Source organism: Microtus pennsylvanicus, chromosome 11 (genome assembly GCF_037038515.1).
Source record: "Microtus pennsylvanicus isolate mMicPen1 chromosome 11, mMicPen1.hap1, whole genome shotgun sequence".
NCBI lineage: Eukaryota > Metazoa > Chordata > Mammalia > Rodentia > Cricetidae > Microtus > Microtus pennsylvanicus.
Window position 1 is genome coordinate 64,976,378 of NC_134589.1, and position 72,089 is coordinate 65,048,466.

Consider the following 72,089-nt stretch of genomic DNA (forward strand, 5'->3'; position numbering starts at 1 on the left):
CCACGTCAGCAAGAGTTTTGCTAGCTGTTTCTCTCACCTCGCCCCGGTCAGACCTTCTGGAGGTGGCAATTGTTTCTGACTTGTGAAAGGCTCCACTTATAACCCACTTTTAAAATCAATTCAAATCACAACAGCTTTCTCTCTCCCTAGTTCACATAATTTAGACAACTGATATATAACAGTCTAGAAGCTGCAGTTATTGAAGTAAAGTATATGTGCAATTTTAAATACTAACTGAAAGTTATTGCAAGTTTTGCTTTATAGGGACCCTGTATTTGAATCTATGTCTTTTGTGTTAAATAAATCAACTGATTGTTCTAAGTAGGTAATTTTATAATGCTATAAAATTTATAGCATTCATTAGTTACCAACTAGCTAGCCTATCTGACACAGCTAACTTTTTCTAATTAAAAAGATCGTATTTTTATGTATTCATTGAAAATTTCATGCATGTTTATAGTATCTTTTAATCGTTTTCACCCTGGTTCCCTCTCTCCCTACAACTCCTCATGGGACCCACTGTTCCATATGCCCCCTGACTCCATGTTCTTTGCAAAAATCATCATCATCGTCATCATCATCACCATCATCATCATCATCATCAGCAGCAGCAGCAGCAGCAGCAGCAGCAGCAGCAGCAGCAGCAGCAGCAGCAGTAGCAGCAGTAGCAGCCCATTGTGTCTAAGCAGAACTGACCAGGTGCAAATGGGATAGGGCCATCCACATAGACAGCCTACCAGTGGGCCACATCCCAAAGGAAAGTGACTCTCCATTGACAGCCATTAGGTGCCAGCTGTTCCTCAGCTAGAGAAGGAGCCACCCGAGCCCGTCCCAATCTGTGCTGGAGAATTTATTGACTGACTTGGTCATGAGCAAACCCCCACAGTCTCTGTAAGCTCATGGGTGTGTTAGCCTAGAAGGACAGCATGCATGTCTCCATGCAAGGGTGTTGAAATGTCCTGGGAACGGACATGTTGGGATGCTCCCTTCAGTTCTCCTCCTAGATGCTCTTGTGTGTTGGTGAAGGTCTTTTCTTCTTGCCTTAAATTATGAGTTAGGGATGTGTGGCTGCATGTATTTATGAGCTATGATGCTGTGATTCATGAGCACAATGTACAATAATTAAATCAAGGTAATTATCACACCCATCACCTCCAAGCTCCATTTTTATCTTGAGAACATTTGAAATTTACTGCTCGCAATATTGAAATGTATGGTACATGGTGAATTACAATATTTACCCTGCCTGGCAGTACATCCTTAAAATGGAAAACATTGTTTCTTACTAATGAGGCTGTATATCTTTTTGACAATAATCTTCCTGTTATCCCAACCATGAAACTCTGAACCCACCAGCATGGTTAATACTAATATCCACTTGGCAGGACCTAGAATAACCCTGGAAACAAGCCGCTGACTGTATCTGTAGAGGGTTATTCAGATGAGGTTAATTGTGATGGGAAGATCACCTGAATGTGAGTGGAATTGTTCTAAGGGTTGGGCCTCCAACTGTGAAAAGGAGGAAGTGCACTGAGCGGTGCCATGTATCTCTCACTCCTGTCTGAGGATGCCATGTGATTAGCTGCGTCACGCTCCCTCCTGTGTGACTTCTCTGCTATGATAGACTGTACCCTCAAATTGTGAGCCAAAACAAACCCTTCATCTTTACATTGTCTTTTGCAAGTGTTGTTATAGCAACAAGAACAGTAATGAATACACCACCTATCTACTATTTCTGGGTTTGGTTCCTAGAGTTCCCATGAGTCAGACATGTGCTGCTTATCCTTCTGTGCCAGGATAATTCTCCTATTATAAAGCCATTCAATTCAATCCACGTTGTCACAAAAGACAGAAACTATTAAAAGGCTGCATGGTATCCCACTGAATAGATGTTCCACATTGCCTTCACTTTCCTGATGGTGGACCCTGGCATTGATTACAGACCGTAGCTATAGTAAACTGGGTTAACAGTCAAGTCCTTGGAGAGCTAGCTTTATTATTCTTTGTTCAGTCTCCATGTGATGAGAAAGTGCAGGGTTTACCTAAGTCCTGGCTGGAGGAGTATAGGAGCTTGGACCACCTCAGCTAGCAGTTTTGAAGTTGTACTAGATGTAGAATTTTGAGGAAACTGCAACAGAGGAGTTCCAAGAGACTAAATCAGCTGGGCTACTTGTCTCTGTTGGAATTTAGTCCTTATTTTCTGAAAGCACACAAACTTTTAAAGGTAACATATATATCTGTATTAATACAAATATGTAATGTATGGTGTGTACAAGTTAGCTAAAGATGATTTTTTTTATGTTTGAGCAGGTAAAAGGGGTCTGTCCACTTTATAAGTCTATTCGGACTGCATAGCCAAACTGCAGTACAAACCTCTGTCCATCCATACAAAAGGATGACATGGAATAAGTCCTGATGACTCTGTAGACAACACGATTCATCATGTCTTGTCTAGTCTCAGAGCGGTTCCCATGGTAGAGGGATCCGCATGGACATCATCTGTGCTGTACTGTCTTGTTTTTCTTTTCATGTCAATAGCCAAGATTTCCAGGAGGTCTTCCCCAATCAAATCTGATCTTTATTTATTTTGAAGAGAAACATATCTTTTTGTTTCCTGTGGAAAAAGAGGTATAACCTCCCCCCCAACACAACACATTTCTTCATTCTGAAGTCAACACATCTCTAAAGTATATAGGCTGGTTTAATCCAACAGTCCGTTCCATAATTCAATGTCTTTGAGCAGCTGCCATTTGCTCTTTAGCATTCAAAAATTCAAAATCAAGAAAGCACCATCCAGGATCCGAATGCCCTGTGTATTTCCCATGTTTACATGGCTTTTTAAAAATATCACTTTAACTCTTTCTTTAAAAACTTTTACTATTATGTTTTCCTCTGAATCTTTTTTTTTCTTTTTTTAATTGATTTTTCTTGAGGTTTACATTTTTCTCTGCTCCCCTCCCTGCCTTCTCCCTTCCCTTCAACCCTCTCCCAAGGTCCCCATGCTCCCAATTTACTCAAGAGATTTTGTCTTTTTCTGATTCCCATGCAGATTAGATTTATGTATGTCTCTCTTAGTGTCCTCATTGACTAGAGTAATTTATCTATACCCATTTTCTTTTCTTTCTTCAGAATCTAAGCATATTTTTAAGCATATTATATCTTTTCAAAGGTTTTCTCACTTTGGATCTGACTTTTTGTGTGTCTGCAGCCTTTTCTGACCATGTCAGCCAAATCTTAAACTGCTAGGCTACCACCATGCAGCAACAGTTAGCACATGGCATTCTGGTGGTTGGCTCCGATCTCCTCCACTCTGCGAGAGCCTAGCCTCATGCTGGTGGGTTCAGGCCCTGTAGCCAAATTTACCTACCTCAGCTCTGGGAATGTTATGTCTGCTGCAGCAGGCATTTGTACCCAGTGCTGGCTGCTGAAGTGCTCAGATGCACAACAGGGCCTATTAAAAGAGTCACTCTCCACTCTGAGCCTACTGAAGAGCCCACAGTCACCAGTAAGTCACGCCAAGAAGCCGCTTGTTCAGAAATTTTTATTTTAAGCTTTCTCAGATTTATGTGGATATACATGGCCAGACATTGGATGCCATATGTAATTGGACTTTCTTTTGGGTCAGAAGGCCTAGGTATAGCTTGGAGAGAGGAGGCCTTGTGGGCACACGACAGCTGTTCTAACCCTTTGCCAGTCCTGAGTTGAGCAGCATCAGATACTTTTCCTGGTAGAGTACACTATATTGAGTTCCCGAAGATGTGAACAGAGCAAGTGTTGACTCCTTCCCTGATCTGTTTGTTGTGGGTTAAGAGTTGTCAAATTGTATATTGAGTCGAAACAGTCATTTCCTGTCTTTGTTACTACAGTTTTATTGATACACGTGTTCTTCATTTCTACATTGCTCATGGTTGCTATTATAATTGCTCAGCAATATTGAAGAATTGAAACAGAGGGAGGACACCATGAATCTTAAAATAGTATAATCCTTAAAGGGAGAGTCACCATTGATGGTTCTTGGGCCAGATCGTTGTCTCAAAGATATGAATTCTTAGGGCTTCCCTTAGGTCCAGGTGGAGGCATGGTCACTCTGATGCTAAGGGACTCATTGGCCTCATAATATTCGACTTACAATGAGACATTTGAGAGGGCTGTTTCCCAATGCACCAAACCTGTGCTCTAGGTAATACAAGAACATTCTTCTGTCTGGAGACCAGTAAGTTTTTTCCTGTGTCATTTGTTTTGCAGCATATTAGTAATATCATAGCCCCTACTTCCAGCTGTGAAGCATCTGGCTGGAAATCTTCCTCTCCTTTTAGCTGAAATGTTCCAATGTCCCTGCTGTGTGTTCTGAACTGAATTGGTCCCTTCATACCCTCTGTAGCATCCCTGCCGCTGGCTTTTCAAAGCCTTCATCAGGCCAATCCATCATCCTGCCTACTCAGTAGAGTTACCCACAGAGAACCAACCTTACTGTCCTTGGGGAAATTCAGACTCTAGGTCTGACTGGGGAGACTCACAGGGATTTACACTGGTTGAATTTTATTAATTAATGTTCTAACTTGTTCAAAACATCAAGATAAGTGTGCAGAAGGCCCATGATGCTACACAATTGCCAGCTGGTAACTTGTTATTGTTCCATTTTATTGGAATAAGAAAGCACGAGACTTGGGACTGGGGAGATGGCTCAGTTGGAAAGAGTGTTGCTCTGCAAGTGTGAATATGCAAGTTGGAATCCTCAGAACCCACATAAAGGATCAGCCATGGCTTCATGTGCTACAACTACAGTAATACGGACAGAGACAGAAGGATCCTGAAAGCTCACTGGCCAGTTGCCCCAGATTGAGCAGTGAGCTTCCAGTTCAGTAAGAGATACCATCCTTATGTAAAAAGACAGAGAGTGATGGAGCAAGCCATCAGTTTCTTGCTCTGGCCTCTATCACTCACACCAATGAATGTACCTGCACACTCACATGTACATGTGTGAATGTATAGTGAATATATACTACAATACAGGGAGAGTTATGTACATGGAGTGTATAGGTAGTTTTGATTACATGTGTGTCTGTGTATGTGTATGATATGTACACATACACCATACACCACCACACCATACAAACACACCAGATATACACAAACACATTCATATAACTACCACATTGTACACACACATATGCAAATATCAAAATATACCACACACATAGGCATACACACACAAGCATACATATATACACAGGCATACATACATACACACACACACACACACACACACACACACACACACCAAGTGCCATTGAGGTTGAGTATGGTTGAGTTGATTGGAGTGACTGTAGACATTTGAATCTCCAAATCAATGGGCTACATCACTTCTGAAAGATGGACCAATTTAGGAAACTGTGGAAACAGACCATCCAATCGTCAGTTTCAGAAGGGAGTGTCTGGCTTCCTGAATAACTTGGAAGGGAACAGAAGTTCTTCAAACACAGGCATGGAGGATCCTAGAGTTGGAAGGAGCACTCAGGAGAAGAGCAGAAGAGGAAGTGAAAGGAACCATAGATTCCCTAAAAGCTAAAGAAAGTAATGACAGAGTTTGGACTGGAATGTAGGCTGTGTGTGACCCTGAAAGCCACATTCTTTGCACTTCAGTCACTCCCAGAGTATGCTCTGGAGACAGTGCATAGATGGAGTGAATCTTAGACAAGAAAAAAATGGAAGGAAGGGGTGATGCCAATTAATTGAAGAACTATGGTTTAAAAGAGAAGTATTTAAAACCTTGATATCTTGTTATATGAATTCTTATAACAACCTATTGAGAAAACCTACCCTGAACTGGAGAGATGGCTCAGTAGTCAGAACACTGACTGCTTGTTTTTCAGGGGACCTGAGTTCAGTTCCCAGCACTCTCATTGGGCAGCTCACAACCACCTGTGACTCCAGCTCCAGGAGATCCATGGAACTCTGCCGGCCAGTGCAGGAAATGTGCTCCTCGAACACATAGACAGACCAACACACAGAAATATTTTTGAAAAATAAATAGATATTTTGAAGCCTGAACTGGTAACATGGGGAAAATGTGAGTAAATGAATCTCAATGTTCATTCTCAAGTGACAGCCCATTTCTTCCTTGGAGGGTAGGAATGACTGACTATACAGGACTATACATATGTTTTCTAAAAGGCCATCCAATTTCCTAGGACACATGCCAGTGAGCCCTGGGGGTGAAGCAGCTGAGAGATGATCTTGGAGTAAATTTACCTGCTCACTAAAACTGATGAGGTAAAACACTGTCAATCCTCAGTTCTTGGCTTATTGAAGGGAAGCATTCAGTCAGTTTCCACATCAGGTTAAGCAGAAGTTTGTATAACAAAGCAAGAGATTGGGGTGAGTTTCACCAAAGGGCCAGGTAGAGCAATGAGTTCTGTGTTACGGGTTTATTCTGTCTTCTATTACATCTTATTTATTTATTTATTTATTTATTTATTTATTTATTTATTTATTTATTCATTGTTCCTTTATTCGTGTGTGTGTGTGTGTGTGTGTGTGTGTGTGTGTGTGTGTGTGTGTGTGTGTGTGTAAAGGCTCATATATATTCCATAGTACATGTATGGAGGTCAGGGGATAGTTTATATGAGTGAGTTCTTTCCATCCACCATGTGGGCTCCAGGATTTGAATTCATGTCCTCAGCCTTGGCATAAGCTCCCTTAACCAGTGAGCCATCTCTCTGGTGCTGGGTTACATATTTAGAAGCTTTTGTGAACATTTATGAAGTCAGGTATATTTGTGAACTAAGGAGATATGACTCTTGTTTCCTCCCACACTGGATCTGGATCTCTCTGAATTTCTTCCCATGATCCTCTACAACACACCCAATGCAGGGGGAGGAGGGTTGCGTGTTTCAAAACCACAGGGTAGGTGATAGCACAGTGGAGGCAGGTGTTCTGAAGATGAAGACCATTTCTTACCTTATGTATGGGAAAGAGACTTGGTATTTTAATTTCATATATGGCAAGAGTCTAGCTTCAACTAACTCAAAGGATGTTACACCACAGGGGTACTTGCTGACAATAAAAGAAACAGCTACTAAGATTCAGCTGTTGTTTCCTTGGTAACCTCCCATCTAATTCCTTTTTGAGATTACTCCATTTCTGATGACTGTCTTATGACTTTCTATGGGTTAATGTTGGTGGAGCCACTTGTTTGTTTCTCAATCACCCAGACTCCCATAATAATCTCACAGAAACTATATTATTTACATCACTGCTTGGCCTATTAGCTCTAGCTTCTTATTTGCTAACTCTTAGTTTAACCTGTTTCCATTAATCTATGTATTGCCACATGGCTGTGGCTTACTGGCAAGGTTTCAGCACATCTGTAGCTTCTCTCTGACTCTGCCCTTCTTTCTCCCAGCATTCAGTTTAGTTTTCCCCTTCTAGCTCTGTTCTACCTTATCAGGCCAAATCAGTTTATTTATTAACTAGTGGTATTCACAACATACATAGGGGAATCCGACATCAGGTTAAGAGCTTTGTTACCCCAGACTCACAACACTTTATACCTCTTAAAATTGAAGCTTTATTCAAAAGCTGAGGCAAAGGCTGAACAATAGCTTTTCAAGTTATACAAACAGGAAAGCTCCACTACCTAGCATTTTAAGCTAGCTAGGTGGAGAACATCCCAGGGATAGTGATGGCCTGTGGTTAAGAACACACTGTTTATTGGGTTAGAATGCTCTGGTACCAGGGTCAGTAAAGGCATGAGGCTAGAGATGCCTCAGGTTCATTACTTCTGGATACAACAGAGACTTATAAATATAATTATTATTTAATTATATTCTATTTATTAAGTGTGTGTGTGTGTGTGTGTGTGTGTGTGTGTGTGTGTGTGTGTGTGCGCGCGCGCGCCTACATGCTTGTGGCTGGAGCTCAGAACAATTTGTAGGAATCAGTTCTCTCCATGTATCTGGTGAGTCCCAAGAATTGAAGTCTGGTCATCAACCCTGGTGGAAAGTCTCCGCATCCATTGAGCCAGCTCATTGGGTCTACAGCATTCTTTACACTGTGGGGTTTATTGAAAAGTGTTTTATCATGAAAACTAAGAAGTAGGATTCTGTGAGTTGAGATGGTGGTTGAGAAAAAAAAGCTAAGCAATTAAGTCAAAAGATTTGGACATTGATTCTAAAAGCAGTTGTTTGGTCAGTGATTTTCTCTGCCACCTTGGCCGAGTCCCATGCACTGTGTGAACTTTAATTTTATTCTGAAATACTGTTCTTGATAGTCTGTTGCCCTTGCTGTAATGAGCTCCGATTTCACAGCCCAGTAATTTCTTCTTACTATTTTTTAACTATGTGTATTTGGTCCTAAAGCAGCTGCTGTCTGGCAGGGATGCTGGCTGAGATGCATGGCTCCTGAGTCAAGGTAATCCAGTGTCAGCATGGGGGCTGAACAATGCTGTCTGCCCATAAGAAGCCATGCTTGCACAGGACTGGTCTTGAAATGTGGTGGTTTGAATGAGAGTTTCCCCATTTGCTCATGTGTTTGAAAGCTTGGTCCCCCATTGGTGAGACTGTTTAGAAAGGAGTAGGGGGTGTGATCTTACTGGAGGAGGTATGTTACTGGGAGTGGACCTTGAAGTTTGAAAAGCCCACACCATTTCCAGTTAGTTCTCTTTCTTTCTCTACCTCCAACATGAAGATTGAGATCCACATTCTTAGCTACTGCTCCAGGGACATGTCTGCATGCCTGCTGCCATACTCCCTGACATGATGAGCCTGAACTCTAGCCCTCTGAAACCATGGGCCACAAAATTAAATGCTTCCTTATATAAGTTGCCTTGTTCATGGTGTCTATTCTCAGGAATAGAGAGGTAACTGTGATACTGAGCTCCCCCTGCTCAGAGTTACTGTTATTGGAAGTGGTGGATAGCAAGGTCTGGCGTTCTGTGATACACTGCCATGTCCCTGGACTCATTTCAGATTTTTGATAACAAGCACACTTTCCACCCAAGGAAACAACAACTTTTGGGGACCAGATTCCCAACAATGCGCAATGGCATTTCCCTGAACTCCCATTTCCCATATCAACTGAAGACTGAATTATCACATGATTCACATGGGTGAAAGACAAGACAGCCCTTCTAGGACCTCTGAGAACTGTGAGGCAATGGTTTAATGGACAATGAGAGAAGTTCAAAGTGTAGTGCCCTCTATAGAGAATATCTAAGTTTCTCTGTTGACATTAGTGCCTGGGCTAAGGGTGAGATTTGGTGCCCATGTTTTAATTTGGACTGGATTGAGCTTTTATAGGCCTTGTGCATTCTTTTACACCCCCATGAGTTCATATGTTGTCTCTGGAAAGCGTTGTTTCTTTGTAGACATCCACTGCCTCTCTGACAGTCTTTCCAGGCCCTCTTCTGCAGTGTGTAAGAGCTGTGGATTGGACAGGAAAGAGTGCTCTCCATCTCTTCATTATATGGCTGAGCTTGACAAGACCTATTCTGGTATTTACATTCTGGGACTCCAAGTGAGTTACTTAAGCTCAGTTAGCCCCAGTTTTCTCATATTCCAATGCAGACTTTAATAAGGTCATAACACAAACTAAATGAGGCAATGCATGAAAATATTTAGCAGTGTTCAGAATTAATAATGACTGAGATGGTGAGAAAATGCTGAGCTTAAGGTTATTAGACGTCAGTGTTTCAGACTCATTGGCCAGCATTCTACTCATTTTGTAGTTGTTATTTTGAAAGGTCACCCTTCCCCTGATGGTGCTGTAGAAGTTCCCCTCGTTTTCATGGGTGAAGAGGCAGCTCGTTTCTCAGTGGCATGCCTTGGGTTTTGGGTAGAGATGATGACAAATTCAATGCACAGCCGGTTTGATTTTTGCATGGATAGTCCAGGGCAAATGTTCGTGCCCAGGATGTGAAAGCTAAGTCACTGGAAGTTCCGAACCATATTTATACTGTATGGTGCAGATGGTGTGGATTTTTATTTGTTCTGGAAGGGAGGAAGTGATTGAAAGTTGCTCTCTGACCTGCACATGTGCCCGGTGCCACTATCCCCACACATGATTTTTCCTTTTCTTATAAAGGGATTATGATGTATGACAAAAATGAACCAATAGTTGTCATACAGCACAAGTGTTCTGGCAGATGACTAAGCTACAATGCTGTAATGGTATCCATTTGTTCATTCATTCATCCATCCACCCATTTCACAAGCATTTGAGTGTTTTTGTGTACCTAATTTGTCTGTATCTATCAAAATCAAGATTTAAGCCTAGTGTGGCTTACTCTGAATAGGAGAAAGAAGACTAAAAATAAACACATAGAAAGTAACCAAGACTTCATGGATCAATATGTAGAGGTGAACAAAGAATCATGACAAGGATTTATTTTATAGAAGAGGTGGTCAGAAAAATCATTTAAAGAGATGGATAATCTTGATGTAGAGGGGAAATATAGTGCAGGTCTATGGAATGACAGATTCAAGTCAAGAGTTGTCTTGTCTTGCTTGAGGATTGGTTGGAAGACTTGTCTGGGTGGTACACACTCTGGACCACTTGAGGGGTGATGCTTCCATCTACTATGTGGGGTAGACTGTAGGAAAAGCATTTTGTCAAAGAAGAGCAACCAGGAGTTTGGCTTCAGAGACATGAAATTTAAGATGCTTGTTAGACATCTGAGACATAACTAAGCACAATCAGAGGTTTGATTTTTGGAATGTGAATATTAGGTCTAGTTAATATTCAAACAGTGACTGGGAGATATCTTCTACTAGATATCTAGGAGATGAGAAAGAACCAGCCAAAAACAACTGTGAAAACACACAAACAAGAGATTCAGAAGCTCAGAGAAGGAAAAAAAACGGTTTCATGAACAAGAAGTGGTCAACGGAGATGATCATCCAACAGCTCATAGACCATCTCTATGTAAGACCATCTCCCACTCTGGGAGTGTGTGTGTGGGGGGGAAGCCAGAGAGTATTTGAGGCCAGATTCAATGTGCTCAATCTGGGAAGGCACCAGTGGGATGCTCTTGTGTTCACAAAGAGGTGGTGGGGAGGTGGTCCAAGAGAGGGGAGGACCATGGGGACAGGGAGATGCTGAATGTGCATCTGATGAGCCAGAACCAGCTGTCACCATTAATAGTGCAATAGTGCAGAAATGGCTTCAGGAAGAGTGCTGGGGTGGGGAGGATGTAATCACTGCTCTGCTTTTCTCTCTGTTTTGTAACAGACACCCTGACCAAAAGAGACTTAGGGAAGGGAATAGTTTATTTGGGTGATCCTTCCAGGTTTCAGTCCACCATTGAGTCAAGGCATGAATTCCAGCAGTTAGTCACAGCTTACCTACTGCCAACATCAGAGGGAAATGGATATACTCATGCTTCTTGCTTGCATTCTGGTCATTTCTTTTATTTTGATACAGACTGGGACTCGCTGACTAGGGAATGGTGCCACCCACAGTGGGTCTGTATCAAACCCACTCACATCGATGCCCAGAAGCCAGTCTGGTTTAGCTAATTCCTCAATAGACACTCTATTTCAGAGTAATTCTTGACTGTGGCAAGGTGACAGTTAAAAAACAAGCACCTAGCACATGATCAGGGATTCAGCACTGTGTTAGCCACAAGATCCATGAGCTGCTCAGGAGTGCAAGGGAACTGCAGGAGGAACACACTTACAGATGAGAAGACTTTCGGGTGGTGAAATCCCAGCAAACAGGCTCAAGCTAAGTAGCCAACAAAGGTGAGGGTCCACAGATGTGTCTGAGGTGTTTCATCTACACTTGGCATTTCTGGAGTTTGAACAGGTGCAGGGAAATTACTATCCATGAGGGAGAAACTGGAAGCGGGCCTAGTGTCCTGGAGACACTATCACACAAGGAAAGTATTGGGAAGTTGGACTTCAGAACACTGAGTCCTAAGCTGGATATACCCTAGACATGTGGTGTAAGTTCTGCCAGACTGGTCCGGGAGGTTTTGTCACAATGAAATATGGAGAAGGAAGTCCCCAGGTCTCTTCAGTGTCCTGGTACATGGAGAATGTTCGGAAGTATTCTGCCTTGATGTTATTGCAACCTCTGTGCCATGCTGCTGACCCTACCCCAGTGCAACGGTTCCTTGCTCATTAATTTCCTTTCCAACACATTTCCAAGTGTTCGTCAGAAAATGAGAGGAGGCCCATCTTCTAAGATTATATTTGTATGAGGTATCCCTTCCACTTCTTGGTGAAATATACCTACATCCCCTCTCCTTCCTCCTCCTGTCATTCATTCTCTCATTTAAATTTGGGAGCGATCAACTATAATTTCAAGAACAGCCACAGGCAAAAATAACAAGTTCATGTTTGTTACTCAATTGCACCAGATTTTTGTTGTTGTTTTTGAGAAAACAGACAGTTTTTCAGATTGTTTTAATAAGCATCTATCAGTGGCCTCTCTTGCTATCTATAGTTGCACCTCTCCTTCTGACAAATCCTGGGTCATTATTTCCTTAGCTTGTCTCAAGCCTTTGCCTCCTGCCAGCGGACCATGTAGTTTTAGCAAGGGGAAGAGAGGTCATTGTGATGCCATGGTGACCTTGAGTCACTGAGCTCACCAACCTGTCTGACCTCACCACCATGGTGTAGTCTTATTTTACTTATCTCTGCCTGGTCCATCTTATAAGCTCTCTCCATAGTTGAGCACTGAATGGGAACCTGGAACAGTGAAGGCATGTATAGCCCTTTTATTGGCCAATGATTGTCTTACTCTTTCAATGGATGAGTATAACCAAACACAGATCAACTGATAAAAATGACAATGGCAATCACTAGCATTTAGTACCTGGTGCTGTCTCAAGTACTTTCAATGCATATTGTCAGTTTAATCTCCAATGAAAAATATATAGTTAGAACTGCGATTGTTACTGTTGACTGATAAAAAGACTGAGACTTGAGAAAACCAGATGATTATCTCCTGTCCTGGTAGCTGCACCAAATCACAGTCCATGTCTGTCTGTCTTTTTCCTTACTGTTCATCTGCTTGCTTTCCTGCCTTCCTTCATTTGTATATTAATTTTTATCTTCATATAAAAGTGAATACAGAGCTAATATAATTTCTAAAAGTCGATGTGTGAAATTCACATATGGACATACATGCATGAACACTGGGCCTTTCTAATTCTATGGTCTTGGAGTTTCCAGTTCTGTGGTAGGGGCACCGATGGCACAGCTGTGGTTCTGCCCACATCCTCCAGAGACCTGAGTGCAGATCTTAAGGAATCATCACCCTCACCTGTCCCTCACCCTCTGCATTCTTTCTGCTCTGTTCAGTGCCCAGGAGGGTGAGCTGCAGATTGTCAGTCAGCACATGCTTTCCTGCCAGTCCCAGCCCCGAAACCCATGCCAATGAACCCAGCTTCTGTGGCTAGTAAGAGAAAATCTGAACACACACAAAATGGCAGGGTCACTGCCAACCCCAAATTCTTTGCCCATTTTTTCTATCATATTGTTTTCACTTTGTCCTGACTTTTATTCAATTATTAGGGAGAAAATGCTTTTTACCATTGAATTGGCAATACTTCTTCCTTTGAACTTTTGTTCCATCCATTATTTTAAAGCTGTAGGGAGGTGGCGTGGATGTGGGAGGAATTGCAGGAAAGGGGAAGGAAAATTATCAAAATACATCGTATGAAATTCCCAAAGAATTAATACAAATAATGTGTTAAAACCGTGGCATTGTAAAGTTAGAAATTCTAGAAAGTGCTTAAATTATTTACTTATTTTAATTTTTGGAGGATTTATTTTGTATTACGCATGTGAATGTTTTGTCTATGGTACCATGCATGCCTGGTGACCATCAAGGCCAGAAGAGGGCATCAGATTTCCTGGAGCTAGAGTCACAGACAACTGTGAGCTGCCATGTGTGTGCTGGGAACTGAACCCAGGCTCTCTGCAAGAGCAATAGTGTTTTTCACCACTGAGTCATCTCTCCAGCTCCCCCAGATTTAGAATCACGTAGGTACAAATGCTATACTTTGATTTTTATTTCAAAAGCTTCCCTTAGTCTCTGGTTTCAAAGCATAATCCATGTTTTTTTTTCTATTATCTTTTATGGACTTCCTCCCACGCACTATGATCTCCATTTGGCTACTGTGTTCCTTCATGTGTGCAGTCCTGTAGATCTTTCTGGGCTGTTTTCTCGGTACAGGAAAGGCACTAATCACTAAACTGGGCACGCAGCCATTGTGCCTTTTACAAACTGTGGGATAGAAGGGGAACAAGGGCATTGTAAACCGCAGGCCGCTAACAGTGCCTTTGCAGATGCACAGGTGATTTGGAAGTGCTGTTAGGTTTAAGGATTATCAGTAAAGCAAACAACGACAACCTTATCCACCTGTCCGGGGAACAGTTGGGCTCATCCCCTTTGTTCTTGTCAGGTCATAAACCAATATCATCAGAACTTGGTAGGGCCGCACAGACCACCTCTCAGCCTGCTGACTCACTGGGTCTGAATTCAGCTGAGAACTCACTTCATCTTCAGTTCTTCCGTTCAGTCTTCATTACATAAGTTAGAGTCCGTGGGCAGACAGGCCCTAACTCATGATTGAAAGGTGTGAAATTAATTTAATCCACATGAAAACACTTGTGAAGTAGTCATTAAATCAAGGTTGTTTCTACCCAATGTTTTAAACATTGCTCATGAATATTTTCATCTTTCTATTTTTTCATACACACTCATTTATTGATTCAACAAATTTTCTGGGGATTGTTTTCTAGTGTATGTCATGCAAGTGCAAACACTAAGTCTGTATTGAGATGATATTTTTAATTTAACTGAATACATAAGCTATGTGAGAATGAGATACTAATAGGATATGCACAAGTTGAACATAGTACAGGAAAGACAATCTAGGGACTGTCATGAGACACCTTGCTGTTAAGAGAGCAAAATGCAGAAAGGTCAGCATGACATATGAACCACTGAAGCATGGGCGTCGGGGAGGTGGCTGCTCATGGTTTGGGCTCAGGGTGCGGTAAAGGGCATCTGATACCAAGATGTCACAGACACACATAATGGCAGAGATATTTCTGTGTCTGTGTTTCCTTTATCCGTCCTTTAACACAGCTTGTCCTTCTCTTTCATTGAGGATATATGCTGAGGACTTTTATCATCTCAAACAATGGGAATTACTTAATGTAATTTATTGATAAACATCAAATGAACAGGGACAGACCATGAACTGTCATTGAGAGGCGTAGTGGGAATTTTCCAAATGGCGTAAATGTAGCCTCTAAACGCACAACTTAAAGTGGCTTATTGATTGGGTATTCTTCTCATGGCTGGGACAAAGTAAATGACAAAAGCATCTGTAGGAGGGGTTTGTTTGGGCTCACGTGGGGTGAAGAGAACACACTTACAGGGCCTGGAGTTTGGATCCCAGGATAGATGTTGGACATCTTACTCCAGTTCCAGGGGATGGGAAGCCTTCTTCTGACCTTCTCAGACACCTGCTCTTGCACACACAAACTACCCGCAGACATACAGGTATACACATGATTACATTTCAAACTTTGTATATGGGCTTGCAGTCTAAGAGTGCTATGCTCACTGTGGGAAAATCATGGTGGATGGAGCAGGAGGCAGCCGGTCACACAGTCATAGATGCTGGTGTTCAGTTAGATTTCTCTTTTTCGTTCGGTCTGGGACCCCAGCCCCTGGGATGGTGCTGTCCATATTTAGATGTCTCCTCACCTCAGCTAATTTAATCTAGAGACTCCTTCACAGACCTGCAAAAAGGCTTATTGCCTAGGTGAGTCTAGATCCTACCATGTTGATTGGCTGTCATATCCATTTTGATAGAACATAGAAGATACCCCAAATAGCTTCTAGGGGACCTGCTGCAGCCTTTAAGGTTCTGCCTTGACCAAGGTCATCATGGAAAGTCAAGTGTTGTCGCTTTGCACATGTGAGGAGTTTGGTTTGTCTTCAGCTGACTATCCCCAGTGCCATTACAGATTCATTTTCCTCCTCTCTAGTTCCCATGTCCTTCCTGGTTGTCTCTAATGGTGAATGCCTTTAAGCATCTAGTGCTAACAATATACTTGTGCCCTGAACTCTTGCTTCTGAGTCTTCTTTTTAAAGCACATCCAAAGGTTTTGCTATCCTTGCAGTGTAGGGACTGGACCAGGAGTTGAGAGATCTGGGGTTTATGAGTGTCTTATGAATGGCAGTGAACTGGGTATGTGAGCTGGGGGAAATGTTGCCTCTCTCTCATTCCTGAGGTCTGCAGTTGGAAAGGAGAGAAGATGGGTTATGTTGGGGTGAAGAGTCAAAGTCATCAGGACCACAGTGACTGGAACCCATAGAGCTGTCATCCTTTCCTACTGCATTCGAACCTGTCTGCACCACTTAATCATTTGTACAGCCAACACTTCCAAAGAAAGCACACTGTAGCTTTCTTTTAAAATTGCATCTCTAAAGGAATATGATCATGTTTGTGGTTTGGTGTGTACTGACTATTCTCACGTTCTTGGAGCTACTAGAGGATTACTTTCCCCTCCAATCTAAATAAATCTTAAAATATGGTTGTTGTTGTTGTTATTATTATTCCACTTTACATTTGAGAAAACTGTCCTACTGTCTTTTTACAGACAGTCTTACTATCATCCAGTTGGCTTTAATCTTGACTTATAACTAGGAATGAACACTAATTGTATATGCTAGTAGGTTCTGTTGTTACATTTCTATACATGCGTCTGTCTTGCTTTGATTATATTCACCCATCTTGAACCATGCTCAAGAGCTGGCAGTCCCGACCTGTGTGTTCTGATGTCCCTTTAGTCACTGTGCAATCAGTATCAAGTGCACAGATCTGTGAAGATTGGGTTGAAACTCACTGTCACTGGCAGCCTTACTGAAAACTCACCGGGAGAAATGTTTTTCTTTCAATCTACATTTCTGCTCTCCTGGGAACACGTTTCCCCTTTTCTCAACTGTCCATGGCCAACTCCTAAGCATGGTTCTACTCACCAAACATCTAAACCTGACATTGCATGTCTATTAAATATTTCTAAAGGTATCAATGATGTCACTGGGAAACAAGGACAGTAGCCGGTAAAACTTTCTGTTGCTATGGTGACACACTCTGATCCATCGCAATTTAGGGGAGGAAAGGGTATGTTTAACTCACAGCTCCAGCCCATCATTGATGAAAGTCAAGGCAGAAACTTGAAAGTAGGTTTGCTTGCTATTCTATATAGCGTTACTCCCAACCAAGGCACTCACCTTATGGCCAGTGATACAGCAGGAACCTCAGAAGATACAGCCTGCTCTCCGGCTCATAACCTGGCTTATATTCAGCTGGCTTTCTTATATAACCAAGGGAATGGTTCCACCCACAGTGGGTTGGGCCCTCCTGCTTCAATGAACAAATTAAAAATAAATCAAGACAGTTCCCCACAGGCTTATCGGATCTGGGCAATTTCTCTACTGAGGCTCTCCCCTCAAATGACTCTAGGCTTTGTCAACTTGGTTGTTAATCCAACTAAGACAACCTCTACCATGTGAAATAACTATTACTTGTGGAAGGAGTACGTCATCCTTTTACCTTGCAAACTACACCTGTGCAGTTGGTAAATTTCTACCCTACCGTGAAATGCGATGTCTTTTCTGTTTTGCAACCTTCCTTTGCCAATATCACAGGAGAAATCTGCCTTCTTTGACATGCAGAAAGGAATTAATTATGAACAGAAACAGTGAGAATGGTGAACACGAAAGTGTGTGCACCGCACACATAAGCCTTTGTCTCCAGACGGCGGTAATTACTAGTTCCTGCCCCTCTTATTCTTCCTACCCTGGGCTGTCAAACTTCTCACCTGCCTTTAGAAAGATTAACAATAGCTAATGTTCTTGCCTTTTAAATGAAAATCCTCCAATTTAAGAGAACAACCCAGAACCACTCAGACCTGGCTTCCAGCCTGCTGCTCTGCTTTTGTCCCCTCTCCTGTGTTCAGCAGGAGTGCAGGAATTGACCTTCAAGCCCCACTGAGGACATTGTAGTGTTCTGCCCTGGCTTGACATATTCTCCTTCCTTTTCATAACCAAGGTTACACTGTTTCCTGACCCTTCAGTGACGTATGCCATCCCCGTAGACTCTTTCCTCTTCCGCTGCCTTCCAGGCAGGGTCTTGGCTCGTGGAATATGTTCTATCATCTCTGAGGCTTCTGTCTTCCACCAAGCACCGTTGTGCTCAGAAATGCACGGTGATCAAGAGCAAAGAAGAGGGGCCACACCCTATAAAAAGTCACACACACACACACACACACACACACACACACACACCTCCTCAGTATAAACCATAGCTGTGATTCGAAGGAGAAGCAACCAGCCCTAGGCATTCAAGATGCTCTGAGATGGCCGGGTATCCATCACACCCCACCTGTTTCTAGATATTTTTGTCATGTCAGAAAAGGCCAGCCGGGCGATGGTGGCACACGCCTTTAATCCCAGCACTCGGGAGGCAGAGGTAGGCGGATCTCTGTGAGTTCGAGACCAGCCTGGTCTACAGAGCTAGTTCCAGGACAGGCTCCAAAGCCACAGAGAAACCCTGTCTCGAAAAACCAAAAAAAAAAAAAAAAAAGAAAAAAGAAAAGGTCCCTGTAGTCATCACTGATGACTTTCCATTTGTCTCTCTTCCTCCCCAGTTCCCCAGATCTTTGCGTTTATCTTTTCTGAACAATTTCATAAATGGCAGTTGGCATCTGGAGCTTTTCACTTAACATTTTTAAACTTCATGCATTTCATGGCAGGAATTTAAACTCGTTCCTTCATGCAGTACAGTAATATTTGACAGCCTGAGTACCACATTTGTTTATTTGCTAATAATGGGCCTCTGAAAGATTTCTACTCATTAACATTTCTTAAAATTTGTAGATGGGGGGAGGGCATGTGTCTTAGTATTGCTGTGACAAAAGACCATGTTAGGAAGAAAAGGGCTCACTTGACTTTCACTTCCTCATTGATGTTCATCATCAAAGGATGTCAAGACAGGAACTGAAGCAAGTCAGGAAGCTGGAGGTAGGAGGTGATGCAGAGGCCATGGAGGGGTGCTGCTTACTGGCTAGCTTCACATGGCTTGTTCAGTCTGCTTTCTTAAAGAACCCAGGACCACCATCCCAGGGATGGCCCCACCCACAATGGGCTGAGCCCGCCCCCTTGGTCACTAATTAAAAAAATGCTTTGCAGCTGGATCTGATGGAGGCATTTCTTCCTTCTCTACTGACTCTAGCTTGTGTCAAACTGACATAAAACCAGCCCGTTCAGGGGAAATGAGCACATGAGTGTGGAGGACTGTTGAGTCCAGAGGCATAAATTCCTCCTGAAGCTGGAAGAGCAGAGTTTAGCCATTGAAGATGTACAGTTGTCAATCTGGTCTGCGCAGGACTGTGACTCTGATTCCCTGTTGGTGCTGACTGTGTGCCAGACACTACCATGGTGTCATGTTCTTGGCATCCATTCCCACAGCTTCTCAGCATCTCCCCTGCTCTGCATGCTTAAACAAGACACATTTAGAAAGTATCCTAGCTTGCGGCACTCTGAAGCTGAAAACCCAGCTGTAAACCAGCTCATCTGAATTGAATAACATCATTCTTTTGGCGGAGGATGGGGGTTGGTTTTCTCGAGACAGGGTTTTACTGTAGCTTTGGAGCCTGTCCTGAAACTAGCTCTTGTAGACAAGGCTGGCCTCAAACTCACAGAAATCTGCCTGCTTCTGCCTCGTGAGTGCTGGAAGTATGCCACCATCACCTGGCTTAATATCGTTCATTTTTAATTGAAATTTGAATATATAATATATACACTACATATACATACTCTTAATTTTGTTTTTATTGTTGTGATAAAATACCCCAACAATGGAAACCTAGGAGAAAAAGAGTTTGTTTGCCCACAGTGCTAGGTTACAGTCCATCCCTGTGTGACAGTTTGGATGGCAGGAACGTGGAGCAACTGGCCATGCACATCCACAGTTAAGAGGAGAGAAACGAATGAGTGTGTGCATGCTCATGTTCAACTCATTCGCCACTTTTCATTCACCCTGGGGCCCAGTGCCTTAAACAGCCCTGCCTGAACACAGCATGGGTCTTTCTACCCTAGGGAACCCAGTTAAGAACATGCCTCGCAGGTATATGACAGGCTGACTTAGCCAATCAAGACAGTTCCTCACGCGGGTTATTATCGTACGTGATTCCACGTTTTGTCAAGTTACCAATCAAAGTAATCATCACAATGATCCCCTTGTCATCTTGACACAAATACACCACTTTAAGTCATAGCATTATATAATGCAAATTTAAGAGTCCCCAAAGATTTTAAAAATCTAAACATGTAAAAATCGCAGTTTCTTAACTAAGAACATACTACTACTACTACTACTACTACTAATAATAATAATAATAATAATAATAATAATTAATTACACATACTCTCAATATACCATGGTGCACAGTGAATATGTCCATGCCCAAATGGAAGAACAGAAGCATAACAAATGAGCAATCACACATGAGACAAACTGAAATTCAGCGTGGAAACAGCAAATTCTATAGGGTTATGTCTGTCAACTGGAGCTCATGAGCATGTTGGCAGAGGCCCCAGAAGGGCTTATGTAACACCCCTCCAACTCCACAACCCCATGCACACAGATTCCCTCCTCAGAGGGTTCACTTCCTGTCCACAGCTCTCCTCAACACATGTCCCACAGCCTGGGGTCCCCAGCATTCTGGGGTCACTACTACAACTGAGGATTCAGCTTCACAGCTTCACGTAGTTGTCTTTCAGCGCCTCTGCACAGGATTCGAACCCTGCCACACAGTGACTGATTTCAGTGCTCTCTGAGATCTTTCTACCATGCATCTTTAACTACAAAGCCGGTACTTTGGGGATAATGTTGCTGCTGCATTTTGCTGCAAGCTCTGGATACAGCCTCCACTGAGTGGAGTTTTGCCCTGAGGATACTTTCCCCATTCTCCCAGTTCACCCAGGATGGTGCTGATCTGTTGACTGATTATAGCTGATTTGTCAGCAGCAGCCTGAATAGCATCCTGTTTTGAAATTTCCTCTGTGGAGCAAATTAGTCCATTATTTTTGAATTAAACTTCACCCAAGTTTTCAGGGCATAGGTAGAATGAAGCACATTCTTGGCCAAAATATCACATAAATGACCTCTAGATCAGTTGTTGATAAGGTCTTTGTACCCCTCTGAATCACTGTGAGGCCGGTTTTCAGTCTTTCTAGAGCATTACTGCCTTCCCAACTCCCATTAGAACATCCCAGGAAGCTCTGCTTCCACCAACTAATGGTTCTTCTAGCCCCAAATTTTAAGCTCTTCCACAGTCCGTCCAGAAAACAATCCCAAAGGTTTAAAAAGCCCTGTAACAGTCCAATTTCTTGAAAGCGAATTCTGCCTTAGTTTTGTTTCTGTTTTCTCTCATAACAAACCCTGACAAAAGTAACTTAGGAGAGAAACAGTTTTGTTGTTTCCCAATTTAGGTTTCAGCTGCTGTTATGGGAAGTTGAGTGGTGGGAACCAGAGGCAGCTATTCACATCACATCTATACTCGAGAGCAGAGAACAACGCATGGATGTGAGCCTTCCAGTGCTCAGGTGGCTTTCTCCTTTCCCTTCAGGCCAGGGCTCGGCTCAACTTGGCTCAACAGGGCTTGACTGTGGGGCTCCTCTTCTCAATTAGCCTAGTTAAGAAAATCCCTCACAGGCATCCTCACAGGTCAACTTAATCTATTCAGTTTTTATTGAGAGTCCACACCTTGGTGATATCTGCATTGTCTCACATCATCGGTCAAAATTAACCTACACACACATACACACACACACACACACACACACTGGATGATCTTAATGTGCTTGTATGATCAAAAGAACATAGTCATAATCCAGTACTAATATGGATATGAAAACCAAGAATAAGCAAGGGAGAAGAAAGACACCTTAAGCCTTTGTTGGAACATACACCTAAATTTGCCGGTCTCTAAATTGAGGATTCTACAAGATGAGATTGGGAGAGGTAATCTTCCCCCAGAGAGGCCACTCCAATTGGTTGTCCAATGCCAAACAATCAGCCCTGAAAATGTACATATGAGTAGCATTCATTAGGCATAAGATGCTATTTGTAGGAATATATATGAATATACAAATAATTAGTGATAGAGAAGCCATGGATTTGAATGGGAAAGGGAGGAGAATATGAGAGAGAGAGAGAGAGAGAGAGAGAGAGAGAGAGAGAGAGAGAGAGAGAGAGAGAGAGAGAGGAAGGAAAAGGAGAAACTTTGCAATTGAATTATAATCTCTAAACAAAACAAAATACTAACAAACAAAAAACCAAAGCCCTATTTCACACCATGCTATTTCCCCAAAGGGGCCTTGACCTTTCCCTTACCTTACACACACACTCGTATGGACAGGTGTAACATGACTGATGCCCCAGACCTTGGCATATCCTGAAGGTAGAGGAAGGATGAGAGAGGGACATGGGAAACCCTGCAGTGTTTTTAATGCTCTCTAGAACTCTTGAGCAGCCCCTCCTCCAGGCTGAGTCTCAGCACCCAGCCCCAGCCTCATCCCTGCAGCATTGGCCAAATCCTTCTAATTTCCCTAGCCATTGGTTTGAGATGCACAGTTTTTTTTTTTTTTTTTTTTTTTTTTTTTTTTTTTAGAGCCTACTGGTTCTCCCAGCTCTGGTCACAGGTTTAGCAAATCATCTACTGGTGTCTGGGAAATGGGTGATCATGGTGGTTTGAATATGGAGGTTCCCCCTAGGCTTACATGCTTGTTCACTTGGCTTCCGGATGGCAACACTGTTTGGTAAAGTCATGGAGCATTGCTAGAGTGTGTCACTTGGGGCTGGCCTTGAGGGTTTTCAGACTGGCTCTATTTCCTACCTGCTGTCTGTTTCCTGTGGTTATAATGTGACACTTCAGGAATCTCTGGCATCTCCTCCCCACCAATGATGAATTTTCTATCCACTTGCACTAGAATTATAAAGCCTTCTTCCCTTAAGTTGCTTTTGTCCCAGAATTTGTAATAGCACCAGGACATATACTAATACAATGATTTAAAATGATTTTTTTGTCTTTTTAAATTGTGTATCTATATGTGTCTGTCTGTCCATGTGGGTACGTACAGATGAATGCCAAAGCCTGCAAGTGTGTAAGAGCTGGAGTTGCATAGGCTGTGAGGCCCCGGACCTGGGGACTGAAGACTGAACTCAGGTCCTCTCTAAAAATGCTACCTTCTCTTAACCATTGAGCCATTTCTCCAGGCCCCAGCGATTCTCTTTCAATCTCCATTTCAAACCACATTCTTTTGAAACGTTTGGGCTGTCAGAACTTTTGGGCATGTGCCGGTTTCCTGCTCGTGGAGTGAAAGGGAAACAGTATAGACACAGACAAGCCTTACTGGCTCCATTCATCACCAAAACTTGTCTTAAAACTTTTCTTTCTAAATGGTTTTTCTCTACCATGAAGATGCGATTCCAGAAAGAGACATGGGAAGGGCAGTCCAGCAACAAATGGAGAAGGAACTTATAACACCCAGAAGTTCATTAAGCATCTAATGATTCTTCTTCTGTTTTCTATGCAATACAGAATGGCTAACAGGAATGTGGATCTCAAAGCCATTGAGATGGAGAGGTAGCTCCAGGAAAGAGGCAGCTGGTGCATCAACTGGGATGGGGTAGGATAAGAGAAGATTCTGGTAGCCAGGAGAGCTGTGTTTTCTCACCCTGTGGGTCTGCAGCCAAGATAGAAGCTCTCTGAAGTTTTGACCATAATTTTTAAGGAGCCTAGTGCAACACTGCTCAGTGAACTTTTCCTGGGGAGTTTAGCAAATGTCTGTTCACATAAGATAGGATAACAAGAAACATAGAATTCTATTCAAGTCCAATCTAACTTAGTGAGACAATGAGTTCAATTAAGAATATTTACAAGTAATTGAAGAGAGGCTATATGATATACTAATGAAGAAACTAACTCTCTCTCTCTCTCCCTCTCCTTGCCTCCCTCTCCCTCCCTCTCCTTCCCTCTCCCTCCCTCTCCCTCCCTCTCCCTCCTTCCTCTTTCTCTCTCTCCAACCTTTCAATGCCTGTACATTTGAGGGAAGGAGAGCCTCCCCCAAGTCTCACCTCTCTAACCACTATTAACTTCCTTATCTTCAGTGCTCAGAAGCTGGTGGAGCCCTTTCTCCATCTATGATGTAAAGCTAATGACCCAGTCTTGTGCAGGTCAGCTGATAAGAGCTCAAGAGGACGTCCTCTGTTCCGTGCTCAGAGGACAACTGTTTATAACAATTGCCAGAAGTGCTTCTGTGGGATCCTGTGCATTTGGCAATGTACAGTTGGTACCTTCCTGGCACAAACACAAGGGAGGGAAACCATCAATATGTATTCTGCCCTGAGATCCTAACATCCCTGTAGTCTGACACTATTATCTCATGTCCTACCCAAAGATACCAAGGATCAGAAGTTCCCCAGGCACACGTAGATAGGCTGGTGAATTAGTTAAAAAGTAACTTAATAAAAATTTTAGAAGCCTCAATAAGTTGTGCACTAGAAGTTTTTTTAGAACAAGTATCAAGCAAAACAATATTAAGCGTCATATCCCACAGAACAGCAACCTTAAATGACGTTGTCAGAGAACAAAATGAATGCACTTGATTATGGTGGCAAGGAACACTGGGAATGAGCAAGTAAACATGAGGAGTAAGAGAAGCAGAATGGCTGTCTTCTGGGGCACTCCTTTTTGCTGGATTTCCTGCATTTTATCTCCTCTTGGTCTCTTGTTTGAAGCTATATTGATATTTACTGTTTTCAAACAATGAAGTGAGTTTTAAAGTAGCAATTGGGGGCTGGCTAGAGAGATGGCTCAATGACTACGAGTCACTTGCTGCGTAGTCACTAGGGACAGAATTTGGATTCCAACATCCATATAACATGATATGTGCTTAGTAACTTCAGCTCCAAAGAGGGTTGTGGGGAGACAGGAGGGTGGCTGGGTTTTGACTGACTCTTGCCTAGCCAAGAATAAAAGCAAGTTCTAGGTTCAAAGAGAGATACCCTGTCTCAAAGGAACAGGCAGAGGGGTAGAAGACCAAACCCAGTGCCCTCCTCTAGTGTACATGGACCTGCTTATACCATGTTGGGGGAGACACGCATGTATAGTGCACACACACAGATGCATGTATATATACATGTACTCACATACGTACACATACATAAACACAGAGATAAATAAATAAATATTTAAATAGCACCATATTGACCAGTTGAAATAGTAGCAGTTGACAGCAGGAACTGTGCTAACCCTAACCGGGAGGAATCTATGAGAAGTGCTGGCTTTGTTCCTCAACTCTAATGCAAACAAACAAATAAACAAACCCAATGCTTCTATTTCCTGGTAAAAATACGGAAGGGCTCATGTAAGGGATGGTATGGAGATAGAGAGAGAGAGTTAAATGTAAGCACAGTGCAAGATACAGTTGAGAAAACTCATCATTATGCAAAACATCACTTTGAATAATAAATACACTAGTGGTTTTAAAAGTGAAGAATGAATGGGATTTTGGCAGAAGAAATGGGATGGAACTCCAGGTGAGCAGGGTCACTACTGGCTGAAGAAAGGTTATGAGCTAAAACATTAGCGTGTAATAATTTCAAGATACTATATGGAAGCCACAGGTCACATAAGGAAAGAATACGAGTCAAAGGCTACAGGACCATTTGGACCTTTATATTCAGCTTTTTTGACTGACAGATGAAGGACTGAACATTTCTGTAGTAATAGGAGCGGCGGGACTGCGTCCCCGGCACCCGGCCGCCCACATGGCTAGCTCTAGCTTATGCCCCGAAATAATTACACAGAAACTGTATTCTTTTAAACACTGCTTGGCCCATTTCTATCTAGCCTCTTCTAGGCTAACTCTTGCACCTGGACTAGCCCATTTCTTATAATCTGTGTAGCACAGCTGGGTGCTCTTACCGGGAAGATTCTAGCCTACGTCCATCCTGAATCGGAGCTGAATCGCATCTGCCCAGGAGAGCGGAGCATGGTGTCTCTGTCTGAGGTGTCTTACCTCACTTCCTCTTCCTCCCAGCATTCTGTTCTGTTTACTCCACCCACCTATGTTCTAAGCTATGAGCCCAAGCTGTTTGTTTATTACTTAGCCAATGAAATCAACAGATTGATATATGACACTCCCACATCACATTTCCCATGGGCATTGACAGGTGGCTGGACACCTGTGACGGACTCGATGGCCTTCTGGGATCTGTCTGGAGATGACTCCTACTCCAGGATGGAGCTGCTGTCTGTTCTCTAGGCCCAGCAGTCTTTGTGTAAGAAATCTATGTTCTGGCTGCATTTCCCAATGTGCATCGGTGCCTGAGCTCTTACTTCTAGCTCCTGGAAGCTTGCAGAGTGTTTCAGCCTCTGCTCCCAGGTTCATTCATAGCCAAGCTCTCCGGTGAATCCCCAATTCCTGGCTCTGCCTCATTATCCACTCTCCACCACGCTGCACCAGCGGCTGCGCTGCATACTGAGGATTCCCATTTAATGCAATGCAGCCCTGTCTGCTGATTTCCCTTTGCGTTGTAGCAGAGACAGACAAGCCAGCCAGCAACTGCCATCTAATGTGCTGGGTGCAGTTAGAGATGTCTGCACACAGCATGGGCACGGGGAACAGTAAACTTCAGTCACAGCCAGGTGTGTGATATGGCTGGCATGTTTGTTTTAAATGCAGAAGCAGACTGGGTGTGGTGGCACACACATGCCTTTAATCCCAGTGCTTGGGAGGCAGAAGAAGGCAGATCTCTGCATGGTTGAAGACAGCCTGGTCTACAGAGTGAGTTCCAGGAAAGTCAGTGCTGGACAGAGAATCTCTATCTCAAAAACCAAAGGGGGGGACAAATTTACCAACTAAAACACAGAAGCAAAAGAATGGAAGGGACATGTTCAGAACACTTGGATTGGGTCTTCAGCACACAAAGAATAGAAAGGAGAAGTCATTCCAAGGAAGAAAATTAAATATATTTTTAGACACGAGACTCATATTAGATTTTAGCAAGGGGCTGGAGACCCAGTCCTAGGCTTACATCCCCCCCTCCTCCACTAGGCCAATGCTGTCTCGCTGAGCTCCAGCTCCTCACTCCCACACTGCTACCCTATGCCCGCATCTCACGCTCCAGCCCCTGCCTATCCTTTGTTTACCTATGTAATTGTTAAGGTTAAGAATATGAGTCCTTGTTTGTTTATGTTGCTTTGCTAAAACATCATGACGAGACAACCTAGGGAAGTAAAAGTTTATTTTAGCTCTCAGTTCCAGGTTATAATCCATTGTTGCAGGAAGTTTCAGCAGCAGGAGCTTTGAGACAGCTCGTCACGTGAGCCTATCAGTCAAGAGAAATGAGACATAAGTACATACATGCTCATTTGTTTGAGTTCAGCTCATTCTCTCCACGTTCATGCAAGACATGCTGCCAAGGGAATGATGCAGCCCACAGTGGACTGGGTCTTCTCCTATCAATTAACTTAATTGGGACAAATTCCCTCAGGCCAAACCAATAAAGGCAACCTCTCATGGTGACTTTCTTCCCAGGTGATGCTAGGTTGTGCTTGCTTGGCAGTTCAAAAGCTAAACATCACAGTACGTGAGGGTGGATGATGGGTTGACATGAGGCTTAAGTGGATGTGGCTTTGCCTGCCTGAGTTTTGTGGGTGCTGAAATTGGATCATGGTAATAAAGACATGGCATAGTGACGTGCTATGTAGATACGAAGAGTCGGGGATGCAGATCTGGGAGCGAGGCTCTTGGAGCACCGGGCAGACGCAATTATGAAAGGAAGAAGTCAGGCTCTAGCAGGGAGAACTTAAGGGGTATCTTAGAAAACAGGCAGAGATCTAGGGCTTGGATCCTAAAGCCGTAGGAAATCAGATGGACTGTAGCCAAGAAAGAGGTGTGCTTAGTTGTATATATTTATTTGAACCATCTCATTTTGTAATAGTTAAAAAAAGTGGTTGACGTAGCAAACCCTGAAGACAGGAGCATAATTATCAAGTTTTTCCAAGAATTCTAATGGGAATTTCAAGTTACCCAACTCTCTGATCCTGGGGAAGGAAAGCAGGTGAAAGAACTCCTAAGACTTACTGAGCTGTTGGGTATTATCTGCAGCAGAATTATCTCAAGGAGTTATCTGGGAACTGGCTTGTATTTAATGCCTTTCTCTACCTAGAGTTGCAGAATCTGGCCCAGGAAGCTGTGTCTGACCCTCCCCCATGTGAAACATAAAATGCCCAGTGTCTGTTGTTGCAATATAGATGAAAAGCAGAGCAGGCAGAGTCTGGGACTCCCAACCTAAGAACCAGAACTGAGGAAGCGATTTGCTGGTCTTCAGACTTGATGTGGGCAGCACTTTTCATGGAAGTCTTAAGATGGTAGTCCCCAAGCTGTACTGCCCGGGTTCCTGGCATCTCATGGCTAGGGGATGTATGGCATATTCTATCCCAACACATTTATCTTGGGCAATTTCACACCAACAGATCATTTGAAGACAAGTCCTGCTGAGCACATTAACTTGCTCCCCTTCTCACCTTGTCTGTTTCCTTTGTTTCTGGCCTCTCATATTCCCTGGCTGACAATGCAAAGAGTAGAGATGACGAAGGAAGGGTCTGGATGCTGAACACTTTGAAGGCAGAATCTGGCCTTCTTCTTTTCCATTAGCCACTGCATGATATTCTACACACTGCAGGATTCAAACTTATTTGTTATACACGAGTCCATGAGGAAAATGCAATGTTATAAAATTCCAACTAGGAGTCCCGTGTGTGAGAAATTATTGGATTCAATTATTGATGAGTAGCATTGGGAAGATCTCTACAAAACGTTATTAGTGCAGAGTTTGGTTTCTAAGCAGCTGTGTCCTGGCCCCTACCCCAGCACCACACTATGCAAAATGAGCATTAGCGAAACCCATAGGTTGTATTGCCCTGGCTGTGACTTAGCTTCATAGTATCTTTTCAGCATCTTCAAAACTATCACCACAATCTATAATTGTTTATATATAGTATCCATGTGGCATGGCATACTATACTAATTTAAATTCATATAAGGATGTGGCAAGGCTTACGAAACAGACATTATGGTCACCTGTCTGTTATCAAACCCTTGACTTCCTCTTGCTCCTCCATGGAAACGGATGGGAATTTAGCTTTCACTTGGTCCCTTTCTTTGACTTTGATCCATGCCCACCTCCTCCACCCTCCATAATCACATGCAGAGCTGTCTTGATGGGGTAAATGAGAAAGCGTGTATTGGTGTGATATACCCTTTCCGGTTCCTCTCCCCCACCGTGTCTGGAAAGCTACAGAGATCTGTTGTTCAATTAACTAAAGGTCACATAGCTGTCAGCCTCTTCCCACTGCCCCGCCCCCGCCCCCACTGTCAGCTCAGTGAGTACGCTAGAAACAGAGGCCTCTGGCTCAGCTTGGGCTCTCTGGTTCCCGAGAGGACAGCTGGAACAGGTCCCAAGTGAGTGATGTGAGGCCAGGTCCCGGTAGACATTGATCTTGTGTGACTCACCGCTTGCTCAGACAGGGATATGGGGCTGACAGAGAACCAAAGATGGATGGATACACTGGGCGGCTGGAGAATTCCAGTTTCATCAGAAAAGAAGCAAATGCCCAAGGTTAGTCTTGAGGGAAAGGAACCCCAACCAAGACAACATGTGCACTGGATTCCATGCCCATCTCTGTGGTCTCGCGAGAGTTGAGTCAACTGCTGGAAACGTGGGTGTTTGAAGTTAACCCTCTTACAACATCAAAGGAGTTCATTAGGAAGGCATGCGTGTGGCCATGCCTTCATTTACTGTCATCAGCGCGCTCTCTCCATGGTCTGAAGAGGGAATAAGTTGCCTTTGGCATCGCTCACAATTCATTTATTTAACCAAGAAGCCACTAACAATTTATTCTATAAAAAAAAATGTGGGAACAGAGGTTGGGAACTGCAGATGTTAAAGCAACAAACTCTCTGGGGTACCTCATCCTGCATATTCCCAGGGCTATACACAACCCATACACAAGGAGGCATGGCTGTATGTCTACAGAGCTCCACTTGCAAAAACAGTCTGTGGGACACATTTGACTCAGTTCTGATGACCTCTAGACAACACCATCCTGGCCCATACAGAGACTAATTAACAAAACCTGTGATTGAATCTGTGGCTTTCTAGCCTTTGAGATCTGAAGTGAAGACAGGTGTTTACTTGGTAATGTGGTTGAGAAAATGAACATGGGCTACAAGGAGGACCGAACTGTAGCCCCATGTCGGCCTCTGGAAGATGGCGGGTAAGTAAAGATCCACTTCCCATCTCTTTGTTCCTGAATAGCAACCTAGGCTTCCTTTCCCAGGAAACAGAGGCTAGGAAAAATGCGTGTATTCATTCACTGGTGGTAGTCCTTATTACAGGGTGGTGAACAGAGCAGAAATATAAGGAATACCATCAGACAAAACAATCATTGAGATACAAATTAGAAGCTCTAAAGATTTTGCTGGAAGCTCACATGTTCCATTTTTTTCTGGGGACAGTGATGAGTCCAATTCTCAGGAAAAAAACTTGTCTCCATGCGTGGCAATGGGCAAGGCTCTTCCATAGGTCAAGGGGCTTAGAAAGATGATTGACTAAACATTGACTAAGAACGAAGCTCACTTTCACAGGTTCACCAAGGAGCTGGATAATCAACACCCCTTTGCAGTCAGTGGCTAATTTATTTGAAAAGAGCCATAGTAACTGTCAAAGCAATCCTGCTCTCTAAAGTAGCATCTCACTGCTTGACATTGAGTGGTTGCTTGGCAACCACCCAGCCAAACTGTCCATCATGAAGAAATCACCTTCTCTATTGGATGCACTCTGCTTCCTGGAGTATGTATGTATGTATGTATGTATGTATGTATGTATGTATGGCTGAAAAGCAAGTTGCCCCTCAGTCCGCAAACAGGTCCATCAACAAAAGTATCATTAAGCACCATGTTGCTTTCTCTGGGGAACACAGAATTATGGGCAAACTGCTTACCAAGTGAAGGCGACACAAATTGTAGCTCGCAGTGCTCCAAAGAAAGTTGCAGATGCTTCTTCCTGAATCTAATTCATTTTGACAGGTAGTCAGGAAACCCATAGGGCAGAGAAGAAGCTTGGTATAGAAGCATGGATAGAGGTAGAGACCCAGACCCAAAGAGATGGCTCAGTGTTTAAAAAACCTTGCTCTACAGTCATGGGGCCCAGAGTTCGATCCTAGCTCCTACATACAAAAGCCAGGTGACCTTGAAAACATGTGTAATCACAGCTCCAACAAAGCAAAGCTAGGAGGATCCTTGGGCTTTGCTGGCTTTCGTCTATCCAGGGTCTAAGCCCCAGGTTTAGAGAGACAGAGAGACTCTGCCTCAAAGGGCAAAGTATAAGAAGGATGCCTGATGTCCTCTTCTAGTGTGCACACGTGTGCATAGATAGATGTGAGCAGCACACATACATAAATAAATATAGTTGTGTTTTAGAGAGCTTGAGTCTCACTTTTATGACATGACGGTGAACAGAGAGATGCCTCAGTGGTATGTAAGACTTGGTGATTCTGTGGAGGACCCAGGTTCAATTCCCTGAACTTACATGGCAGCCCACAATTACCCTTAAACTTAGTTGTAGGAAACGAAATATTCTCTTCTTGCCTCTGTAGACACAAGCATACACAACAGACCTTCAGGATATATACATAAAACAGTGCATGCAAATATGTTCTAAATATATTAAACATTAAAAAGATATGAAGACAAGATATGTGGTATGGAAAAGAGAAAGCATATGTATATATGTATGCATATATACATGTATGTATGTATGAAGCTATATAGAGGTTCAAATGGAAAGGCATGTGAGTTCAGTTATACTTTATGACTTTGCCTTGGGGAGATGTGACCTAACTTCCCAGGAGCTCCAAGACCCAGCACTCTTTTACTCTTTCTTCTTCTTCTTCTTCTTCTTCTTCTTCTTCTTCTTCTTCTTCTTCTTCTTCTTCTTCTTCTTCTTCTTCTTCTTCTTCTTCTTCTTCCTTCTCCTTCTTCTCTTCCATCTACTCCTCCTCCTCTTCTTTCTTTTTCTTCTTCTTATCCTCCTTCTTCTTTGGTTTTGTGGACCACCACTGACCAGCAAGCTCTTTTATCTAAATCAAAGCATAATTATGTGTCCCCACACCCAGGAAGGAGCAGCAATTAGACTCGGAAAATAAACAAACTCATAAAAATCATACAACTCAGTAGGTCTAGGAACATCAGAAGGTTACAAAATTCATCCCCAGCTCCACCTGCATGTATAAAATCAGAAAGCAACTATGGAATACTCATTGACAGAGAAGTCTGCATACCTTACAGACTGCAGTGTTCACAAGCCATCATCAGCAAAGAGGTTGCTTTGGTGGTGTAGCTGCCTTTGAGTCATCCATGTTCCTGGGAGTCACCTCAGTCAGCTAATTCTGTGAGCTAGACTTGGGTGGAGTAGTTTCTTTCGTTTGCAGCTGATGCCTGATCTATGTGAGTATGTCCATGTCTTCCCAGGGGAGGTAACACAATAGGTCACATTGAGAAGAGCCCCTGGGTATACCATACAGCCTTTCGGATTCTGTTCCTGCTGCGGAAAAGAATGAGAAAAACAAGTGATGCAAGAAGAAAGATCGGGGCCAGAGGGAAGAAGAAGAGGAGGGAAATGAGAACACCTTGCTGGCAGGAGGCAGCTGGTGCTCAGTCCGAGGATGCGGTATGCCTTGAGATTACAAGCCCCAGGTTGTTCATCTTCTCAGTCTTTAGATCTGAGTTGTCCTGTGAAACAGTCCAAGGGTAACTCAAATAGTACAATCACATTGGGAAGCAAAGAGAGTCAAAACAAAACCAAACAAAACAAATCCAGATGGGCGTTTTAGGGTTGGTGGACTGGCTTCCTAGACAGTACTCCAGATCACCTGCCCATTTGGAGGAAGGGCCATGACACCTTAGATGGAACCAGAGGAAGACAGGTGAGAGGAGAGGTTGCCATGGTTACATCCAGGATGAGGAATCATGAGATCAAGTGTAGGTGTTGGCTGCTGAGAATGAGGAGGGATAGAAAAATGGGAGAAGGGGGTTGTAGCTCACATAGACAGATGTGCGGTCTTAGTATAGGTGCTGCTTGGGGGACCAAAACCACCTCAAATTTGGTTTCTCATAAACACCGAAAATTTCTTGAGAAGTTCAAGATGACAACCGATTTGGAGTCTGGTGTGAACACTTTCTTTATGCCCTCATGTGGTGGGCAGGGGACAATTTGCTTGGGTCACTTTTATAAGGGTCCCATCCCTCAGGGGTCAAAAGGGTGGAGTCTTATGAAGTAACACCTCATGGGAGGTCCTTAAGTCACTGGGGGAGTACCCTTGGAGGGCATTATGAGATGCCAGTGTCTTCCTGTCTTTTGTTATTTGCTTTCTGGCTCATAGTACAAACAGTTTTGGTGTGTCCCATACTCCCATCATGTCCTGCTGTCCTTGCCAAATGCCAAAGCTATGGGCACCTGGTCTTGGACAGGAGCCTAAACGAGCCTGTTTTCTATTTGAGATCGTTGTCTTGGGTGTTTTGTTGCATTAGCTGAAGCTGAGTAAACCCATCTCTTTATACATCCCACATCTTAATACCATAGCATTGGGGGTGGGGTTTCAACATGCAGGTTTATGGGCGTGGGAGCACTCAGAGCCCCGTGCAGTTACAGTGTGTCTTTCTTTGAGTGCTGAGAGATAGCTATGAGTGTTCCTGGCAGAAAGGAGCGCTCTCTCTGTCTGTTTTTTATGTGACACATCCTCCATTGATATTTCTCTGAGCCGATTTGATGTTTTAATAGCTTTGCTATTGTGTGTTTTCCCAGCCCACCACTTCCCTTTGGCCCCTTGAGCTGCTCAGGCTTCACACTTGTCAGGTAAATTCGCACACAAGCCTGGGTGAAGGCTGTAATCTATAAACCTGTCAGATAGAAAATCAGTACATAGCTATATTTTTATGTGTGGGTCTTCTCTTTCTTGTAAATTCCAAGCAAAAAGAAGAGCAAGGCTTGAAAAGAAGTCATGATCTAGGTAATAAATAATCCAAAGGAAAACGGGATCGTTTTGACTGGAGAATGAGTCCCTCGTATCTTTTTCTTAGTGTTCCCCTTTGAAAGAAATCTTTCTCCCCTTGGTGATGCTTTTGTTTCTGTTTCCATTTTAATCAAAATTTAAACAAATGCACTACTTATTCTATTAATTAAGCACTATGTGCTTCTTATTAAAATAATGTTTTCCAAATAGTTCTGTAAATGCTCTGTTTTGCATGCACGCTCCACTTTGTGTTTGTGCGTTGTGTGTGCACATACATCTGTAAATTCAGAAGCCCAAACCTGACATATGTTGTTCTTCTCAACCACAAACTACCTTTTCTCTAAAGACAGGGTCTCTCTTTAACCCCAGAGCTCTGTCCTGGATTATCCTCTTCTGCCCTTCTCCCAGAACTAGGATGAAAGATACGTGCTGCTCTACCTAGCTCTATATAAGGGTGTTGGGGTCAAACTCAGGTCTTCATTCTTGCATGGTAAGCATGTTAACCAATGATCTACTTCCCCAGCCTTGAGTGGGTGCTTTGAGTGGTATTAGCACCAAATCTCCCCTTAATGCTAACATTTTCATCTAATAGGTGCATTGTGTAATAAATGTAAAACTCTATTTGCAATTAACTGGCTTCACACCCTGGCTCTACACATGCCTGGCCATCCAGATGGAACCACGGTGCCTTTCATTCCTGCCTCTTAGCAGATATTTGGGTTGTTTCCAAATCTTCAGTATTCTTGTGTCAGGGAAGAGAGTGTCTTTTTATGCTCACTTTTATGACCATCCCTTGCAATTTCCTCAAGATAAGGAATTAAAGTGAACAATATCATTTTAATGATATAAGCTATCTGTTTCTCATGACTGCGGTAACATTTTTATTTCTAGTAGTATACCGGAGTGTGTCCTGGTTAGCATTAATTGGCAGCTTGACACAGTCTAGAGTCCCTGAAAAGGAAAAGCCTCCATTGAGGAATTGCCTGTGGAGACTGTCTTGATTACTAATGGATGCAAGAGGAACCAACCCACTGTGGTACGCGTTATTCCCTAAACACGTGGTTCTGCACTATAGATGACATCTAGCTGAGCAGGAGCCTGAGAGTGAACCAGAAAGCAGCAACATAGATTTCCTTGGCCATGGTTGATTTCCCTGGTCAGAAGTCGTGTTGCATGGGATAGCAAGCAGGTCTGCCCTGTTTCCTGCCTTGATTTCCTATCCTGACTTCTGGCAGTGATGAACTGTAGGTAACGTTTCCCTTCCCTAAGCTGCTCTGGGTCAGAGCGCATTCTCACGGGATGAAAAGGATATTAGAGCAGAATGTAGGCTCTACCCCTTGCCCCTGAGCCATGCATACAATGAGCATTCTTTACAATATTTGCCACCTGAGAGGGAGAAACCTGTCTCTTCCATTTCTATAGAATGTGCCAGCTGTTTCCTTTCATGTTGGTATTTATATCCATACCGTTTCTCATTGATATATAAAGATCTTTGAAAACATTTGTCTTCTCTATTAGGTTATAAATTACTCAGTATATTTTCATTGATAACATTCATCTCTTTCATATGCTCTAATATTTTCCTCTTATCTGATTTCATTTTCACCCTCCAAGCACTTAAAAGAACCATAAAAGCTTTATAAATATGTGCTTTTCATCTCCAATGCAGCAAACACATACTGATATACAACTCTATTAATATTTTATTATTGCCAGCAAAAGCCTCTCCTTAGCTTGCTAATAAATCATATTTTGAACAAACAGGTGCAGCCAAGGTTTAGTGCTTTCTGATCTAGTGTGGTGGTCACTTCTCATATTTCCACTGACCATTTGGGTGGCAGCTGATCTGAATTGAGATATGTCACCAGTAGATAACTAGATGTTTATTTTATAGAGTTAGAAGGAATAATTCATGGCCTGGAGATGGTTCGGTCAGTGGGTTCTTGCTTTGCAAGCACGATGACCTCAATTCAGTCTCTAGAACCAACATTAAAGATGCCTAGGCATTGTGGTGTGTGCTTGTAATCCCAGAGCTGGTGATAGGCAGATCTCTGAAGCTCACAAGACAGCCAACTTTGCCCTTTTGGTGAATTTCAAACCAGTAAGAAATCCTGTTCCATACTCAAGATCCTTAGAAAGGCCATCCGAGGTTGTCCTCTGACCTCCACACCAACACAGAGAGTGCACTGCACCCACATATGCAGGTGCGAGGACAAACAAAGGCAAAAATCTACCGCAAGTAATTCTGATATCGATAGCATTTCAAAATGCTATATCATGGGGGTCAGTGGACTACATAAAAGGTTCCAATTAACTTCTATTTCTTTGAAATGGGGTTACTAGAAAATGTAAAATTACCCACGTGGCTTGGGAATGTGACACCCATGACATTTCTATCGGACAGGACTTTCCAAGAAAATCTTTTATTATAACCATGGAGACATAGAAAGGCCAGCCTGGCACACCCCTTTGGATCATCTTTGGGTTAGAATTTCTTCATTCTTTTGTAGAGAGAAAGAGCAGAGCTGCCCAGAGTCCATTGTCCCTGTGTCTGTTGTTTGCCTTTTATCTGCTGGAGCCTTGATAAAAGGAACCAGCTTCAACCAGAATAGTTTATAGCCCCTTTGGAAGGAAACTTAAATGAGGAAAGAACAGAAAATTTGAAACGGTTCCGACTTTAAACAACTGCTTCTGTCACCACCAAGCCACTGGCACTTTGTGATCTGCCAGTGGGCTGAGTCAGACTGGGAGTCATCGGTTTCTTCCAAGCTTGAGGCTCTGCAAAACTTCAAGGTAGGCAGAGAATTGATGCAGAGGGCTCAGCTGAAGCTCCAAGGAGGGAGCGTTCCTCTATGGGTCAGAAAATAGAAAGGGCTGTTCATAGTGGGGTTGGATTATCATCTCCTGTAATAGCCTGTCTTTGGTAGGAACATAGGGTTTTCCCAGGAAAAGGCAGCCAGAGACTCTCTGCTGACTTCTTCCAGTTATTGGTAAGAGATTTGGGACAAGGAAAGGAAAGTCCCCAGGCCCTGGCAGGAAATTACTTCCCGAATAAAATCTCCAATTCGTGTCTTTTTATTGGTGCAAAACTCATCGTGATTCTGCTCTTTCTTCCCTGTGCAGTCCCGGTGCTCTTGAGCGCTCGTCCTTCTGCAGTTTTCAATTCTGAGTCGTCCTGCTTGAACCTGAGCAAAGCCAGCTTTCTATTTGATATTTCCAGCTGCAGTTTTGTTTCTTATCTGACTAAGCCTAACTCTTCTCTCCGTAATGTTTTCCATTTGCTACTGTTATTTCTCCCGTCCTGGCTTCTTTCCTGGCCCACTTGATAGTAGAAGACAGAAAGCTTGACCTCATCCACATCTGAGCAAGCAGTTCCCAAAGTTCCCTCGATGGTGGAAACAGACAAATCCTGACAGCTCACAAACTCTGTTTTCCCCAAAAGTACAGAATCTGCAGCTATCAGATAGGAGAAAAGACATTGTTCTCTAGAAAGACAGAGTTCTGGAGTTTGCAGGCTCAGCGATTCCATTTCTTAAAATTGTTCATAATGGTCCTCTTGTCTGTGTTTTGTCCTTCTTCCTGCTACTTGAATATTCTTCCCATTCTCCACCTCAAAGGAAACCATCCCCCTTCCAGAGAAAAATTTCACTGCCTGTGAAGCCTTCCCTTAGTCATGGTCTTTGAGGAAGTGGAATCTGATAGTTGGCAGCATTTCAATGAGCCCTCGGGAAGAATAAAAGATGCAGAAGAAGACTGTTAGCTTATTCTTTGAAATTTCTTATGCCTCATGTATAAAAAGTTACAGAGATCTTGGATTTGAGGGTTGGAAGGCTGTGGCGGGACCTCAAGTGAGCCCTCCTCTAGATCAGTCCTTTATTTTCTTTCCGGGCTTCTTTTCCCATTTGCCAAATTAAGGACTTACTTTCTCTCTTGTGATCCCTTATGTTAGTAGATAGTGCATATCAAACCTTTAAAATGAAGCAGGGGATGTGCTGATCTGTGGGACTAGGAACTGCCATGCTCGTTTTACAGATCGAGAAACTGGGGTTTAAGTGCTGGTTCCAAAATTACTCACAAGTGGAAAGTAATCCTGGGCATAGAACTAAGGCAGCTGGTCTCCAGAACGGTACTCCGGGCAGCTGGCCTTTCTTTGTAAATCCTTTGCCATGTTGCATACAGAGGCTATCAAAAGTCACCCTATAGATAACAGAGGATACAGAAGTTAGAGATGCTGTCTATAGTTGTCCAACTTGAGGTTCTATGATATAAATTAGGAAGGTTTAGGTATATTTATACATACAGAAAGCACACTTACTTCTTTGACTGAGTGGGTGTAGTGAGATAAGTATCAGGGACACGCATATGGGTTTGGGGACAAGGCTGGCATGTGAAAAAGGGTGCCGTTGCATGGGTGATGAGATGGCCTTGAGACAATCACCTTGAGGAGGTAAATACCTTGCAAATTTAATGGCTTTCTGAAACAGGGTCTCATTATGTATCCTGTACTGGCTTTGAACTCACTCTGTAGCCAAAATCAGGATCAAACTCACAGTGATTCTCCTGCCTCAGCCTTCTGAGTGCTGAGGCTATAGAGTGACATCATGTCTGTCTCAGTATTAAATGATTATCTAATGCCTTTAATGTGTTCAGTCCACTAATATTTTTATTGATTAAAGAGATAATGTGTAGCTTTTGACAGAGAATCTAGTATACTAGAGAAATACAAATAAGTATTTCTACTGTTATTTCCATCATGAGAAAGATATGATGCTTTAGTTGCTGGTGATCTTATGGGGGCGGGAAAGACCAATGACTGGTCACTAAGATGTAATGTTATTATTATAAAGGTGTGTGATTTTTGGCTAATATAGACTGTGGATAAACAGATGCCACAGCAGGGCTCTGTGACTGGTTAGACTTTCAAGAGAGAGTCATGCTGAGAGAAAGCCTTAAAAATAACATGGGGGCAGTATTACTCAACGAAGAAAGGGCCTAGGGCATTTTGACAGAAAGCCAGAGCAGGAAGAAGATTTTAGAGACAAGAATGTCTTACTGGGAGATATGTGGGAGAGGCTTCTAGAGGGATGGAGCAAAGAAGGCAAGGACCAGATCCTGCTGCATCTTCAGGCTATGTGTAGCATCTTAAGATCCCAAACATCAACCAGCTGACAGGATCCTCAGGTGACCACTTAGGGACTTCTGATTCCTCCCAATTTTTGATATTTTAAAGCATTCTGGCTGAAGGCCTGAGTCTTTACAAGAATGGAACATAGCTACTTGACCATAGTAAGGTTCCAATGGTAACAGTCTTCACCCTGAATCCTATCCTTTCTCAGCTGGGAGGTGATGGCTTTAGCTTGGATCAAAGAAAACCATGTTACCCAGGAACAGCATGGCAGATGTGAGGTGAAGATGACAGCACTGTCGCCCAAGTGTTGATCCCACTGGTTCCGATGCTTTAAAAAGACCAGATGTAAGAGTCACAAACTCTACCGCTCGCCTTGTCAGGAAGCTATGGTGGAAGGAAGGAAGGAAGGAAGGAAGGAAGGAAGGAAGGAAGGAAGGAAGGAAGGAAGGAAGGAAGGAAGGAGAAAGGAAGGAAGGAAAAGGAAGGAAGGAAGAGTGGACTGTGGAGCCAGCCTGACCCTGTGGGTCGCACGAGAATCCTGACCCAGCTTGCTTTCTCTCCCACACTCCATTTCTGGAAGCTATCTCACATTCCAATCGAAGCTGTGCCACTTCCTCTAGGGCTTCTAGAGAGAATGGAATCCTGTGTGTTTGCGAGCAGTGGATGGAGGAGGAGGGAGATTCTCGGCAAATGTTTTCTCCTTTCCTGAGTTGTGCCGTGAGTATTTGTGGAGTACCTTCTGTGTCCCAATACTAGTGTGAACACTATCCATGAATGAAACAACCAGGTCTCTCTAAAGCTTGTGTTCAGCGGGAAACAGAAAATCACAAGCGAACAAGTCAACAAGGTAAATCCTGGTCATAGCTAAAAGCGTCTCTGAGATTCAGCTTCTGGGAGGAAGTGATCCCGACTTTACAGGCAGTTGGCTGAAGCAATAATGTAAGGAGGTCTGGGGAGAAATGCTGGGTAATGCTCAGGTCATTACATTCATAGCCGCTGTGATTACCAGCACATGATCAATCTGGTCAACATCCCAGCACAGGGTAGTGGGGGACGGATGCATGAGGCCCCAAACCTCACTGAAAATTAGTAATAACTGAACCTACAAGAAGAAGGGGAGCCATTGCATTTGAAGATGCAGCCACTAGTTGCTCATGCTCCCGGGGCTGGCCCATTCCCATACCATATAGACTGTAGTAATTGGACTCAATGGGTTATTAAAACAAAAAGAAACCATGAGGATATGAAGTTGGGAGAAGGAGGCTCTATTGGAGGGCTCTAGGGAGAACTGGGTTGGTAATGAGAATGGATATGATCATATTACATCAGAAATATAATGTATATGCATTTCTTCATTTTTCAAGTAGTAAGCTAAAATGTAAATTAAAAGAAAAAAGAAAAAGGAATGGAGCCTAGGCTTGGTCTGCTGGTGTGCCTGTGGTCCCAATTAACTAACTAAACAGAAGCAGGAGGAATGCTTTAGCCCTGGAGCTTGTGGACAGCTAGGGCATCCTGTAAGACGTCCTCTATTAAAAGTATAGACATCTAGGATGCAGTTTGGTCAGCAAAGGATGCAATGCACAAAGCATGATGGAGCAGAAACATCCTTGGAGTATCAAAAAGCAGAATGAAGGGCAGCTCCCTGCAGTCTCTTCTGGAGGGTTGAGTGATGAGCGACAAGCCTGGCTTAGTGATCGGTGGCTTATTGCAAACAACAGCCCAAATGGCAGACAAGATTCAGCTGTCAGAATGACAACACTCAGCCAGTCAGCTGTACCCCTCCCAACCAGTCATCTTCCAGTACGTGCTCCTCTCCTCCTGAGTTACCCTGCTAAGGCTGCCCTGGGACATCTGGACCATGTAAATAACTTGGTTGTTTATTTGAACCCAGCAGTACTAGAAAGTGATAATTCACATCTTCTAACTTCCTTTGATTTCACAGTCCATAGCATGTTGCTTTTGAAGTTTTGCTCTGTACAATGTATTAGCTTATGGGCTAAGGGTGAAGATAGATAAATCCACATAGCAGGCATATTGTCACAGAGAGCGAGCCTTTTCCGGGGACACAGAACATGGCCTAAATGTAAGTCTCAGGAAGGCCTTGTGTTTCTAGACTTCAGAGGTGAGCTCCTTCACCTATTATTTCTTCCTATAAATTTATGCTAATATTAATATTTCCAGATTCCTATTTATCCTTGGTTTTATAGTGAAGGGCTAGAGAGATGGCTAAGTGGGTAAGAGTGCTTTCTGTGAAAGCATATGTACCTGATATCTGATCTCCAACACCCATAAGGCATGAGCATTCACATGTCCCGGTAACCCCAGCACAGCCAGATGCAGGGGAGACAGAAAGATCACTGGGACTCAATAGCTTCCAGCCCAGCTCCAAATGCAGTGAGTGCAGAAGTTTGAATGAGAAATGTGCCCCATAAGCTCCAGTATTTGAGCTGTTAGTGGGTCCCCAGTTGGTAGCAATATTTAGGGAGGCTTAGGAGGTGCAGCCTTCTTTGAGGAAGAATGCCACTGGTGTTGGGAGCCTGTAACTTGGCCCTATGACTAGTTTGCTCTCTCCACATTGTGTTAAAGGTAGGATTTTTGTTCCCTGCTCCCACTCCACGCCTGCTGTCTTTAGTCATGGTGTTTTAGCATAGCAACAGAAAAGCAGCCAACATGGTGACAGATGCTTTCTCAAGAGGAAAAGGCAGAAGAATAGGACAAAGTACCAGTCCTCGTCTGTCCTCTGCCCAAGTGTTGAGAGCCTGCAGACATGTGTACATACATCCAACACCCACACATAAAATATTTCTTTACGTACCCTTGGCTGGTCTTGGTCTCCTGATTCTTTTTCCTCAGCCTGTTGAATGTACCTTCATACACCCAATATTCATTATTTTTGCCTTAAGGTACTTTATTCTCTTCTTTTAGTTCAGTCTGTATCAGGCATCCCAGGCTCACCTTGAATTCCTGAGCCTCTTGTCTTGAGCCACAATACCACACTAGAAACGAATCGTTTCTGGGAGATGACATTTCTCCATTCCTACCACTATAGTTCCAGTGCAGTGGCTCACGCCTATAAACTCAGCACTAGGGAGGCTGATGCAGGAGGCTCAGGAGTTCAAGGACTAGATTACCTGTGTAGGTCTCACAATTCATCCTTCTCCTCCAGTTTATTTGATATTGAGGTAATCAGAATCTTGACATCTGAGCTTGTTTCAAGATGCCCTTGGGTTGGGACCGTCAATCCACTCTCTGGTTGGGCCTCTAGTGTCCTCAGCTGGGAATCTGTAGGAGATTTATGTTCTGAGATCAAGCAGTGACAATGTTTCCATAGATATAATTCTCAATTTGTGCGATGATAAAAATAGTGAAAGCTCATTACCCAAAATATGGGGAATCAAGTGTAAATAACAGAATACAAATGACCTATCACGTCAGAGCACAGGAAAATGTTCTTATTCTATTTATCTTTCTTCTGCTATTCCCTTCCTTGTGCTTAAGATACTGTGCTGTCTTGCAAATTGTTAATAATGGTGGAGTACCTAAGTGTTTTAGCATATGAGCAAAACCATACCATGTTCAAATTGATAATCAATAATTTTTATGATTGAGTTGTTATCTTCAGAATCACTGTCTGAGTAAAGCCTTGACTTGGTTCTAAGCTAGCTGAGATTTCCCACAACTGTGTGACCTTGGCCACGTTCTATAATGTCACAGTAACTGACCTGCTTTTGTTGCTTCTTTCTTTTCCTTCTAGAATGGATGAGAGATTTACTGCTGAACATAGTTTGTGGGGTAGGAGGTTCAGCATAGCAGAAGCAACCTATATATTCAGGACCTACCACTTGTCCAAGGGGCAGTGCCTGAGAATGCACTATATACAATATATACAATAATCCAGATGTCTGGATCATATATTTCTATTTTTAATTTTTAAAAGTTTGCATGTAAATTCACGCATGCATATATGTATGCACGTGCGATCTGTGTGCATAGATGTGCACGTTTATGAATGTAGGTGTGGGCAAGTCATGGCACACATGTAAAACTTAGAAGGCAGTATTCGTCAGTCCTCACCTTTCCCATTGTTTGAAACAAGGTTCCTGTGTTGTTTGCCACTGTGTGCACAAGGTTTGCTAACCCATGAACTTCCAGAGATTTCTTTTTTCCATACTCCATCTCTTCAAAGGTGAACTGGGATTCCAGACTGTGTTACACAACCCAGGTTTACATGGGTTCTTGGCATTGACACTCAGGTCATCCTGATTGCTGGCAAGCATTTTACTCACCCGGCCATCTCAGCAGTACCTCACCCCGCCTTTATTTTAAATTTTTGAAAATGTTCCATACTCATTCCACAGTGGTTATGTTCATTTCCATCCTCACTGGCATTGCATAGAGGTCCTTGCCTTCTCACACCCTTGCCAGCAATAAATCACTCATTCGAAGGGGAAGAGAACTGGTCTGATGAAAACAGCAGCATTTTAAGCTAGACTCCGGATTCTATGGATTCCGATGACAGTGATCTGAGTTCCCTGGGTCTTGATACTTTTGCTTGTCTTTTGAGGGTGGCTGCCATGCTCAGATCTCGAGCATTTTTGAAAATTTGCTCAAATAATGCCAATGTCTCCAAAGTGCTGAGGGTGGCACTTGAGACACAGTGAGCTTCAGCCAATGGAAATCATCATCATTGTCATCGTCATCATCATCATCATCACCATCATCATCATCATGTGTGCCTCAAACTGTGTCATTCTCGAAACCACCACAGGTGAGCATTGACAGCACTCTATCAGGTTAGTCTTCAGTCTCCAGTGAGGTTAGCATAGGGCTAAACAGGAAGCCTGCTGAGGAAAGGATGCTGGGAACGGCCATGCCATTCAGTTTACACTGGACACAAACCTTAAAATCCATCATATCTCAGAGCCTGGACCATCATGGAGGAGAAATATGAGTCTTCCATCTGCAGAGGCTGCACAAGACTGCTCTGCAGTTGGGCACACAGAGTGTGGAAGTGCTCTAGGCCTCAAGCTCTTGTCAAGGGATTCCAGTATTGAAGGTGATGGTTACCTTTGCATCCAAGATGAGACACAGCAGCGTGTTGGGCAAGATGTCCCTTGGGATGAGTACATTTGCAGTTTAATAAGTACATGGCTTTGGCGTGTTAATTGGAGGCATGATGTTTCCTTTTCATGGATATCTCATAAGCTCTCCCCCATAAGTTCATAGCCTAGTGTTCCTGGCTTCCTGACAGAGTTTCAGTCTCTGTTGTTTACGATGCACACAGCTAACAGATTGACCACACGACACACTGCATACAGACAGCACAGACCATGATGCCCATGGTTCTGCCATGCTCTGAGGCTGTGTCCCTGCCTGCCTTCTTTCTCACTTTGCCTGTTAGCCAGCTCTTTTACTCCTCATTTCATTAAGTGGTTTCCCCAGAGACTAAATATTTTTAAAGACTTTTAAAAATTACAACTAGATGATATTAGGGAGGATGCTTTTAAATTATTTTTTCTTTCAGTGCTCATTAAACACCAACTTTTAATGAAGTCAATTGCCTGATTCTTTCCAAATGCCCAACAATGAGCGGCAATATCTGTATTATTTTCAGATCATTATTTTGTTAACTGGGGCTTACTTCATAACCAGTAATTAAGATACCAAGGAAGGTTCCTTCATTAATCAATTGACATCGAGCTAATAGCATCTCACCAGGAGTAAATAAAGTATGTGGAAGAATTCTGTGGAGAGATACGAAAATTGCTGAGGGCTTTCTAAAGATAGCCATATGTAAGCCTTTGGGGGGCATTCTGGTGTTTTAGCCTCTGTGGCCACTGGAAGACCCCACATGTTACCCTTATAAAATTCTTATTATAGAACCTGTATCCAGCATCTCAAGAGATGTGCATAGTAGGATAAAGTCAAGCTGTGTCTTGACATAATAGACTCACAGTACAAAATGCCCATAGGAGACAGCCCCCATTCAAAGCACTGAAAGCCTGTAGAGGAGGATGGAGAAAAACCTGCCTTTTGCCATCATCTGTTCCCAGTTCCAAACAGCTAGACTTTTCATACCACATCTCCCCCTGAAGACTGTAGATTGCTAAATGAAATACACTTAAAATCTCTCATGAGTGTGCTGGATAGACGGCTCAACCGTAAAGAGCACTTGCTGGTGGAGCTGGGAATTAGAGTTCAGTTCGCAGCACCCATGTCAGATGGCTCACAACTGCTTGTAGCTCCAGCTCCACATGATAGTATACCTTCTTCTGACCTCCTTAGACAATATATGCATGTGGCACACGTACGCATGTGCACACACACACACACACACACACACACACGGCTAAAAATATTTTAAAAGTCACGTAAAGTCTCTTCATTAATCTATTACAATCCTTAAGGGCACCATACAGTTAGTTACCACCTCACTTTGCAGAGGAAGGACTGGGTTGTCACTTATGAGTGGAGCTTTTGCCTTGGGTGTTTTGAACCTCTGGATATGATGGGATGTACAGAAGTATAACAAATAAAAAAGAGAAAGAACAGGCAGTAGATGGGATAAAATACACAGGATTTTAGCACGTAGCAAGGTTTTCTTTCACATGACTCTCTCAGATAAAATAGAGACTGTATTTGATACCCATGTGATAAGAAAATGGAAAATCAAGACCATTTTTAGAGCAAAATGTCCAATAAAAGCTCCTTAAACAGGATTCCAGGAGAGGGCAAACCAGAACCAGTCATTCATTTCCCCTTCTCCAACAGGTCTGGTGTGGTATGTGTGTGAGTTTCTGATATTGCTTCTAAAATTGGGTGTAATTGGCAAATGGGTCTTCACCCAGGGCTGCCTAACAGGGAAAGAACTGGGGTGGATGCTCTAATATATGAACAATCACACTTAATAGAAAGAGAAAACAGCTTTTGCTGAGCATGATTCAAATTATCTATTCACAGATATAATTCCTAAACTCTTTTCGTAATGCAAATTAAAAGAGCAAGTATTTTAAAATATTGCAAAATAACTGTGCTCAAAATGCAGGAGTGAATTCCTAAAACACCTGAAGCAATATGAGGTTGTTATCTGACCAAATTAGATCATTTGTCTGTCTGGCCAGACAGTCAATGAAGCACACCAATGAAGACACTGTAAACACCCACCGGTGGTACCCAACAATGTTCGTTCTTTGCATGAATCTTGAATATACTGCTCTGAACATTTTTTTTTGCAAAGACAAATGCCTCCAAGTCTGTGTTTTGTAGATATGTTGCATTGAGACTCATAAATAATGTCTATATTAGGGTCATGCATACATACGTGTATACAACCTTTTTGCTATTCAACAAACCAAATCCATGTTTGTTGTATGGTGGCCTCTATAATCTGTTCTATCTCTTTTAATCTTTTAAACACTAGTAAAAGTTTTCTAAACTAAGTTGATTTCTTAAGTATTGAGTGGTCCTCATGATGCCAAATCATGGACTCTAATTGCATAGCACAACTGTGTCATGAAAACTTTGTCAAATTTCATTTGCCTCAAGGGGATTCAAACAAGTACCATACAAAAACATGTCAGGACAAAGTATCTACTTTCATAAGTCTGAGAAAAATACTATAATTGTACTCGTGAATATATATACCTTATTGGCATATTAGAAGAGGGTAGGCTGTCTGTCACATATAGGTCACCCCTTCTTTTTATAAGGCCTGTGAGCTAGACAGCACCTTCACACCACAAGCCCTCTAGGCTTGAAGATCTTTGTGGAAACCAGGCCTCAAAGTCAAGAGTCACAGGTTGAGGAAGACCAGGCAAAGCACGTATAACAGGCCTGCTGCACTTGGGACTCTCACTGAAGTTATAGCTCACTGAGCAAGAGCTGCACAAGATCGAACCAATCAATACTCCAGCACGGAGAAGGCACAGCCTCACAAGACTCCTTCGCAAACTGGGGAGCTGCTTGATTTCTGGAGGATAGAAATATAACAGGCTTTCTTTTGGGCCACCAGCCAGCTCCAAGTCATGACGCAGACACTTATTATTAATTTTGAATGCTCAGCTTAACTTAGACTTGTTTCTCAATAGCCCTTATAACTTAATTTAACCTGTTTCTTTTCATCTACATTTTCCCTCAGGGATTTTTACCTTTTTTTCATTATGTATGTCCTACTCTGTGTATGGCTGGCTGGCTAGCTGGCCCTAGGTATTTCCTGCTCTTTCTCCCTCATTCTCTTCCCTTTCCCTTTTCTTCTTGAGCCTAGATTCCTCCTCCTACTTATCCTCTTTGCCTGCCAGCCCCACCTAACCCTCCACTGCCCAACTATTGAACTTTCAGCTTTTAATTAGACCAGTCAGGTGCCTTAAGCAGGCAAGGGGAAAAAGCAACACATCTTCGTGTAGTTAAACAAATGCAGCATCAACAAATACAACACATCTTTGCATATTTACATAGTTACAGTAATATTCTGCAGCATAAACAAATGTAACACATATTTACATAGTTAAAGTAGTATTCCACAACATGGAGAAGCAGGTTTCTATTTATTTATTTATTTAGTCCACAACACAGCAATATTGCATGTCAACTTTCAGATCATGGATATGGAGGGAAGGGCTTTTGGCAAGAGTAATTTCTGCTGCAGGCAGGAAATGCTAGAAGCATTGAGGTTGGAGAGAGGGTATCATCTTTGGAGATGCAGTCTGTGCACTGGCAGGGTGGAGTGCCATGGTAGCTGTGGCAAATGTAGTCTGTTCCTGGCTCTGTCAGCATCCTGGGGCCAAGAAGCTGAGCTTTCTAGGAAGTGGAAAAATGAACCTAAGACTCTTGTGAAGAGAAGCAAGACATTTTAAACTGTGTACATGCATACATCTCCCCGAGCATTAGAAACCAAGAGAATTCCTACATTTAGACATTCTTACCTCAACTCAAGCCATTATATTTTGAAGACATTGCAGCATCCTGCATGCAACCTCGGAACTAAAACATCTTGGATGGTAAATGTCTCTACAGGAAGTGCTAGTTTGCAGGGTCTAGCTCCTATTTTTCTACCTACAAGAGAAAAAGCTGGGAGAAGGAAGATTCTTGTCTGTTAAATTGTTACAACATGAATGCTGTGTACCCCATTAAGAATCTTACAGAAATTATTTCTGGCACTCTGAACACTAAGTGGAGGGCGGCCTAGGCTCTTTTTTCCCCAGAGAAGTTACTGTGCTTGTCCAAGTTCGGTGTAAGAAGAGGATAGAATTGCAAAACAACAAAGGTCTACTTTATAAAATGTTCCTATATTCTTACCTAGTAAGGACTTATTCTCAGATTATCATTCTTGAGCCATTTGGCTGAAAGACGTAACAGTGACTCGGGGAGATAGAGTCTTTCTTGGGAAGAAAAGGTGGGGAGCCCTAGATGGTGGCTGTTTAGGGACCAGACCGCTGCTCGCCCTTTAAACATATCAGGCATGAGTGGACTCTTCTTCCATTCAGAGTCTGAGCATAGCGATTTGTATACTTCAGCACCCAAGCTCTGCCTCTCAGTCGAGAGGAATTTCTATTCTTCCTTCGTAAGTTTGGTCGGCAGTGTCTCAGCAGTCCCATGGAATCCAAACACCACAGCTCTGTTTCCTCCAGATCATTGCGTAATTGCCAGTTAATGAGCTTTGTGAGAAGAAAGAGCAGGAGCAAAACCAGAGCGACTCAATTTGTCTGCTCCGGGTCGGCGGGCGCCTGGAGTGTGTTTTCTTAGAGAAATTGGCTGTATGCGCTCGCTTTCATTTGTATTTTTGTTGCCGTTATTATTCAAATCACCTCCTGCTTCTCCAGCGAAGATAAAAATGTTTCATGTTTTTTTAAAATGCTTTGTGATATCTCTGGGGAATCGCAGTGCACAGCCCTTCTCACTTCCTTTTTTATTTATTTGAAGAAAGGAGGGACAGGACTGTTGACTGGCGTGGGTAAGACAGTTCATGTCCCTGAAAGCTCTAGAATCCGAGGCCCCTTCTGAGCACTGTATTTGAGGATAGAAGGATCTGGATCTCACCCTACGACGCACCTTCTACCGTTGGTGATGGACATAGTCTGGGGTGGAAAGATCCAGAAACTCTGCAATACATCCCATCCCTATGTCTACAGCTGTGTTGCTACATTTTTTTAAAAAAGTGCAGGCAATCCCAAATATCAAGGAATCTTTCAAAATGCATAAATTTCCTAGCTTCTGCCTCTCTTCCTCAAGTTCCACCAGACTTTTCCAGAATGAGACTCTAGAACTGTTTTATTTTTTAACATTATTTATTTAATTAACTATTTTGCCCCAGCCAGGATCAATGTCCCCTCCCTCCCTCCTCTCCTCACAGGCCCCCAGGCCCAATCTCCCTGCTGATCCACTCCTCCTCCTCTTTCTTCAATAAAGGGCAGGCCTCCCATGTATACAACCCAGCCATGATATATCAAGTGGCAGGAAGACTTTGTACCTCCTCTAAGGCTGGGTGAGGCAACCCAGTAGGAAGAATGGGTCCCAGAGGCAGATAACAGAGTCAGAAACAGCCCCTGGTCCCATTGTTAGGAGCCCCACAAGAAGACAAAGCTACACAACTGTAACATATGTGCAGAGAGCCTAGGTCCGCCCCATGCACACTTCCTGGTTGTTGCTTCAGTCTCTGTGAGCCTCTATAAACCCAAGTTACTTGATTCTGTGGGTTTTCTTATGGTGTCCTTGGCCCTTCTTACTCCCATTATCCTTCTTTTCCCTCTTCCATGGGATTCCCTGAGGTCCACCTAATGTTTGGCTGTGGGTATCTGCATCTGTTCCCATCAATTTCTGGGTGAAGCCTCTCTGATGACAATTGGGCTAGGCAATAATCTTTATAGTAAAATATCACGAGGAATTGTTGGGAGCAGTGAGACCCCAGATCCTGAAACAACTTGTTTCCCCCTGATCTGACTGCCTACAGCTGCTCTGAGCACGAGACCTTCAGGAGTTCCTGATGGCAGGAGAGTGGTTTCTGGTGGGTTTGGCTGGGGTGTGGCTATCTCTATATAATCTGCCCCTGAACACAATAAAGGGGGCATTCTTGGGGAGTTCAAGGATAACCCGTGTTGCTGTCTCTCTGTCTGTGTGTGTCTGAAGTGACTCTGGCCAGCTCAAGTCTGGCAAGCAGGACTCTGGCAGCCCTTGCCCTTCTCCTCATCCACTTTGCTTGCTAAGAAAACCATTAGATCACATTCTTAAAGCTAGCTTCCAAGGTCTATTCCCTTATTTGGGCACTTCCTCCTCCTAAGGCTGTCTATCAAAGTTCAGCTAACAAAGTAGTGATTGAAGTCCAGCAATCAAAAGCCCCCTTTGACTCAACTAATTAGCATGCCCAATCAAAATGAAACAGCTCATCCTAACATGGGGTTCCCCCCTTTTCCCTCATAAACTACCACTTGCCACCTCTGTCTCCTCCCCACCGCAGGCAGTCCTCTGTCCTTCTCTGGGACTAATGCCCCTTTCCTTTATCCCTTGTTCCCTCCCTCTTCTTCCTCACCCTCTGTCTTCTGTCTTTGTCTCTTATTGCCTGTTCTCTATCCCTCTGTGACAAATAAATCTCCTTTGTGATGAGAACTTGGTCTTGGGGGTCCTGAGCCAGTATTTTTCTTTTCGATAACCCTGTCAAAAGAACTGATAGCTATTTAGGTAAATGCCTGAAGCCAGACATCAATGCTCCTGCATTATTTATTTTTCTTATTGCTGTGACAAAAGTGCCCTACAAAAGTCACCTAAGGAAGCAAGGTGTGGTGCTTGAATGGGAATGATCCCCATGACTCACGTATTTGAATACTTGCTTGCCAATTGGTGGAACTGTTTGTGAAGGATTAGGAGGTGTGGCCTTGTTAGAGGAGGTGTGTCACTGGGGGTGGGCTTGGAGTTTTCAAAAGACTCCCATCCTGTTGAGTTAGCTCTCTTTGCTTCCTGCCTTTGCCTCAAGATATTAACTTTCAACCACTGCTCTGGCACCATGCTTGCCTGCTTGTTGCCTTTGTTCCCTGCCATGATGGTCATGGGCGCGAACCAGAAACTATGAGCCTCAGTTTCCCTTTATCATCTGCCTCGGTCGTGGTATTTTAGCACAGCAATAGAAAAATAACTAACAAAGAAGTGCTTTCGTTTTCATCCTTTGAAGGTGTACTCTCCCTATCAAGTTGACATCTAGATTAACCTTCACAGCTTCTTAGCCTTGAGGAAATACGCAACTCCCTGGAGAGTGTAATAATAAAGATCCTGATTCAGGTCTGGATTGAAGCCAGCCCTCTTCATGTCTAACCAGTCAGATACCAGCTGATTCCGAGGCCACTGCCCAGAGGCTACACTTCCAGGGCCCAGACATTCTTCACCAGTCCGTTTGCCAGAATATATGTGTTCAAATTCTTCCTCTAGTCCTGTAAAGATGAAGCTGTCTCTGAAGGTAGATTATGAAATGTCTGTCACAAAATGACAATTGTATAACACTGTGAGCTTTCCTTTCTCCCTCAGCTCTCAAAAACATATCGCCCTCTCTTCCCCTCACCCCTGACCCTGGAAACAGCTGTGGCACCACATTGTTCTAGAAGGCCACTTACCCTGAGAAGTTTCTGGGTTGGGCTGTGTTTACTTCTCTCTGGAAGACATGATTTGGGCACTGAGGATGGATAGAGATTGGATATGTGTAGCTGAGAAACATGCATCTGGAGCAGCTCTTACCAGCTCAACAGATGAGCCTGACACCAGAGCTGGGAATAGCTGTACCCTATACCTTCTGCCAGAGTTACCACTTCAGTTACATGTTGTTCCTGAAAGTGAGCAGAGATGGGGACTTGAGTAGGAAAAGCAAACAGATATAAAGTACTTTTATATTGCCATTTTTTTTTTACCTCTACTGAGGCATTGAACCTAGGAACACACATATGTTAAGCAAATGCTCTGCCACTAAGCCATCTTCCTCCTAGTCTGATTTTTTACTTTGATGCGAGGTCTCACTAGGTTTCCCAAACTGGTCTTGAAGTTATAGTCCAGGCCAGTCTTAGACTTGTAATGCTCCTAGTTTTGCCTGTTGAATAACTGGAATTGCAAGCCTATGCTATCAGATCCAGCTATATTAGCCTTCTTTCCTTTTTAAAAATGTCTTTTACTTAATCTAAACTTGTAGAATATATATACATATATATGTAAAATATATAGTTATGCATATATATGGCAAATATTTAAAGGAGAGAATTCTGTATCATGCATTTAATATTTGCAGATTTTTCTACAATTTTATTGTTGATGAGTGTCTATAGGTGACTTGATCGGGGAAAGGGGAGGGAAATGGGAGGCAGTGGCGGGAAGGAGGCAGAAATCCTTAATAAATAAATAAATTAAAAAAATAGTTAATAGTGGAATGAAGCATATAAAATTGCCACTCCTGGTCAAAAATAGTTGAATATAGGTCTTACACAGGTAGCCACAGTTGCACAAGACTCAAACTAGATCAAGCCAGTTAAAAATTCTACCATGGATTTGGAGGTGGCTTCTTGTGCCCTCCCACAATTGAGGAGATGCTGACTGTGGTTTCTGGGAGGAAGAGGAATTCTACACCCCTAGTGAACAACCCACACATCAATACATGTATAGGCATATGGGAAGCACTAATTAGACTCAGACAAGCAAAGCAAGAGAAAACATGAAGTTGGGAAGATGTGCTGGAGAGGCTGGGGTAGTTTGAGAGTAAAGTAGGGTTTGATATGATCGATATACATCACAAATATGCATGACATTTTCAAAGAATAAAAAATTGAAAGCTACCAGTTTCTCATAACCAGCTCATAACAGCTTTGCAAATAAACATCTACTGTGAATTCATCCTGCTCAGTATTCAATACCCTGTTTAAAATGGGAATATTAACATGCTTGTGTGTGCTCGCTCAATCCCCCAATGCTGCTTGCTTAGTTATATGATTCTTTCATTACTTGAGGCAAGGTTCAGTACGGTACATATTCTTTCAATTACCACTCGCATAGATTCATAATATCCTTGGGCGAACCTTCCACAAGGAGATTCCCAAGAACAAGGTGCCTGATGACAGAGGAGGCCTGGCAGGTGCATGTGAGCGTGTTGCCTTCTGCATCAGTGTCGGCTCACGGTACCCGTGTCTTTTATCTCCTTCCGGTGAGACAGATGAAAAATGTTATTGCATTACTTGCTTTAAACGATTGAGGTGCTTATTCTTGTTCTATTAGCATTTTTATTTTATCATCCATAAATTGCTCCTGTGTGATCTTTTTCTGTTTGCTTTACTGGTTTTCCTTCTGTAGAGTTATAAAATCTTCCTTAAATTTTTGTTTATGATGCTGCCTTCTCCTGTCACCAACACCAACTTTTTCAGTCACCTGTTGGTGTTCTGCCAAGCGCTTTTCAAATTTTATTTTTATTTTAAGTATGTGTCTGTGTGTAGCTGTGTGTGGGTAGGTCCACTGCCCATGACTGCAGGTACTCACAGAAGCCAGAAGAGGTCATCAGATCCCCTGGGGATGGAATTACAAGTGTTTGTAAACTGTCTGACATGGGTGCTGGGAATCTAACTAAACTCCTCTGCAAAAGCAGATTTTGCTCTTAACTATTGAACTATCGCTACACCTCCAAAGGTGTGTTTTTATCCTATGGTTTTATGTATTTTAAGTTAACTTTTGAGAACTTCATAAGCGCCGCATTTACATTATTCTCACCCTTCCCTCCAGCTCCTCTCTGTGCCCCATTTCCCTGCCTGATTCATGACCTGTTCTTTAATTGTTATTGATACATATGCATACATCTGTAGCATACAAATGTGTGGGGGCATACAATCACATATGCCCTTTATTTGGATATGTACGTGTCTAGGACTGGCCACTTGGGTTTGTTTGGACATCCTATGTAGGAGCTGGTCCCTGGAGGAAACTGATTCTTCCTCAGTCTGTAGCTGTTGATCACCACCGGTAGCTCTTCATCTGTACTATGTGGGGTTTACCTTGATGATGTTGGCACGCCAGTTAGCTGTCATTGTGCTGCTCTTGTTCAGGTAATCATCTTGCTGAGGGATGGTGGGTATTTCTGCCCTGACATGTCTCAGCAGACATCTGTTCTTTTAACTCTAGTTTCTGCATCTAATGTCTAGAAATCCCTTTTACCCTGAAATCATGTAAACAAGTTTCTCCAGCTCATTTACAGTTCCTTCTTAGTGTTAACTATTCAATCAACTCACAGTTATTTTAAGATCTTTGCTGAGACAGAGATGCAACTTGCCTTCGTTCAGCCAGCTATCCCAATACAATTTATTGAAAATCCATCCTTTACGATTTTAAAATGTCACTTTTATCTGCACCAATTTCTGTTATATTCTTGGCTCTGCTTCTCAAATGCCATCCGTGCTTGAGCACTCCGCTTCCATTAGCAGATTTTTTTTTTCTGAGGTAAGCTCTCACATAGCCCGGGGGCTGGCCTCAAACTCTCTATATTAGAGACAAGGATGACCTTGAACTTCTGCTCTTCCTGCCTTCCTCTGTATCCTGAGTGCTGGGATGACAGGCATAGGCTACAATGACCAGTTAGCTGGTGTAGTGCTGGGGCCTTTGTGCACACCCAGCGGGGACCCTACAAACTGAACCACACCCAGCCGCCATTAGTGCAATTTCATAACTGAACACTCAAATGCATTTTGACACTTGGCAGTGTATCACCCATGCGGGGTCCCCTTGGGAGTTTCTTCAGGTTTGCTTTTCTTTCTGATTTTAACCTTGTGCTCAGCTTCACAGAAGCCAATCAAGCTGGGAGAAAACAAAAACTCCAACTTCAACACTTTGCAGCTTTTTTGCCTCCATAATCATGTCTCTAATTAAATATTCATATATCTCCAACACATTCCCAGGTAAACTTAGGTCAAACATGCCCTGTGTTTTGTTATTAGGAACAGGGCTTTCAAATATTTCTTTTATTTCCAGTTGTCTGTGTGTCTGTGTGTGTGCACATGTGTGCGGAGGCCCCTGGAGGTCAGATTTGGGTGATAGCTCACCGGAACTAGAGCTACAAGTGGCTGTGAGCTGCTGGATGTGGGTGCCAGCAAGGGAGACAGGTCCTTCGGAAACACAAGAGGCTTTCACGGCTTTGCTATTTCTCCAGACCCTAGAAATAACGTTTTCACAACGCATCTTTCTAATTTAATTTTGTAAAATCCCGGGTCAATTATGGTTCTTCAGAAGCAGTCAGCTTGCCAAACTCTGCTAAGATCTCATAAACATCCCATTTTCCCTTAGAATTTTGAAGCAAACAACCCTATTCTCATTATATTTTCAGTTAATGATGTTTGATCCTGTCCTTCCCGATATTGTTTGTGTTTTATCCCTTGTATCTTACATGGCTTTTGTCCTATTTAATGCTCAGAATATCCAGAACCTTCTAATGATAACAGTTTAATTGTGTACACATGTGCACATGTGTGTGGATGTTTGTGTGTGGGCACAGATGCATGTGTGAGTGTGCCAGGACTTACTCTCTGCTGTTCTCCCTTAGTTGCCATCCCCCTTGGCAACTGATCCAGCTAGGCCGGGTGTCCAGTTAGTGCCAGGGTTCCTCCTGCCTCTGCCTCTGCCTCTTCAACAATGGGATTATAAACTTGAGCCGTTCATCACAGTTTGCCTTTTACATGGGTTCTGGGCATCAAACCTGGGTCCTCATACTTCCAGAGCGAGTACTTTAAACACTGAGCTGGCTCCCAGGCCCCAGATAACGTCATTTCACACTTTCAGGTTTACTTAGCAGAGCATATTTTTGCTCTGAGTATAGCGCTGGCAGTAGATTTCAGGTAGATTTTTATTTCCAGGATTGAGGTGATGGCATTTTTCACAGATTAGCAAGGCTTTTAACTGTAATGTGTCTTTAGTTTTCCTCTTCTGGATGAGTGCTTCTCTTGTGTCTATTTATGGGTAAGTTGCTATAGGGAGGTTTCTCAATGCCGCATCCTTGGTACTTACCTGGATAATAATTCCTGTTTGCTCACGGTAAGTTATTCCTTTAAAATGGCGTTAAATTAAGTTAGTTTTCAATTTATCTTGTATTTCCATGTTTTACTAAAAAATGATATTGATATTTTTCTGGCTTTTTTCCCCCACCTTCAGCCTCTGTTGGGTTTTGTTCTGAGTGTTACGTTGCCCTGATAGGAACAGATGGGAAACCGTCTTTCTTTAGCTGATGCCTTTGAGGGGGGTGTGAAAAGTCCAATATTATGTCCACAGTCTCATCCCCTCACCTGTCCTGTCTATGCTCCATTGGCTCTCTCTATGCTTCCCTGAATTCCCTTTCTCTGTCTCCCTTCACTTGCTCTCTATATGTCTCCCTAAATATTCCCTCTCTCTATACCTCCTTCCACTTGCTGTCTCTATGCCTCCCTCCATTCTCTCTCTCTCTCTCTCTCTCTCTCTCTCTCTCTCTCTCTCTCTCTCTCCCTCTCTCTCTCTCTTTCTCTCTCTCTCTTTCTTTTCAAGACAGTATTTCTCTTTAGCTTTGGGGCCAGTTCTAGAACTAGTTCTTGTAGACCAGGCTGGCCTGGAAGTCACAGAGATCCACCTGCCTCTGCCTCCTGAGATTGAAGGTGTGCGCTACCATTGCCTGGCCCATTGGCTCTCTCTATGCCTCCCTCCATTCCCACCATCTATGCTTCCCTTCTAGGCCCTCTATGCTGAGTCCAGCTCTGCAGCAGCACAGGAGACACTTGGCTGTATTTCTTTGATTTCTTCCTTCTCCTCTGAACCATGGTAGCTTTGAGAACGTTCAGATATTCTCCTCTGTTCTCTTCTTTCCTGCGTGAGTTTCAGGCAGTTCTCTGAGGTCTTTGTGATTCTATATCACAGATTTCTAAATATACAATGAGAATGAAATGAAGAAACCAAGAAGCACATTTGACTGTAGGCCCGTGGAATGACTGAAGAACCGCCAGCCTGTCCAGGAAAGCAGGGGTGGAGAGGGAGGGGGAGTAGGTGAGCAGAGGAACCCTGTCATCCTAGGTTTCTTCTTTGAGGGAGTTTCAATGACCAAGTGAATCAAGAAAGAGTTCACATACAGGCTACATCAGAACATGTTTAGGGACTTGAGAGACAAGAAAAAAGTTTTGGGAGACAAAGAACCCAGAAGTAGAACAATGTGTCTCAAATAGAGGAAAGACCTTTCTGGTGGAATTAAAATATGTTCCCATATTCTTTAGTCAGAAATAGAGCACTAATATGCCATATGGGAAACTGCTGGTATTAGAAAAATACCATTTGTTAATTGTTCTTTGCCTCTTTTCCCATTATGAATGAGAAAATATAGATAAGAGCTTATCTACTTGTATGCATGATAAATTATGGATCAGCTTGCCCATCTCTCATTCTGATATGCTCTGTATTTTTCCCTAAAATGTCTAATTAACCATACGGCAGTCAATCCTCCCCTTTCCTCCACTGCTAGGAAAGAAAATAGCTTCCAATTCTGTGATAGGCATTTGTGTATGTGTGTGAGTGTGTATATGAGCGTGTATGTGCGTATGTGTGCATATACCATTTGAATAAGGATACATAAGGGATATACAAGACGCTAAATGCATACCTCTGGTCCTTGTCTGTAATCATAGGCACACTCTGTCCCTCAGTCACACCTTCAGGGTAGCTGGATATCCGAATGTGTCAAACTGGAGAAAGTTCATATGCAGATAAGGAAGCATAAGGCTGGTGGGTCTTTCTTGTTTTAGGGACATGAACAACGAGCTGTTAGGATCCTTCAGAAACAGTTTGCCAAGACTGAAGAGAGTTTGCAGTACCAGTGACCTTAGGCATGCCATTGGGAGATGACTGCCACAGCTAAAGATGCTTGGGCTCCAAAGATAAATGCATGGGTGTCTAATTCTCTTCCAGGTCACTGAAGCAAAAGTCTGTTTGCTGCTTGCAAATACGTGATGTGGGGCGTGAGCTGCTCCCCTGTGCTGTGGAACCTCAGCATCAAGAGTGACGTGTTATGCAGGCTGGAATAGCATAGTGTTGGTTGTTCTATATTAGAAACAGTTGAAGATTGGGAAGGCAGGTGACCTCTTCAAAGTCATCAACTTGATGTAACACAGGACCAGAATAACTGTGTCTTGTTCCTACCAAGGCACCGCACTTAAAAAACTATTTGAAGGGTTTGGGGCATTGGATTGTCCTATGAATTTCTTGGGAGCTGTTTCCACTTCTAACTCAGATCCAGAAGTTAGCCTTGAAGTGCCTCACACCACACCAGATGAACTGTATGCCCCTCAGACCCTTCGAGGAATTACTGAAGGAAAATCAGATATAGACACGATGGAGACAATTGGATGCCACTATTCTATTCTGTAGACGGTTTGCTCTCTGACCCCAGTGTGTGCTTGGTGGCACTCTGACACCAGTGGGAACTAATTGGCCCTGTAATTGTGATCCCTGTGGTGACCTGTACTTGCTGTTCTTATTCACAGAAGCCCCTAATCCTCTTCCAAATGAGGACTTCCATTTGCCTCAATAATATACTCAGAGTAGCAGGGTACTGGTATGGTAAAGGAATTCTTTCTATCCGCTCTAAATTTGGACGGCTAATTTCATTCACCATGCCCCTTCAGCAGAGGCGATGAAACCAGAAGCAGCAACACCCAAGCATTTCATTCTGATTCTTCTCTGGGGTCAGAGGACACAGCTCTCTTTCCTTGCTGAAGAGGCAGTCCTTGTCCTTGTCTGGACTTCTCCCTGTGGAACCTTGCCAGTCATTCTGGTATTTTCTCCGGCAATCTAAAAGACTGAGCAGTGTTGCTCAGGCTCAAAGGAAGAATAAATGTAGATAAGATCCTTGTCTGCAAGGGTCTGGAGTGGTGTCCAGATAAATACAAGATTCACCTTGAACAGTTCAGAAATTTACAGCACCAACCTCACATTAAAACACTGAAGCTGAACTCAATAGAAGGTGGAGGCTGCGTTAATAGAGTTGTCTGTCTAGGAAGCCATCACTTCAGGACGAAGCAAAGCCAACTACGTGCAGCACCACAGTGAAGCTGGGAAGCCCTGAGTTGGGATCTTTCCACTCCAAGCTCACATCTGGGTGGGTTACTTTCTTTTCCTTCTTCTGATACACACACACACACACACACACACACACACACACACACACACACACACACATATATATATATATATATATATATATATATATATATATATATATATATATATGAATAAAACTACAATCACCTTTTTGAGAGCCCTTGTGGGTCCAGGAGCTTAAACTCAGGTCTTCAGGCTACACAGCAAGAGCTTTCACTCACTGAGCCGTCTCCCTGATCCAAGCTTTGCTTTAGGTTGACATGGATATTTGTATACAATTGTCCAGTACAGCATGTGTTCCTATTCAAGCATACACTGTAAAATGCTCAATCACGCAATTTGTGTATTCATCATAATAAACAGTAGTTATTTCTTCAAGGTAAGATTATTCAAAATCTTCTCTTCCATCTGTATTGAAATAAAACATGTAGATGATTAGCTGTGCTCATCCGGTTAGGTGCTAGAACATTGGAGCTCACAAGCTCTGTTGGATGGCAAATGTGTACCCACCTACCATCCTCACCCTTTTCCCTCCGTAGCTTCCGGTAGCCTTTGCCCCGCTCTCACTTCCTATGAGACACACCATTTTAGATTGTACGGGTGAATGATAGCAGGAGATACTTGGCATTCTGTGTCTGGCTCCTGCTACTTAGCATAATGCCCTCCAGGCTCAGCCAAGTTGCTGGAAATGATAGGATTTCCGCTTTTTATGGAATAATAGGATTCTATTGTCTGTCTAGATCTCATGCTTCTTCTACATTTATGCATTAATGAATTGATTCTTCCATGTCTTGGCTGTCATGGAAGGCGCTGTAGTGAACTGTGGGGACAGATGTCCCTCTAGCTTCCTGATTTCAGCACAGAGCAGGTACTTGTAAGAACAGCTGAATATACTCTGAATACTTCAGAGTGGAATCTAAGGTCATAGGATACTCTTCTAGATTTATGTTTTGAGGGAATGCCATTTTCTATAATATTTGTGTTAATTTGTATACTCATCCCTACCAACCCTGTGCACAGAGCCCCTCCCTCCATATCATCTTAGGGTTGTGCCAGGAAGAGGATTGCAGGGCCTGGCATGTGTGTAAAAGTAATGGTTCTGTGGTGAGCTGGTGATGTCAACAGTCCATATGAAGTGTGTGTGTGTGGGGGGGGGGGGTAAGCAGGTCTTGTATTTATGGCTAAGCGTGGCTCTTACAAATCTTCAGAATGGGAGGTCAGAGTGCTGGTTTGTACAGGTAATCTAGTCTTCCAATCAGAGGACAGCTCCATCTCCCTACTGTTACTGTTACAGTCCTTGGTCCATCCTGAAAATTCTTGAGTTGATTATGTAGAAATACTCATCTGCATTTCTTCTGTAGAAATGTCACCATCTCAGTGGATTAAAAATAAAATTAACAAACATGATTCCACTGTGAAACAGAAACTCACAGAAGCCCTTCCTTAGTCAGCTGTCCTCCTGCCCTTGCATTGGGTCGTCTAGCTGTTAAGTCTGTGGGGCCAATGACAGACTATTTCCTGTGAGTCGGAGAGCAAGGAACATAGTATTCTGTGCAGCTTCCTGAATTCCACGTTCTCCGAGTTCTGCAGAGTACATGCTTTGTTGGGGTTTCAATGGGAAATGTCCCCCCAAAGACTTCTGCATTTGAAGACTTGGTTCCCAGATGGAAGCACTGTTTGGAAAGGTTCTGGAACCTTAGGAGGCGGAGTCTCCCAGGAAGAAGGAAGTCATGGAAGCAGGAAGATGCACTGAAGTTTTTAGTCCAGCCCAACTTCATGTCAACGCCTTTCTTCCTGACTGCAGATGCACTTTGGCCAGCTGGCCTCCTTCTCCTGCCGCAGTGATTCCCTCGAGCTGTGAAGCAGAACAAACCCCTCCTTCTTTAAATTGTGTCTTTGGTGGCATTCTGTCACAGCAATGAGATAAACAACTAATACAGGAAGAAAGAGCCTCTGCTTCCGGCTACTGAGTGTCCTGTGGTTGCTGGGACTCTTGTTCTTACCTGCACACCCTAGTACACATGAGGAAACAGAAACTCAGTCGGAAAGGTCTTCTTCCAGTGAGATGACACATTAGGGCCTAGCTGGGACTAGAACCCAGGTCCTCAGATCTGTTTCCTTATGGTGGGTGCTAGGTCATATTTTCAGCAAATGGTCTTAATCATCTGATTCAAGCATGTGTTCCGGAAACTGCTATTTTATCACAAGGCATTGTTCATAGTAGTGATATAAAGCACTTTACAGTGTCCATCAACTTGGGGGCTCAGGAACTCAGACAGAAGCATTGGGGCCTATTTTTTTCTATTGTATGGGTCTGATAAATATCTATTCCCCAGACATGGCCACTGAACTGCCCTGGGACCCAGCTACAGGATCCCCTTGCAGGCTGGATGCTGGACTGGATGAACTGAAGAGATATCAGCATGGACTGGTTATCAAAGCTCATGTGGGCTGCCTCTCCAGCTTACTGGGTCTAGAGAAGTGTGATTTCTTCCATGTTGTGTCGGGGCTTCCAACTTTCTCTTGAAGTGTCAGAAAACAGAGTTTCAGCTGCTTTCAGTATTTGCCAAATTTTCACTAAAATTTCAGAACTGAAAGTGAGATTGTACCTCTCAATTCAGAGAACTTTTAAGCATGATTTTAAACATGCCTGGGCACGTCATCACCTAGTCATTGCGCTGAGTTGCTAAAACTGTGAAGATTTTTTTCTCTTTTCTAAGGTATGCTCCAGGAGACAGGTCTAAACAAACAAAAATAAACAACAAAATACAGTCAGAATTTGCTGACAGCGGGGAAGGAAACTGATAGGATGTCAAGGCTGATGCTGCCTGGGGAAGAGGAGAATGCAGGATGAAACAAGAAGCCATGTGTTACTGTTCCTGGGGAGACATGAACAAGCGTTCACTTATCCCACAAAGGGAGCTGAAAAAAAGAACTGACAGAGAGAAAGAAGGAAAGGGAAGGACATGGCTGCTCGTAGGGATGGTGGAAGAGAACAGGTATTGTGGACAAAAGGAGAGCATAGCCAGAGGCAGACACACCTGAGAGAATCCTGAGTGGATACAACCAGACTCAGCTAAGTTACATGGGGAGATGGGGAGTGGAAAGGAAAGGAGGGAGAGGGGAACCAGGGGCAGCAGTTGGGAGGTCAAAGGTTCAACAGGGGAGGGCAATCAACATGTCTGCCTTATTTAGGGAAGAGCCTCTGGTGAAAGGGGAGCCTAGACCCTGGGCTTGGAGAGTTTAGGGCTTAGGGTGGGATGTACAAACCATATCCTGTAACAGGTAGGGGCTGAGAGATTCTGGGAGAACTTGAGCGCCCCCACTTTTAAAGGTACCTCATCCATTTGTTCTGGGTGTGAAACTTAACAATTACAGATCAAAATAACTATATAACCAAAGACTAACTTGGTGAGGCAGTTAGTTTCTTGGAGTTACTGACAGGAGCATTGGTGGGGGATTACTTGTTGGAAAGTAGATGACTCAGAGGCAGCCATGTCATTGCAGGTCCACCTCAACATGGCTAATAACTCATAGAAGCTACAATCATGGAGATCTCTGCACAGCTTGGAGATAGCTTGGCAGGTTTAAGGGTCTCCTTTAAGCAGATTAGCTAGTCAAGTCTCCTCCCCAGAAGTTGTTACTGCTTCTATAACTTAGGTTGTTGTAGGGGAGATAACTTATGTGCCTGGTCAATTTTAGGGACTTCCTGAGACTTATGAGTTGTTTACCCCCTGAATCTCAACAAGTTTGCCTTTAGAACACACTATATCTCAAGGTACTTCTTCCCAGGATATGATTTCTAGGTTGAGGGAAATTGATACACAACATTCTATATAGTCAAGGAATTTTTCCCTGAGGAGGTAATATTTGCATTAATATTTCAAGGATAAGAGACAGCATGGACATTGCAGGACAAAACACTATAGGAAGAAAGGAAAGCACACAGACTTCCAGGATGCTACAAACAAACAAAAGATAAAGAAACTGGGATGAGGCAGTGCTGAGAAAGCAAACAAGAAATGTTTTGGCTAAGGCAAGGGATGGGCTCTGTTTTCCCCACCTAACCCAAGAGTGATGGAACATTGAGAGGGGCTTTCACAATGCTTCTGTGTCCCGGATGCTCACAAGAGAGTTGGTAATGATCCAGTCAGGAAACTTGAATTATGGTGGTACTTAAAGGAAGAAGGTATAATACATAATATCTTAAAAGAATTAGAAGCTTCTAATTACTTTTAAAATAATATATAATGAAAAGAAGCTGAATACAACTCCAAAATTTTAGCTTGACTGTGCAGATCAGGTTGATAAGATAGATTGATGTCCTTGCTAATGCAAATAAGTCAAGCTATGTGTGTGCTGTATAATTTCTCCTGGGGAGAGATGAGCAAATGCCTGTTCATCCTATTTAGTGTGGTAATATTTTGTTTGTGATTTAACAAATAAAGCTTCCCTGAGGATCAGAGTATGGAGCAAGCCACTAGTTAGTACAGAGGTCAGGCAGTGGCCACACACCTTTAATACCCAGCACTAGGGAGGCAGAGTCAGATGGATCTCTATGAATTCAAGGCCACCCTGGGCTACAGGGGATTAATCCAGTCTCAAAGAGAAAGAGAGCCAGGCAGTGGTGGCTCACACCTTTAATCCCAGTACTTGGGAGTCATATGCCTTTAATCCCAACACTACGGAGTTGGAGACAAAAAGGGATATGGCTGGACAGAGAGGAATATGAAGTAGTAAAAGACAGAAGTTTGAGGCATTCAGTCTGAGGACTTGTAGAAACAGGATACCCCTTTCGGTCTGAGGATTTCGTAGAGATAAGAATAAGTGGCTGGCTGCTCTGATTCTTTGGACTTTTAGCTTTCACCCTCTAACATCTGACTCTGGGTATTTATTGTTAAGGCCAATTAGGAATCATGCTACAAATACGTTTCTAACACAGACCCAAATTGCTGGCAACTCCACTGAAAAGACACTGGGAGAATAGGCTTGTGAATCTTGTGTCTTATATAGTGTCCAAAGCTCTGTAAGGTTCACTGGCTTCCTTACCCTTTAAGAGTCCCACCCCCACTTTAGCAATGAATGTTTCAGTCCAGAGAAAATGTTTTAATTTGTAGGAAAGAGCTACACAAGACAAAATCCTTGACTAAAACAAATGCAAACAGCTCAGTGTCAGTTGTGTCTGTAACTGTTCAGAAGTGGGTCAGAGTCAGTGTTTTTATTAAAGACAAGACCCTCTTCCTCTATAGTTATCACAGTGACGCTTCCTTTTCGGCAGCAATCAGTTGCTCATGATAACTAAGACTGAGTCCTTCGAGTCAAATTTCTACAAAACGAGTCAAGAAGATACCCAGGCTGAGGCAGAAGACAAATGCCTAAGCACAGAGAGATCGCCCCTGTGAGACAGGTGAAGGCATGTTGGAATCAATACTGGATCTCCAGGAAAGGCCATGCTGGCTTTTACTAGGTGGAATCTGTACCAGGAGCAAGCTATAATCAGAGACACCTTACTTGGAGTCAAGAGGGAAGTATGACAGGCTGAAGAGAAGCAGACTTCTCTATAGAATTGAGGACGGATGTTTGGAATCTGGTTGCTTAACAAGTACTGTTGAGCTGGGAGATGGCTTGACTTGTCAAGTGTTCTCTGTGGAAGCACAGGGACCTGAGTTTGCATTCCCAGCTCCCACAGAAAAGGTCATGTGTGTCAGTGTGCACTTGACATTCCGGCACCGGGGAGAGGAAGGGAACAGGAGGATCCCTGCGGCTTCCTGTCTAGTTAGCCCAGCCAAATCAGCGAGCTCAATGAAAGAGAACTTTCTCAAAATATTCTATATAGAGAGTGACTGAGTGTTATGCTCAACTTCAGCCTGTCACTTGTGTGAATATGGACACATGTGCATGCACAGGAGTGTGCGTGCGCGCGCACACACACACACATACACACACACACACACACACACACACCATTGAAAGGTCTTACCCAGGGACATCTGGACCCAGAAGGAAAATGTCTTCCTGTATAAGATTGCCTTTCTTATAAGGATTTCAGATCCCAGCTAGACATGCCTGTGATGATGGACATTTAAAGGATCATTAAATAGTTTATAGGCAGCACTTGCCATATAATGGGAGTTCTGCTCATCTCTTGAGAATTCCAGTGCAGTGATGTGTTCACATAGAAAGTTGCTGGTTCTCCCAGAACCAGTTCTAGATTCTAGGGGTTCTGGATTCTTTGACACATGAAGTTAGGGTTCGATGTGGAAGCGCATCTGAGTGTTCAGTGCCTGAGGAAGACTTGATATTCTGGATTCAATGCTTGCAGGAAGCCTATCAGTACCTGCTGCTGTACTTATTGGAAACTGAGTAAGGACATTCATTTCACAGGTCACAGTAGTCAGTGCTCTTAGGACTTGGTACTCTGTGGAAGGAGGGGGTCATTATTTATTCCCAGTGTGTAGCATGATTAATAAAAACCCAGAGACAGATAATGGGGTTCAATCTGAAAATCAGAAAACCAAAGCAGACAGCCACTGGCTCTTATCTCTACCTCCGTCTGAAAATGGTGATCCTGCCTCCGGGAATCCTCAGAATGAGACTGAGAACTGTCTCCTCCCATCTTATATTTCTCTCTAGTGCTGGGATTAAGGAGGTGCACCACTACCGCCTGGTTTCTGTAGCAAACTGGGATTTAGTGTGGTTTACTGTGGCTACTGGGATTAAAGGTGTGTGTCAACTCTGCCTGGTCTGTAAGGTTGACCAGGGTGGCTGTTTTACTCTCGGATCTTCAGGCAAGTTTTATTTATTAAAATGCAAAGGAAATATCACTACACCAGTAGATGAGGCTAGGTACGTCTTAGACATAGACCAGACTGAGGTCCCCACCTAATGTTCCCAGGTTCCTAGCATTCTCAAGGAAATATTTTTTAAAAAATGAAAGAGAGTAAGGAATGAAGAGCAAGATTTATTGCAGAGTAAAAATACTCAGGAAGGGTAGGTTTCTCAATGGTCATAGCCTGGGCTTGGGCAGTTTCTTCATTGAGCAAGTTTCAATGGAGGGATGATTATTCATGAGCAAAGGGGAGGACACAGGAAACCCCAGGAATGGGTCAGAAGTCTCCAGGAATAAGTTTTACTTCCCCTTTGTTCCTTATATGGTGCTCTTCACGAATGGTATGTTATCAGCTGCATGACGGGAGACAGCAGCTCTGCAAAGATAACAGTGTGGAGAGGAGGTGCCATTTTAATGGGGAAAAAAGGACAATCAGGTACCATCTTGGAGAGCCACGTTGGTCACAACTGTCTTTGATTGGTTTTATGTCTTTAGTACCTGAACAGTCACGTGATGTCTAGCTGTAATACAATCCAATGGCCGTGTTACATCAGTCAGTAGCCCCCATGCCTAGTTTTTCCTTTCTTCTTCCTGTGACCATGTAACCCAGTCCAGTGTCATGTTCACCTTCTGCTGTGGTCTATATGTGAAATGTTTCCCATGGACTCATGTGCTTAAATACTTGGTCCCTAGCTGGGGACATGGTTATGGAACCTTTAGGAAGAGAAGCCTCGTTGGAAGGAGTTGGTCTTTGATCTTTAGGATACAGTACCCAATTGGAGGGAGTGGATCTCTGGGGCTGAACCCTGAGCTTTATAGCCCAACCCCCCTGCTGTCCTTCCTCTACTTTCTGCACCACCTCTGCTTCCTGTTTCAGCCCCAATTCCTGTCGAATCCTTGCTTCTTGTTTCATCCTGATTCCTGATTTGTTTCTGTTCCCTGTTTCAGCCCTGATTCCTGCACCACTAACAAATAAAAAAAAATCCTAGTTTACCTTCTGTCCCAGTAGATCTGCCTGTCACCATGCCTTCCCCCACCAAGATGGGCAGAAGCCTCAATCCATGAGCTAATAAATTCTGTTTCCTTCTTATTGTTTCTTGGTCGACTATTTGGTCACAGCAAAAAAGAAAAGCACCTTCCAGGCTTTTGCAGTGACTCAGACCACTCTGATGTTCGTACCTTCTGAATTCCTCAGCGCTGCAATCACTGAGGTTATCCTACAGGGGCATCGCTATTTCTTTGCTCGTTGAAGCCATTCCTCTATAATTAGGGATGGTTGGTGACAGGGAATCACAGCTTTGGAGTCAGAACTGAATGTGAACATGAGACGTGCCTAAGCTGCTGTGGAGGAGCTTGTACTCATCATCCTAAATTAGTTACTATAGAAACACAAAGTCCTTTCCCTGTGGCCTGCAGCTCCTCTCAATGTTCATTGTCATTTGTTAAGATGATACAGATTTCTAAGTTCTAACCTTCCATGTCACTCATTACCCAGGCTCCATGTTTCTCCTAATAAGCTCATTGATAAAATTCTGTTAAAAAAAATTGTATGAACTACATTCATTACTTGTATGACAATGTTCTTATGAGACCCAGTACTATGTCAAACAAATACATGGCAATAAAATAAGCAAGTAAATAATGTCTGGGGAAATATTATACTATATATATATATATCTGTGTTCTAAAGCAAAACAGGACCTGTGATGGTTAATATTGTCAATGTGATAGAATTTAGAGTCACCAAAAAGGCAAATCTCTGGGCATGTTTGTGAAGGAGTGTCTAGAGTATGTTCACTATGCTGGGAAGACCCACCCTGCCTATGGGCAGCACCATTGCCTTGCAGGGGTGCCAGGCTAAGTCAAAAGAAGAGTCATGCCAAGTTTCAGCATTCCTGTCTTTCTGTTTCCCTACTGCAGTATGGTGTGGCCCTCTGTGCTCTCAGAGTGGGAACCAAAATATATACTCCCTTAATTATGCTCCTTTGTTTTATATCTTCTCACAGAAGTGAGAAAAGTAAGTAATATACTACATAAGTTAATAGGGAAAATACATAGATGTTTAAAGATTGGGCCAGCATGATGGCTTAATAGGAAAAGGTGCTTGCCACCAAATCTTATTCCTTGAGATCAATCCCTGTGGTAGAAGGAGAGACCTGACTCCTGCAAATTGTCTTCTGACCTTCACACATACACCATGGCATGTTCATGGCACCCAAGCATATGGACATGGGAAACCAAAAATAAAAATATGAATTAAAAATTGACATACAAACATTACCTAAGGACTGAATGAAAATGGGTGCAGTAAAGAAACCAAAATAGCCATGCTATGGGGAAAAGGTAAAGTTTATTTCAACCGCGAAGGCTGTCTCCTGGGGAAGCAAGGGGAAGCAACAAGGGAAAGATTTCCAGGGTTAGATGGGGACAGGAGAAAGGGGGCTTGTGAACTGGGACTGACGGAGCCTAGAGGCTGGCATTGACCTTGATTAGTTAACAGGCACCACAGTCCTAAGTCAAGGGAAAAGCCACCTGTTCCTCTTGCCAGAGATAAGAACAATCACTCCCTCTCTAGCCAACAGCAATTTTCTTCAAGACCCTAAGGAAATGGGGGCTTTTTCTAAATGCACAACCTTGGGAATAGGGGATATTTTGGGGGACCAGGCAAGGAATAAAGTTAGCAGGAACCAGAGTCATGTCGCACCAGCTTTTTGCACGCCCAGGTCCTCACTGGTCATCTCACTCCCCATTTTATCCACACCTGGGATTGTGGGGACTCAAAGCAGAACTCACCAAGCACTGGGCAAAGTACATGGAGGCAAAACAAGGATATGAATGCCGGAGTGAGGATGGCAGAGAAAGGTCACCGTGAGACCCTCCGGGAACAGCAAAGAATTCAAAAGGAAAGCATTGCCATGATTTGGGCAGGCATCTGAGCCTTCAGACTTCTGCAAGTCTGTCTGTGCGCACTTCTTAACAGAAAGGAAACTTTTACTTTTTACTAATCTAGATCTCATTATGCAGCCTCAGTGGGCTTGACCTTGAGATCTCCCCATTCCTTAGCCTCTCTAGTGCTGAGGAAATCTTTCTCCTTCTGCCTTATAGATCCTGGGGGATCAACTCAGGCCATCAGATGTGGCAACAGGAACCTGCACTGGCTGAACCATCTCTCTGGCCTGGTGCATTTTTCACACTATTATTTCATTTTTTTTTCTGGTTGTAAAATGTTGGCTGGATTTCTATGTGATTTTTCAAAAGAAGCACTGCAGTATCTAATTGAATGCGCACTTCAGGTTTAAGAATGGCCCTAGTTTCTGACAAGGTAAAGGACTGGAAAAATTAGTAGTTGAGATTGAAAAGCTGGGCTGACCCTGAGCTATGACCTAAATATACTGCATTTCCTGTCTCTAGTGGTAATGTTAGGGAGCCACTGCGGTTGAACTAGTGTTTTCAGGCATCGCTCTTTTATCCAGGCTTGTATTGGTTACTTCTCTGTGGCTGTGGTAAAATTCTCTCACCAAAAGCCACTTAGGATAGAAAGGGATTATTGTGGCCTTGCAGCTTCCAGGGGACAGAGTCCATGCCAGTGAAGAGGGTTTGTAGCAGGAGTGAGGCTGACCATGCAGCTGGGGAGCTGACTGGTCACGTTTCATCCACACACCGGAAGCAAAGAGCAAGAACAGGAAGTAGGGGCAGGTTATAAACCCTCAAAGATCCCCACCTCGTGGCATACTTCTTTTAGCAAGGTTCCACCTTTTAAAGTTTCTATAAGTCCCCAGGCAGAGCCACCGGCTCAGGATCAAGTGTTCAAACATGAGCCTGTGGTGAAACATTTCTCATTTAAACCGCAACACAACAGGGCTGGCTTACGAGGAAGTCTCCCCTCTCTGTGTTTGAAGCTGTAAACAGATGGAACTTGGGGAGAACTCACTCGGTGATTGTCTTGGGCTCAACACTTGATTGGAGCGCCTACGTTCACTGTCATTTAATTTCAGCACCTGCCATATGAGGAATCATTACCAACACCATTGTATAGAACTTGGGCTAGCCAAAGTCTCTGGACCTCTGGGCATCCCACACGGATCTCTCCCTTCTCGCCAGATCACCTTTCTGCATGTTTTCCCTTGTCTTGAAGTCAATCAAGTTCCTTTTGCAGCACGAGGCTTGCAAAGAACCCACAGAGCTCATTTGAGCCAATCTGGCCGTCCCAGAGCTCAACACACCAGGTACTTTTACCCGTGGAGTCTGTCAGCAGTAATTAACATTCTCTCGGAAGCAGAGTTGAGAGAGGGCAGGGTATAACAACTGGAGCCACGAGTGAGCTGCTGGCTTCCTCTGGATAAAGTAATTGCCACGTTTAAGTTTGCAGGAGGAGGGCGTCCCTGGGGAAATGGGAATTAGAGGGAGAGGGAGGGAGGAGGGGGCTGGCTGCTGAAGGAAAGGAAGGGTTTAATTACAGCCCATGCTGCTCGTTAGGAGCTGGGACAATACGCTAATTTCTTCTTGTTTCTAACTATATTTGTGAAGTTTGTGCCAAATTATCAGTGAAAGTCTAACCATTTTCTAGATTTAGCAGAGAATAAAGACTAAGGAAGAAGTGAGAGAAGCAAGGTATGACATCCAGGCGAGGAATTCAATATCCAGTTTTTGGTAAAAGTCAATCTTTAAAAAAAAAATGTTTGTTAAGATGTTATTTATTTTTAGTTTATGTGTACAGGTGATTGCTGTCACGGCTGTATGTGCCCCATGTGCATGCAGTGCCCACGGAAGCCAGAAGAGGGTGCCAGATCACCCAGAATAGTAGCTGTGAATGGTTGTGAGCCATCATGTGGGTGCTAGGAATTAAACCCCAATTCTCTACAAGAACAGCAAACACTATTGAGTGATGAGGTAACTCTCCATTCCTCAAAGCCAGGCTTCTGGGGAGAGGAAAGAAACACAAAAGTGCATGTGAGCAGACGATAATATTGTCTGTGATGAGCAGGAGGTGAGAGAGTGGGGCCATACCAGCGTCAGCTAGTTACTTAGAATGGGCCTTTACACAGTTTCCAATTTCATTTTAAACCCAGTAGCATCTAACATAGATTAACAGAACCAAGTCTGGTTTAGATGGATGTGAGTGTGGGCTGGAGAGACAGCCCAGTGGGAAAAGCTCCTACTTCACAAGGGTAGGAACCTGAGTTGCATATCCAAAGCCCAGGACAAACCAGACATAGTGTGGTATATCTGGGACTCCAGGCTTGCAAGGAGAATAGAGATAATCCTATCTCTGAAGCTTAGTGACCAGCCAGTCTAACACAAACATAAGCTTCAGGTTTGGTAAAAGAACTTGTTTCAGAAAGTAAAGGTGGTCAGAAAGTGGAGGAGTCACCTGGTGCTCATCTCTGGCCTCGCTTGTACAGGTAGCCCCTACCACTTACCCCTACATGAGAGAGAGAGAGAGAGAGAGAGAGAGAGAGAGAGAGAGAGAGAGAGAGAGAGAACTGAGACTCTGGAGAATCATGAAACATATGAACAACCATGGGAAGAATGGTTGAGAACACAGCAGAAGCAGCCAGTGGCCTGAATCTCTTAAGAGAGCATCCATATCTCCAAATAACTTTAGAGTGCATAAACCGATTTTGAAGGGTTTTCTCCCGCTTGTAATTTTACATCTCTAAAGACACAAAGCAAGTCTGTGGCAAACGTGACTTCCCTGAAGTATTCAAGGCACTCAGCCAGCTTTGGGTACATGATGGCAATTTGCGGAATGCTCTAATTAAATTAATAGTTGATGAATGTATTAGCTATGTTAATTGGATTCTGCTTGCATGGAATCCTGCCTGTTAATTGGTTAGAACTTTGGAAGAGA